This window comes from Ostrinia furnacalis, unplaced genomic scaffold (genome assembly GCF_004193835.3).
Source record: "Ostrinia furnacalis isolate ACB-3 unplaced genomic scaffold, ASM419383v2 OfSCF4318, whole genome shotgun sequence".
Taxonomy (NCBI): Eukaryota; Metazoa; Arthropoda; class Insecta; order Lepidoptera; family Crambidae; genus Ostrinia; species Ostrinia furnacalis.
Window position 1 is genome coordinate 23,194 of NW_021134557.1, and position 72,089 is coordinate 95,282.

The following is a 72,089-nucleotide window of genomic DNA, read 5'->3' on the forward strand; positions in this document are numbered from 1 at the left end:
GTCGTAGTCCAGGGTAGGTCTAAACGGTGAGCAAATAAGGAAAAATTGCGATGGCTTATTTATTGCCTTTAAGGCGGAACAGAGTTCGCGGGGTCAGCTAGTAAACAATAAATAAATAAGACGTGTCTAAAAAGCGCCATCTATCGTCATTGGTTAAAATCTACAGCGCTGGACAAACTACTGTTTTTGACGTTCGTAAATATTCATGCGGGGGAAGACGTGAAACGCCATCTATCAACATGATAATATACAGTGTGTCCGGGCATGTAGTGATCAAACTTTAAGGGCGTAATCTATGTACAATTTTATCGATGAAAATACTTCAAATTTGGGGCCTGACCCATTTCTCGAAAAATTACATCGATTTAAGTTTTTAATTTTTAGTTTACACCTCTTCTTTAAAAAACAAGTGAAAGCGTGGGTAGCTTAACATTAATAGGCAAATATTTTATATCATGCGATAGCCAATAAAATTATCTATTAGTAGAAGAAGAAAGCAGACACAAGTTTCATACATTTTATGGGAGTAAGAATGGATTTAATTAGAAAAATACATTACTTTTTTCACTTCTTTTTCAGTTATTTTCCAACACAAGAAAAACCAGGTCGTTAAGGTATGTTTTATTTGCATTGTATTATTAGTATTTGAGCTATTCTACAAAATGAATGTAGCGCACGCGACATGCGAAAATGCACTGCCTGAAAGAATCACACAACCTATTCCGATTACTATGGAAACCGCTGGGAAGGGGTATCTTTGTTCAACAATTACGTCGAAACTAATAGACGTAGACTAATAAATTTACATTCGTTTTGTAGAATAGCTCAAATACTAAAAATACAATGCAAATAAAACATACCTTAACGACCTGGTTTTTCTTGTGTTGGAAAATAACTGAAAAAGAAGTGAAAAAAGTAATGTATTTTTCTAATTAAATCCATTCTTACTCCCATAAAATGTATGAAACTTGTGTCTGCTTTCTTCTTCTACTAATAGATAATTTTATTGGCTATCGCATGATATAAAATATTTGCCTATTAATGTTAAGCTACCCACGCTTTCACTTGCTTTTTAAAGAAGAGGTGTAAACTAAAAATTAAAAACTTAAATCGATATAATTTTTCGAGAAATGGGTCAGGCCCCAAATTTGAAGTATTTTCATCGATAAAATTGTCCATAGATTACGCCCTTAAAGTTTGATCACTACATGCCCGGACACACTGTATAACAACAGATTTTACGAACTAAGAGTTCGTTCCCACTTATCGGGTGTCGGGGCCGGATTTTAATCAGTTGTCGGCGCCTCTGTTCACACTTAAATCGGTTATCGGCCCGACCTAAGCTGGTTGGTGCCATTTTCACTCTACGGGAGGCGACTGTACACGATGGACGTTGACAAAGCTCTAGTTGTGGTGTTTTTTTTTTTTGAGAAGAAGACGAAATAAAGCCAAGGAAAGAAAATATTGGGTACCTACAACCAACCCTGAGGGAAAGATTTAGCTTAGGAACATTTCAGAACTTAATAACAGAATTGCAAAGTGACGAAATTAAGTTTTTCAATTATTTTAGAATGTCGATAACTACATTCAACCATCTATTGGCTTAAATATCACTGAGGTGAGTATAAACTACCAAAACACAAGATTTGGGGCGGCGGAGAGAGTGCTATCGGCCCCGACATCCGACAAATGTGAACAGCGCCATTCTTATTCATAGACGAGCGAGACCCGATACGATTTTTTTCCGGGCGTAGAGGGCTGGCAAAACACCCGACATTTCTTGTCGGCGCCGACACAAAATCGGTTTCCGATAAGTGTGAATAGCTTCATTATAATGCTCTGCCAATGGACTCTCCGATTAATATACGGCTCCGACAACCGACTAGTGGGAACGAGCTGTAATTGAGATGTCACTTCTTTTGTCGTTGAAGTCAACAACTCAGGCATACCTATATCATAATATATTGAACTAGGCTCTCATTTCACATTTATGTTTTTGATGGAATATTCTATTTTTACTATTTGTTGTGAAAATTTCAAGTGTCTAGATATCACGGTTCATGAGGTACAGCCTGTTGACAGGACAGACAGACAGTCTGACAGTGAAATCTTTGTAATAATGGTCCTATTTTTACCCTTCGGGTACGGAACCCTAAAAATGAGGATTGAGGTTCACTTATATGAATTTTCTTCATCTTTTTTACGAGCTTTTATTTAACACTGCACTGTTCGTTTGTAATACAGGGTGAATCGTTTGTAATAAACATTATAAAGTAGAATATCCGTTAAGCTAACACTCATAACACAAGCATTAAGTTGCTTACTTTGGGGCTAGCTGGCGCTGTGTGAAATTGTCCAAAGATTTATTTATTTAATCATAGTCATTTATAAATTATTTGTTGTTTAATTTGCTTTGAAAACATCTGCTAACGTTATAAAACTTTATAACTATCTCAATCTATTAGTGGTGGTTCTTGATTGCCAGTCCCATCTTATCGATGGAATTTGAAGTGTTTTTAAGAGTTGCTTGTAGGTAACACAAAACACAAAAGTGTCCACATATGCGCAGCCTCTAAAGAAAATTTCCATCAAGTCTTAAGTATATTAGTCAGTGAATGTGTCGTTGGTTTAACAGCATACTTTTGAAATATGTTTTAAATTGAATTAATTTCAATCACAACTAAAATATTAACGCATTTATTTATTTGTTTGCAGGTTTCCATTTACTGGACCACGACCACGCGTAAGTACGGAATTGTTACTCAAAAACGCTTACTTTATGCTAGTTTACCTCACAACAGCTAACCAGCTAATACGATTACGTGGACTACTAATAATAAAGTAACCTTATAATTTATTTACCACATCTGCTTTCCACTGCTGCACTGGTACTATAGTTCGTTCGCGCATCAGAAACTCAGATATTTAGGAGAAACTTTTGATTTTAAGCTTTTAAATGTATTTTTATAAATTCATGAAACTTAATCTTTTAAAATGTAATTTGTTTGAATCTTTACACCTCTGTGAATATACACTTTTACTCTGCAGTTGCACTGATGATTCACTGCATTCTTAACGCGAAGGAACTATAGTTTTGCCTGTGTTAGCTTCACATAAATCATTGTATTTTATTGGAGTTACACGTACGAGTAAATATTACCACTACGGACTGGGCCGACAATGGGCCAATAAAAATATAATCCTTGATAATATGGGATTTTTTATGGGACAGAGGGAAAACGAGCAGACGGATCACCTGATGGTAAGTGATTACCGTTACAGTCCCGGGGGTGTTACAGGTGCGTTGCTGGCCCTTAATGTGTAATACGCTCTCTTCTTGACAGTTTGTTAGTCGTATCGGTCCGGAAATACCGCAGACAACAGTTCATACCACAGTTTGGTTGTACGGGGCAGGAAGTTTCTAGATAAACGTACTGTTGTGGACTGCCAACCATCTTAAGTGATGGGGGTGGTATGGAAATGTTGTCGGGTAGATCGATGGCGAAAAGTGGTGGCAGAGATAAGTCCGGACAATTCATGCGATAGAAGACGCACAGTGAAGATACATCTCTAAGCAGCGCCAAGAGGTCAAGCCGATCCGAAATGTCCTGGCAATCAACGATTCGAGCTGCTCTAAGTTCAGGTCAATGAGGTCCAGAGGGAGAAGCTGGTACTGGGGCGCACGTGCCCAAAGATGAGAACAGTATTCCATAACATTCCATGAGTCGCAGGCCTAATATAGTTGCAGGCGATGGACCGGAGTGAAATACCGTCTCGCTCGATCTATTAAGCACACCAAGCTTCTTCGAGGCTAATTTAGCCTTATCTTCTAAGTGACCACGGAACTGAACTTCACTCAATATGTCGACACTAAGGATTCCGATATTGGTTGAGGCAGTTAGGGGAGTGCTCTCGAAACAGCGAGATTTGACAAACGACATCTTTTTGGCGGTGTACGCGCAAACTTGTGTCTTTGTAGGGTTAAACTGAACCAAATTGCGTCGACCTTATTTTGAGACCTCTTTTAAGGAGGTTTCAATTTCGAATACAAGTTTGTTACGGTTCTCAATGACGTACGTTCTCCCGAGAGATGTTTGCGCGGCCGGTATAGGAGGCATCAACCGTGCTGTCGTCCGCATAACAATGAATGCCGCTCATTCGCAACATATCATTGAACTAATATTATAATTGCGAAAGTTTGTATAGATGTCTGGATGTTTGTTACTCTTTCACGAAAAACTACCGAACGGACTTTGATGAAATTTTACAGTATAATTGTTTATAACCTAGAACATACTGGGTGGAAACGATAAGTGATCTCATTCGATTATTTCTAAACTATACAAGATATAAAAAAAAAACTAGTTACTGATCCTGAAAGTGCTTCATGAGCTCTATCAAACGGTACCAATAATAGGTTAAAGATTAAACTGGATCTATCCGAAAATTCAATGATTCCGGCTTCCATACCTTTGGTACAGCCTCATAATATTACAAACTACAAAATATATCGTAAAACTGGTTACTGAACCTAAAAGTGCTTCACGAGCTCTAACCAATGGTATCAATATTAAGTTACAGAATAAACTGGATCTATTTAAAAATTCAATGTTTCCATCTTCCATACTTTATTACTATTTAGTACTATCACAGATGGCACTCATCTCTTGATAATATTATAGCAAATTTTATAGCAAGGAAAGTCTAAAACTAATGTTTTCCATAATTAATTTTAAATAAGAATGCAATTTACGAGTTTATTTTAAGTTTATTATTTAATTTTTTTAAAAATACACTTCTAACATTCTGTGTTTGGCATACATTTAGTATGGAAGCTGGAAACATTGAATTTTCAGATAGTGTCCGTTTAATCTGTAACCTGTTATTGGTACCATTTGAAAGAGCTCGTGAAGCACTTTCAGGACCAGTAACCAGTTTCTCGATATATTGTATAGTTTAGAAATAATCGAGTGAGATCACTTATCGTTTCCACCCTGTATAGACTACAATTTATGACAATCTGTCACAAACTGAATTTCACGCGGGTGAAGCCGCGGGCAAAAGCTAGTCATTTATATGCAGAAGGAAGAGCGTAGGCGTTAGCACACAGCCCTGGGGGACACCAGCATTCACAGACAGAGTCTGAGCATTTACCGTCGACTACGACCTTTATGCTTCTGTCTGTTAACAAACTAGCCACCCATCCGCATAATCTCTCGGGTAGCCCATAGGAAGGGAGTTTCGAAAGAAACGCTTTATGCTAAACCCAATTTGTTTTCATTATGTTTCATTATTTTTTTCAGCTTTTATTCTATTTATTCTTTTATGCATGTATCACACAAGGTCTACGTACTCGCCACAATGAGAAAAGAATTAAAAACCAACAATAGGTGAAAGTTAAAATCACAAAATTGATTGTATTATCTCCTAAGTAAAGTCGTAGATGGTAGAACATACGAGTACACCTTGATTTAAGGAATCTAAATTTAAGCTTTGAACGTTACCACCCTGACCACCCTTAAGTCATGTTTGTTTTATAGTGAGTTTCAAAACCAAAATTAAAACTTTGCCCGTTTTAGTAGGGGCTCGCTAAAAGATTTTCAAAGATCTCGTTCCATGTTTTTTTGGAAGGAAACTAATGAATTCTCGTCGGTATTTTGAAATTGTGAGGTGATGATTTAAGGGTCTGTTTTCCTCCGGCTCGTTGGGTGTCGTGTATGAAATGATATGCCTTAGAATCTAAAGCATAAGTAACTTGTGATAATATCTAAAGTTTAGATAACCATTCAAAAATAGGCAAGGTTTTTTATAAGTTATAATTACAAATTACTATTATGTTGACCCCTCGAAGTAAGCTTATGTATGTATGTGCTTGTGTCAAACAAAAGGCAGTTCACCACAATAGTCCAGCGCTTGATCCTTGAATCTATCTCGACTTGGTTGTCCGATGCCGACATTATTTACCTATATTAATTTTATTGTTGTGTTTGTGCATTTCGATTTCCATATTTACTTATCATCGCGGACGCGTGATAATAAATCTTTCTTTGACAGATCGAAATCTGAGCGGGTGAAGCCAAATAGAATATGCCCTTGGAGATTTTTGACATACGAGTATTATGTATTTATTTAAAACCTTTTTGAAAAATTTTTTTTTTATGCATTACATGGCAGGTATTTGACCACAATCGCACCTGATGTTAAGTGGGATGCAGTCTAGGATGGTGCATATCTTTAGTATTACAACCAAAATGACAATATAATAAGTTCCGAAACTACATTATTTGGGCGGTACGAAATTCGCCGGCCATTTAATTGTTTTAATAAAATAATGAAGTATTCATTTTGGAACCGAACCAAGTTTACGAAACATCTGTGATTTTTTCTTACCATTTCTTATACTTACTACTTTGATTGTATTATCTTTAGATTCCATTTTCTTCTGATCTCTTGCTTGAACTTCCATGAATGATAATAGTTTTTGCCATATAATTAATTTACTACGAGATAATAAATTTCATCTAAAATAACTGATGATCAACAAACATTTACATGAATGAGCAAAAACTATTATCAAGTGTTCCACCTTTTACTGCAACGAGGTAGTTACTTGCCATTTGGAATCCTTCCGCGACGTGAGGCAACAACATTCGTGTCAAAACCATCTAATCATTCTTGTGTGTAGGGGAAGGTTCATGGCATACATTATTTAATTTTAATAATAGTGTGTTCTAAAATATTTTAATATCTAATATTTCTATGGGAACTCAAAACCATCGGACTCAAACCGCCTCGATTCTAAAGTCACTTTGAATATCCATTGCTGATGCTGGATCTCCCCAGCGGTCCATTCCAATCGAGTCAGTTCGAAGACCGAAAATAACTGAATCATTCTCATTATTAGTTAACATCCATTTATTGGTTTAATTAAAGATATTAGAAAGAAGCTAATCAACTGTTTAGTTACAACAGTAGCAAAGAAAATGTGATATTATATCACTGTTCAAATCCATTTAATGGTATGAAAGAAAAAGAAGTAAAGAAAGAGTGTGTGTGTCAGCCAATGAATCAAAGCGAACGAGATCTCGGTATCCATCAAATAGAAGGTGATGACTGGCAGTCGTCCCGGACGGTTAGGGCGCATTGTCACGCACGCGGCGGCGGGCGGCGGGACGGGCTTGATGGATGCCAGAGCCGTGTCCGTGCGTGTTGTTCGATATCGATATATTTTGCCTACACGGGAGCCCTTCTTTCTTATCACGTGTGTAGAATAATGCGAAATCGTCATTAATTTAATAGCGTTTATTAAACAGTTTTCACATAAAGGTAACATACAAAAAATTATTTCATAAATATATTATTAAATATGGATAGGCACTAAAATATTTAGTGATCAAATATTGCCACGCCTAATAACTTAATACAATTAGGTGAAACATACAACACAATTTAATTTAACAATATCGTGCACTTAAAACAAACTAAGTTAAAAATCACTGTAACGTTAAACTATAAAATCTCATTCAATTCGGATTTGTACTTGCAGAAAACATTAGGTCATAAACATCGGCAGTGTTTTCAAAACATAGAAACTGGCAAGGCAAGTAGTGCGTGCGTACTTTGAGAGTAGTGGTCAGTTTTATGTTTCTTTGTCACCGAACAGTTGACAGTTGACAGCGGCGCGGGCCGAGGGCGGGCGGGCGGACGGACGACCCGGGCGCGGGGACGACAGTGACGGTTAGTGGGGCGTTAGATGACAGCGGGCAACGCGCGGCCTGCGTGCGGTGGGTTAGAGCAACGGACTCGACGGAACTCCAATCTAAACTGGACAATACAAACATTACTCATGCTCGAGGACAAAGCTGAAGCGGGAACTCTTACGTCGTCGTTGTTTAATCGTTTTATATACACAGAAAGCAAACTCGAACACGGGTACCGATCGCAGACCGCTGAAGCCCACGCAAGTCCCAGTTCCGGCGATCACTTGACAACATACGTTCAGTGAAACGGAAAGTTCTTACTAGAACAAAGACTGAGATCATTTGCATAAGTTTCACAGGTCAGATCTCAACACAAAAAGCGTCGTGACTCAACAATTCTGAGGTTAATAAGGCCAAATAAATCATTAACTAGCGCAGGCTTAAAAATAGAGTATTGGGTGAAAAATACATTTTACAGTTCGTCGAAAGACGCATCTCGTTTTGCTATGTGTCTCTATGTCATGATTTAAACGATCAATAATTACAAAATTTAGTAAACATCGTAGCGGTAAAGCAAAACAAAACAGTCGTAGAATGTTTTGTGTCGTGTTAATCACATGTTACGTGTGTCCTGTCCATAAAGGTAGCTCCAGCTCGGCCCCTGGTGTCCTGCCGCGTGCCTGCTCGTGGTCGACTAGGACTATTTACACAAAAAGCTTAAATGTACAGCGTTGTTAGATGCGGAAATTCGCTCAAATAGTGCTACTGAGTTAAGTCGTCTATCGTTCTCGGTTGCAAGTATAGGTAATGTTAGAGTGCGCCCGGCGGTATCGAACGATCGCGCGGTCGAGGAGGGTCGTCAGCCGGTCGTCCAGACCGTGTGCCATAACACCACGACCGGGCCGGCGCGGTCTAGAAGCGGGCGAGAGTCATTACTGCGGAAACCGCTACGATTGTGTGAAGCCATCTAAAGTGTATTCGCTTGTCAACTTTCGAATTTGATAAATAGTAGTTTTCACCCGATCTCATAGAGGTATAGTGATGAAACAAAGAAACACTACATTAATGGATTAAAGTGCGCGACGCGAGCTCGCTGCCTGTATCTATGTCTTACTTTTGACGACTAGCTTTGCCGAGGTCTCGACTTGGCCGGCGGCGGTGGTGGCGCGGCAGGTGAACGTGCCGGTGTCCTCCTCGTACGTGTTGCCGATCAACAGCACGGCGTTGTTGCCCTCGTGGATCATCTGCGAAACAAAGGCATCGATTAGCTGTTAAACATTATGTAACTGTTGGAACGTGCTTATCTATCACTTAGTCAATCTTTTATACTACACTGCATGGACACTTATGTCGCTTTCAATCTTTTACTACACTAAATTACACACATTAGACCTATTATTTTACCATTCAACTATAAAGAAATTTAATTACCTGGAAATCAGGAGTTTCAGGGATCAAAGCTCCTTCACGCAGCCATTGGATCGTAGGCTTCACTTTGCTGGTAATGTGCGTCTTGAATTGAGCGGGTTGTCCTTCGTTGACGACGATATCGCGAAGAGGTGTCAGGGTGGGAAGGTTGTCAGCCTGGTCTGGTTGAGTCACTTTCAGCTTAGCAGCGACGGTCACTCTGCCCGCAGAGTTATACGCAACGCATTTGTAGTCACCCTCGTCTTCTGGGAAAGCCTCGGAAATGCGGAGAGTGTATTCGTCAGCAGTCCTTGACATTTGGAAGTATTTCGACGGCTTTATCAACTTATCTCCCTTGTACCATTGAACTGTAGGTGTCGGCTTGCCCACTATCTTGCAGCTGAATTCGATGGCTTGTCCTTCAGTAACGACCTTGTCTTTTAGAGGTTCGATGATTTCGGGAGGAGCGTTAGCAGCTTTGGCTTGAGGTTTAGGCTTCTCTTTGGTAGCAGGTGCGCTGACCACACACTCGGCGTCGCATCTTGCTTCTCCAGCACTGTTGATAGCCACGCACTCGTATTTGCCCGAATCTTGCGGGTACGCTTCCAGAATAAGAAGTGTGAAAGTACCATCTTCTTCTAAAATCTTGTTTCTAATGTCAGGTTGAACCTTTTTACCGTTTTTCAGCCAATACACATCAATAGGTTTGGTTCCAGTAACCTTAGTGTCAAATCTCACGAGCTGGCCAGCAGTCACGTTAACATTCTGTGCAGTCAACGTAAAACTGGGCGGTGTGACACCTCCTCTGCCTTGACGTCTACGCTCCTCCACTACTAAATTGGCGCTGCACTTTGCAGTACCACCTCTATTCTCAGCAACAGCAGCAAATACTGCAGAATCTTCAACAAACACCTGCCTTATAATCAGAACAGACTTTGTGCTGAACGTGTGAATTTGGAAATCAGGAGAGTTCTTGATCGGGAAGTTCTCACGATACCATTTAATGGTAGGTAATGGCTCACCGTCGAATTCTACTTCAAATCTGGCTTGCTCGTGTTCAAATGCTCGACATGGCTGCATTTTCTTAGTAAATACGGGGGGTTTGCTAGGCTTAACAGGTCCTTCGACAACTCTTTCGTGTGTTTGAGCTTTGTGCTCCACCTCAGTAGTCTCAGTGGATGTGATCTTTCGAGTAATCTCTGTATCGCCTACGACTTCTTTTTGTATTTGCTTCTGCTTGGCTACGTGCACTTCTTTACCATGTACAGTAGATTCAGATGGATCAGGAATCCTTGGTTTTTGAACGATCTTCTTCTGCACTTGTTGTTCAACGACCTCTTCAGTTTGTTCTCTGAAATAAGACACATATTTTAGACTAACTTTTGAAAAAGAGGCTGACAATAATGACTGAGTTTCTTGCGCTTCCTTTTCTCAGCACTGGTCCATTTATTGTCCCGAAGCTGTGGTAGGGTTAATATTGGGACGTGTAAAAGTGCTTTTTTAAAAGCCTATGCAAAATAAAATCAGTTTTAATGACTTTTGAGTTTTTTAATGACCTTCACCAGATCGCCGGTTCACCTAGTGTGGGGCCTGCACATGCTATTTGTATGTACTTTAGTTGACATTAAATAATAATATTATTATAAGAACAAAAGAAATGTATAATACTTACAAACTGTCCTCGTACTTCTGAGCCATACCCCTGGCCATGGAGTTACTTGCTATTTTTTCTCCAGGGATAGCATACTGATGAGTTGATTCTCTCATCCTGCTTTCTTTGATAACCTGTTCATTTTCTAATTCCTGGAGTTTGTTGTAATACTCTTCGCTCTTCTTCTTCTTAACAGTTTGTTGCCATTCAGTTTCTGGCTCCTTAATGACTTTAGGTTTCAGTTCTGGTCTATGGTCAATGACACCCTGTCGTTGCATAGTTTGCCTTTCCTCGAAGGTTTTTTCTAGTTCAGTTTCAGAGCGTTGGTGTTGTGTCGTCTCATCATACCAAGCTGTATGTAATCAAAATATAAGTTAGACAAATGAAAACTGTATCATCTAGTAAATACCTGAAGACATACCTTCTTAAGAATCCGATGCTAAGCCGGTAGAAGCAGGTGATTTAGCTGCAGATTTCTTTTGGGTTTAGAGGGAGGGATCATAGGAAAGCAAATGTTTATTTGTGCTTAAGCGGTTTGTTGGTGTGTGCGTGATATTGCTGAAGTGTGTTAGAGCAGCAGTGTCGACAAGCCAACTTATGGTATTAGATTTCAATAATATGCCAAACTGTGTATGTCATGTAGCGTGGTATAAATACTTCAATATTAAGTGATTTTTGTACAGTTGTAAAAAACACTCACGTCTCGGAGCATTCTTAAGGACTCCTCTGTAATCGTCGTGTCTCGGAATTACTTTTAATTCGGTCGTAGCCAAAGCCTCGCCAACGGAACTCCTAGCGATAACTTCAATCTTGCCAGTATCATATTGCCTGGTCTTAGGTATGTCAAAGTGGTACATTCCGTCGTATGTCAATTTATATCTGGAACCCTAAAAATAAAAGGTGAATAAGACTTTTGTTTTTCTTTTTTACAAACAATTAAGTAATAATAATTATGATTAACGTACGTTTACAATGGTGTTTCCATTAAGCAGCCACATTACACGCGGCTTGGGGTGGCCGGTGACACGGCATTGGAAGCGGGCCCATTCGCCTTCTTCTACTGTTACAGGGTCCGGTCGGCTCACGAAAACGGGCGCTGACCGAGCCTTAGTTTCATCCGGCATTGGTTCAGGGGCCCTTGAAATAAATAATGCAATTATTATACAATTATACTGCATCATTTTAACATAAATTTATAAAAAGCCGGTATGTATTTTAAATTACTAACGTTTGCCATGCTGCTTCCATTTCGCGAATCTTCTCGATACTCTTCATGTGTTTAGGCAGCTGAGAATCGTAAACGATGCCAGGCTTGCCGGCTGTTTTGATGATGGCCCGAGTTTCGTCCATGCCGTAAAGGTTTGTAGCGCGGCATACATATTCGCCGCTGTCCTCAGGGTATACCCATCCAAAGTTCATTGCCACGTAGCCAAAGTCGTAGATTGGAGTAAATCGGTTCTCTGCGAACATAATCGTAACAATTAATAGCTGAAACTTGTTTTTCATTGATTTACAATAATAATGTATTTATAGTATAACTTACTGTGCAGCAATGGTTTGCCATTAAAGAACCATTCCACTTTCATATTCGGGTCTCCGACGGGTGCCAATTGGCATTCGAACTTAGTTGACTCCATTTCAACAAGTGTTGTTTGGCTTTGAATTTGGGTAACAAATCTAGGTGGCTGCTTTTTGTCAACATCGTACAAATCATCTTCCGTCAAGAATATTTCCGAAGTGTATTTCTTGATTGTAGCCTCCATTTGAGTCAAAGCTTCTGACCTCTTCATTCCGCGTGGCACTTGGTTTTGTAAGATGATATCTGGCAATTCTGCAAGTATTAAGTAAATTTTTAGTACATATTTGTTATTATTCGTGAATAACTTAAAGTTCGATTGAAAAACACTTACGCTTGCAGGAAATAGTTCCCTTGGTAAAATCTTCACCGAAGTCGTTGACTGCTCTGCATACATATTCGCCGGAATCCTCCGCGTACACGTATAAAATATCTAAAGAAACGAAACCCATGTCGTAAACTGTACGGTATCTGTGTCCCGATGGTAACAGCTTTCCGTTACGGTACCACTCGACGCGAAGTTTTGGATCTTCCTTAGGTTCCACTCGGCACTCGAAACGAACGCCTTCTGATTCCTCGACAGTGTGCGACTGAATCTGTGTAATGAACTTGGGTGGCGTGCTGACCACAGGCTCTTCTTTAGGAGCGTCAGTAACACGTCCTCTTTCAAGCTCTTTGATCTTTTCGCCACTCATGCCTTGCGGAAGCTGGGATTCCAGTACAATATCGCGCTTTGCGCTGCAAGTGATCTTTGCTGTAGTAGTTGCCGAGCCCCACTTGTTCGTAGCGCGACAAGTGTACTCACCAGCGTCACGAGCGTAAATATAGTCAATGTCTAAGGCTATGAAACCAAAGTCATTAAGCATGTGTACACGAGATCCAGTCGCAAATGCCCTACCGTTGTAGAACCAATCGATCCTCATTGTTGGATCGCCAACTGGCTCGACACGACAGTCGAAGTGGATGGGGCCACCTTCTGGGACATCCAGATTGTCCTTGATTTCTACCGTGAATCGCGGAGGGTTTGGTTTTTCATCTTCTATTTGAATTTCCTCTCGTTTGTGTAATGTTTCCTCCAACTTTTGGATACTTTCAGTTCCTGATTTAAAGTGAGATGGTAGCTGAGGCTCCAAGATTATGCCTTGTCTGCCTTTCACTTGTAACTTGCAAGATACTGTAGCTTCACCATGACGGTTAGTAGCCTTGCAGGTGTATAAACCGGCATCACGTTGGTAAACACCGCCAATTTCTAATATGACAAATCCGAAGTCGTTAATGGTTTTGACTCTAGATCCAGTAAGAAGCGGTTTTCCATTATGGTACCACTCTACTCTCATGCTGGAGTCATTAACAGGGACTAGACGACACTCGAAGTGCGCCGATGAGTTCTCTGAGAGCACAAGATCAGAAGGAGTTGTGATGAATTCAGGAGGGTTACCACTCTCCGCTTCAGGTGTCATTGAGTCGACTGTGCCAGTGTAGCCTTCGAGAGCAGCAATTTTGTCAATTGTTCCTTCCATGCCCTTTGGTAGTTGAGATTCTAGAATAATATTGCGTTTGCCTTGCACCTTCATAGTTGCTGTAGTTACAGCTTCACCATAATTATTATAGGCGCGGCATAGGTATTCTCCCGAGTCTTCAGGATAGGTAGGAGATATTTCTAAAATAACAAATCCAAAATCGCAGAACGTTCTGAATCTAGATCCAGCCTTAAGTGACTTGCCATTCCAGTACCATTCCACCTGAAACAATAATTATTAAATTGGTATTTTATCTTAGTAGTCAATATTTTTTTTAATCAAAGCTTACTTACTTTAAGATTAGGGTCGTCTGTTGGTGTAAGTCGCGCCTCAAAGTGGGCATTTTCTCCTTCTCTTAGGTTGTCTATGTTTGACAGAGGAACTGTAAAGACAGGCGCTTTGCCCCTTTCTTCCTCAACCGTAGTATCTTTTCTGCGAATCATTGAATCCTCCAAGGTTTGAAGTTTTTCTAAACCACCTTCCATGCCCTGTAAAAATACATTTATTTATTTTGGTTTAACAGCTCATTTCATTGAATGTATCATGACAAAATATTATGCAATATTTCTAAGGCTGGTTTGCACCATCTTACTTTAACGTATAACAAATGTCAAAAGTATGTCACTGGTCATGATTATAGTTACGGTTAAATTAAGGTGGTGCAACTCATCCTAAGAAAGGTTTGTATTTAGTTAAAATCCTTACCCGCGGAAGTTGCGAGTCCAGGATCAAATTTTCCTTCGATGTACATTTGAGCGTAGCCTTTGTTGAGTCTCTGCCCAATTTGTTCGTAGCAACACATTCGTAAACACCAGAATTTTCTTCATAACAGTATAAGATATCCAATATGACAATTCCGAAATCATGGAAAGTCCTGTATCTATGTCCATGTGGTAACTTCTTGCCGTTGTAGAACCATTCTACTTTCAGATCTGGATCATCAACTGGTATTAGTCTAGCTTCAAAGTGTGCACTCTGACCTTCTACTAACTTTGTAACATCTTGTATTTGGGTCAAGAATTTTGGCGGTTCGGCAGATGCTGCTGATGGCGCCTGTTGCTGTGCCCCCTGCATGCTTTCTAATTCCCTAATCTTGGCCAGAGAGTCAGGCTGCAAGCTGTCCAAGTAGACTCCACTTCTGCCATAGCAGTTAATGGTAGCCTTAGTGAAATCTTCCCCGTATTTGTTATAAGCTCGGCATACATATTCTCCAGTATCATGGTTTTGCGTATAAGCAATGTCCATAACAACGAATCCAAAATCGGATACTGTTTTTATTCTTGTAGAGTGACGAAGTGGTTGGCCATTATGGTACCATTCAATCTTCATGTCTGGATCATCCACAGGTATAACTGTACATTCAAAGTGTGCGGATTGGCCATCCTTAAGACCTTCAATGCTTTGTATATGTGTAGTGAACTTCGGTTTTTGTCCTTTGCTCTTATCAACGCATTCAAGTTTTACGCTTATTTCAGCTTGGCCCCACCTATTTGTGGCCCTGCAGGAATAGGTTCCAGAATCAGTAGTCTTAGTGCCCAATATTTCAAGGACACACATACCAAACGCATACACTGTTCGGATGCGGTGACTTGCTTCAATTGTCTTGCCGTTATAGAACCATTCAATTACCATACTTTGGTCACCTGTTGGTATCAGTGATGCTTCATAATGAGCAATTTGTCCTTCGCTGATATCAACAATGTCTTTAAAGACAGTTGTAAACTCAGGTGCTCTTCCTGTGTCATCGTCGGGTTTCTGACCAGGCTCACGACGCAAAGAATCTTCCAGATTTTGAATCTTTTCCAATCCTTCAGTTCCTTTAGGATGTTGAGTCCTTTCTATTAGATTTTCCTTACTAGTGCAATAAACAGTCGAAGATGTAAAGGCCTCACCTCTCTTGTTGTAAGCTTTGCAAGTGTAAATTCCACTGTCTCTTTCATACACGTCTGTTAAGTCTAATGTCACAAAACCGAAGTCGCTGGTAAGTTTGAATCTCGAAGCTTGTTCCAGTATTTTACCATTGAAGTACCATTCAATCTTTAGGTCAGGATCGTTCTTAGGTTCTACTTGGCCCTCCAAGTGAAGCGCTTGACCTTCTATTAATTGATGTTCGGCTGAAATTGGGACAACCCATTCAGGTTTGGGATATTCAGTATCAGGTACTGACGTTCTTCTACCTTTAGAAAGCCTTGCTTCTTCAGCTTGTTCAACGGCTTCCAAACCAGCTTTTCCTTGTGGGTGCTGGGTATCAAAGAAAATATTTTTGTCCCCTGTGCATCTTAGGGAGCCTGAAGTGGTAGCGGATCCTTTGTTATTTGTAGCTTTGCAAGTGTAAATACCTGAGTCTTCTTCATATGTATGAGTAATATCCAAAGACACGTAACTAAAATCATGTGTGCTCTTGTACCTAGTACCTGAAGGTAGGGGCTTATTATTAAAGAACCATTCGATCTTAAGGGTGGGGTCTCGAGATGGTTCAACGTTGCACTCGAAGTGAATATTGTCACCCTCTTTGCACAAAATATTATTCAAATGAGATATAAATACTGGGATTTCGTAGTTAGGTTCAGGTGATTCTGGTTTTGCAGATTTAGGTTGCTCAAGGGCACCGATCCTATCCAAGGATTCAGGATGAAGTGATTCGCCAAGAAGCCAGTGACGATCTTCAATCTTAATCGAAGCTGTAGATACAGCCTCACCCATCAAATTGGTAGCTTTACATGTGTAAATGCCAGAATCATCGATTCTCAAGCCATTGATAGACAGTGTAACCAATCCAAAGTCGAAAGTACTCTTTAATCTCGATCCCGTTGTCAGAGATACACCGTTCTTGAACCATTCAATCCTTAGGTTTGGATCAGTTCTCGGTTCTACCTGAGCTTCGAGGTAGACATGTTGGCCTTCCACAAGTTTGTCGTAGCTCTTGAGGTGAGTAGTGAAAATAGGAGCTTGCTGGACTCCAGTGTCCACAAACATTTCAGGTACTCTATTCATCGCAGCTTCTTTTAGCTGAATCTGTTCCCAGGACTCTGGACGCATGGCTTGATCTACTATAGTTGATTTAGTCTTCACCTTCAAAGAAGTAGAGGAAACTGTACTACCTGCCCTGTTGATAGCCTTGCACATATACAATCCGGCATCATTTGCGACCACAGAGTTGATATCCAAAGTAACGAATCCGAAATCGTGTGTAGTGCGGAATCTTGATCCTATAACATACAAATATTTTCAATTAATTCTAACTATCAAACTAGCTTGCGACATGCGCATAGTCCAGTTTATAAATTATTACTGTATTTATAACAAGAGAATGAAAGATTTTTTATTATTAAAAAATGATTGATTTATGTAGTTGTAATTAGTGTTATTAATAACCCCTATGAACATAGGTAATACTTTGATATTAAATGTTGTTTATTATTTAATTGTTACAGAATACAGGGACAATACATTGTGATAACGGTACATACCCATTTTCAGTTCTACGCCATTGATGTACCATTCAAATCGGAGACTAGGGTCGCCGACGGGTACAACACGTGCTTCATAATGGGCGTGTTGACCCTCCCATAGTTCGGAAGGTCCTGTCAAAACCTGAGTGAAAATGGGCTTCTCAAACTCTCGGTCAGGCTCGTCAGCTCTCCTGGGGTGAGGCTGTTCCAATTGTTGTATCTTCTTCATGCCTTCTGGATGCTGTGTGTCCAGTTGTATAGCTGCTTTGGCTGTTAACAATATACATTGATTTTATCAGTTACTGTCTTTTTGGTTTTAGGACGTACCTACAAACATACGAATAGGTGAAATGAAAAGTATGATTTTTAAAATTGCGATCACCATATTTTTCTGTGAAATCTTAACTGATTCATAAAGAAAAAAAAGAATGATGAAACAAATTTTGAAACTCACTTCCAGTGTAATTTATGAAAAAGTTTATACATAATTTATCTACTTGAAAATAAACTAATTCGTCTATAAATAATCAAATAATCGTATTACCTATAACTAAGACAGTAAATGATTTATTGATTGATTGCAATACTTACTTCTGATTCGCATAGCAGCTGTCGTTACTGCTTCACCTAGTAAATTAGATGCTCTGCACATGTAGACGCCTTCATCTTCATCGCGTACGTGAGTTATTGTCATAGACACATAGCCGAAGTCGTGAGTCTTCGTAATTCTAGAACTATCTTCAATGAGTTTCTCATTTCTGAACCATTCCACTTTGAGTGTGGGGTCGCCAACAGGAATTAGTCTGCAGTCAAAGTGCGCTGTTTGTCCTTCTTGAATGTTGTCGATGTTCTGTAGAGGCTGTGTGAAGACAGGCCTCTGCCTTGTTACTGGTTCCGGGATTTCAGGCCGCTTAAATGGTTCTGCTGATTCTAGCTCTCGGATCTTCTCCAAGCCTTCGGGACGTTGAGATTCCGATAAAATACTACCTTTTGCGGTTACTGTCATGGATATCGAGGAAGTGCATTGTCCAAGGGCGTTGATTGCCTTCACTGAGTATTCGCCAGCATCTTCAGGGACACAGTGTTGAATATCCAATGACACGTAACCAAAATCAAAAGTGATATGGAACCGTGAGGCAGATTGCAGGGCTTTACCGTTGTGATAAAATTCAATGCGCAAATTAGGATCATGTACAGGTTCAACCTGGCATTCGAAGTGAGCTGTTTTACCCTCGAAAACATGTGTTGTTCCTCTAAGTTCAGTAACAAATCGTGGTGGGCTAATTTTGGGCTCCTCCACTTCTAATCTTGTGTGGTGACCTTGTGCTTCGAGCTGTCTAATTTTCTCAAGACCATTTGGATGTTGAGTATCCAAAATAATACTCCTGTGCCCTAAAAATAAAATAATCGGTAAGTATCGGTAATATCCCTTAGTTTGGTAATTATAATAACTATAAATTAATTGAGACACTAACCTGCAACCTTCAACGTGCATGTGTTGACTGCTTCACCGAGCTTGTTTGTTGCTTTACACATGTAAGTTCCAGAATCCTCAGAATAAGTGTACAGAATATCTAACGCGACGTAACCAAAGTCATGTGTCGTTCTGTACCTGTGACCGGCTCTAATCTTTTGCCCATTGAGGAACCATTCCAGTTTTAAGTCAGGATCATTTATAGGTTCTACTCTGCATTCAAAGTGGGCATGATCTCCTTCTTTGAGGTTCTCAAGGCTAGTAAGAGCTGTCAAGAAGACAGGCTTTTGCCCCGGTTTCTCTTCTTCTACAGCTTTAGGTCTTTCATATCTTTCTAGTTCTTGAATCTTCTTCAATCGTTGTTCATCAAGTGTATCCAGATATAATCCGGATTTGGCTGAAATAAATACATCATGTGAAGTTATTACATGTACTAGATATTTTTAATCTATATTGATCAATTAATTACTATTTTCGTCTTACCGTCTACTTTTACAGAGCTGGTGGTTACAGCTTCACCAACGGCATTAGTAGCCTTACACATGTAGGTGCCAGTATCTTCACCATAAGCATACAGAATATCTAATGCAACGTAACCAAAGTCATAAGTTGTCTTGAAACGATGACCTTGTTGAACTGGTCTGCCGTTACAGTACCATTCAACGCGCATCGTAGGGTCATTGACAGGGGTGAGCGTAGCTTCCAAATGTACCGGCTGGCCCTCAGCTACTTGTGCATTCTTCAGGGGCTTGCCAAACTGTGGCTTTTCGGCGATAAAGCTCTCGTCACGAACCACTCGTTTGTATCTGCTGTCATCTTCAAGGTACTGAATTTTTTCAAGTGCGCTCTCATGTTGAGTGTCTCTAATGATAGATTCCTTGGCTGAAAAACGTAATGGATATTTTCATTATACTTTCTGCTAATAACAAAATCTTAATTATAATATTTAATTAATATCGAAACACTTACATTGAACGTTTAATTTAATAGAAGACATAGCCTGGCCCAGATTGTTAATAACCTTGCATGTGTATTCACCAGAGTCTTCGCCGTATACTGTCAGTATATCAAGAGCAGCAAATCCGAAATCGTAAGCAGTGCGGTACCTGTGACCACTCTGCAGGACCTTCCCGTTAAAATACCACTCAACTCGCATGTTCGGGTCAGGGTAAGGCTCAATGCGGCACTCATAGTGAGCGCTCTGGCCTTCAACAAGTCTAGAAGGACCATTCAGTTGAGTGATGAACCTAGGTGCCTGGTTAACGGCTATCTCGACATCTTCTCTACGTTGATAGCGAGAGGAGTCTTCGAGCTGCTGTATTTTCTCCAGAGCACTCTCATGCTGAGATTCCAATTGCAGAGAGGCTTTAGCTGCGTTGAAAATAAAGTGGTTTAAATTAAAAGTGATATTCAACATTATTATATTGCATTCTGTCCATCAAATTGGTGCGATGCTGCAATACTTACATTGAACAAATAATGTTGATGACGTCACAGCCTCTCCCAGTTCATTGATAGCACGGCACGTGTAGGTTCCGGAATCCTCTGGGTTCACATACTTCATATTAAGTGCGACATATCCGAAATCGTGCATGGTGGTTAAACGGTTAGCTGAAAAAATATTTAACGATTTATGAAGTTTGAGTTTCATTGATCAATAAACCTAATTTATCTAAATAAGTAATACTTACATGCTTCAATGGGTACACCGTTTCGGAGCCATTCTACCCGTAATTTAGGATCTCCAACGGGAATAAGTCTAGCTTCAAAGTGAGCTGCCTGGTTTTCAGCCACCTTAATGTCTTTCATTGGCATAGTGAATACTGGTGCTTGAGTGGTGAACTCTTCTTGTGCACTATGACGTTGATATCTCGATGTATCTTCCAGCTGATTCAATCTTGGCAATGCACCTTCGTGCTGCGATTCCAAATAAATTGATTTCTTAGAATGGACTATAGCGATTCCAGAAGTGACTGCTTCCCCAAGAGCGTTAATAGCCCTACAAGTGTATGTACCTGAGTCTTCAGGCAAACACGACATAATATCCAGAGCCACAAACCCGAAATTATTAGTTTCGGTGAACCTTGAACCGCTTTTTAGTGGTTTGTTATTGTGATACCACTCTACTTTCATAGTCGGGTCTGATACTGGGATCAATCTGCACTCGAAGTGGGCGCGTTGACCTTCTTTGATTTCAATATTCTTTAAGGAAGTTGTGAAAATTGGCGCTTGTGTTGTGATTTCATCCATGACATCTGATCTGTGGTATCTGGATCTGTCCTCGAGAACCTGGATCTGTTCTAAGCCAGCCTCATTTTGAGTAGCTCTTATTATATCTGCAGTCCCACGACACGTCAACCTGCAGCTTACCTCGTCACTGCCTACTAAGTTGACAGCTCTACATGTGTAAATTCCAGAATCTTCTGCAATCAGATCAATAATATCTAACGCTACATAGCCGAAATCATGGATAGGCCTAAACCTATGCCCGATAGTCACTGGTTTACCATTTTTGAACCACTCTACCTTTAGATTTGAGTCTGTAACTGGTTCCAGCTTGCACTCGAAATGGACGTGATGTCCTTCGACCACATTTTCAATTGATTTGGGTTTAGTTACAAAGTGAGGTTTAATGTTTATGGATTCATCAATAACCTCAGATTTCTTGTAACGTGAAGTATCTTCTAAGTATTGAATTTTCTCAAGACCCGATGGATGTTGAGAGTCAAATATCAAATCTTTCTTGGCAATCACACGTAATGCGCAAGATGTGACTGCTTCGCCGAGTTGATTAGTGGCCTGGCACGTGTATACACCGGAATCTTCTGGGTACACGCTTAAGAGATCAAGCGCTACATAATCAAACTCGTAAGCTGGTCTGAACCTGTGACCAGTCTTAATAGGTCTGCCGTTGCAGAACCACTCTACTCGCATGGTTTGATCGCCCACTGGCTGCAGTCTACATTCCAAATGCACGTTGGTGCCTTCAACTGTTTCAATGTTATGTAACGCTCTAGAGAATTGAGGTGCTTGCATGACGGTGATGTCCTCCTGAACTTGTCGGTTTCTCCTTGCAGCATCTTCCAGCATTTGAATTTGTTCGACGGCTTGTTCATTCTGTGTGTCGGTCACAATATCCGATCTTTCAATGACTCGGACCATAGCTGAAGTGTGGGCTGAACCAAGATGGTTCACAGCCCTTACTGTGTACTCGCCGGTATCTACAGATGTTGCGTGAATTATGTCCAGTGCTACGAAACCAAAGTCGTAGTACGTTCTAAATCGAGAGCCGACTGTTACAGCGCGACCATTGTGGAACCATTCCACTCTCATTGTTGGGTCACCCATAGGCTCGAGACGGCACTCAAGATGAATATTTTTTCCCTCAGATACTGGCTTTGGATCAGTCAGAGGTTGCACAAATACTGGTTTCGATTTCGAAATTTCTTCAATTACGTACATAGGCTCCACGAATTTTGATTCTTCCATTTGCCTTGTTTTCTCGTATAAGCCTCTGTGAATGCTGGAAGTGTCGATGCTTGAGCGGGCTGAAATAAAATGAACACTAATTTATTATTATGCTATCAAAATAAATTTTTGTCATATTTTCTATAATTAAATAAAAATTATAACTGTCATATTTATTTTCTTTACAAAGGTTACATCAGTGTATTTCTAAGCGTATGCGGACATTTATTAAATAATGTTATAGAAGTACTTACTTTCAACGGTCATAGAAGCGCTGAGTTGCGCTTCTCCAGCTGCATTACGAGCGACTACAGTGTAGACACCGGAGTCTTCTGCGCGGACACTAGAGATATCCAACGCAACGTATCCAAAATCGTGATATGTTTGTATGCGATTGGCAGACTTAATCTGCTTACCATTAAAATACCACTCCACAGTCATTGTTAAGTCGCTCTGAGGCTCTACTCTGGCTTCAAAGTGAGCACCCTGGCCTTCGACAATCTTATTTGTTCCCTTTAATGGTCCCAAGAAACGAGGCTTTTGAGTTACTTTAACTTCCTCCTCAGACCGCCTCATGTATCTGCTTGAATCTTCAAGATGCTGAATCTTTTCAAGTCCGCCAGGATGCTGAGATTCAGCAATTATATCTTTCTTTGTAACAATTGTTAATTTGGCGCTTGTAGTAGCTTGTCCAAGAGCGTTGTAAGCTCGGCAAGTGTAGTGGCCGACGTCATGGACGGTTACTGACTTAATTGTTAATGCTACATATCCGAAATTGAAAAATGTAGTTATTCTAGAACTCGCCTCAACTGGGCGTCCATCCTTCAACCATTCTACTTTCAAAGTTGAATCTCCGACAGGTTCAAGACGTGCTTCGAAGTGCGCGAAGCCTCCTTCTTTAATATTAATTTGATCCCTGATCGGAGTCTTGAACTCTGGTTTTTGAGTGCTTTCAGGAACTTCCTGATAGTATTTTTGGTGTTGTTGTTGCTGGTAGGCTTCTAACTGCTCAGTCTTTTCGATGTATCGTCGCTGTTCAGGTATTCCGAGGTCAGCAGTCACAGTACTTCTAGCTGCTACTCTAATAGACGCCGTACTGACAGCTTCGCCCAGTTTGTTTACAGCCCTCACTGTGTACGAACCTGCATCTTCAGCCCGTAGGTGCATGATGTTTAGGGAGACGTAACCGAAGTTGAAGATTGACGTGATTCGCGAGCTGGCTGTAATGGGTCTGCCATCCTTGTACCACTCGACTCTCATTGTAGGGTCGCTCACAGGCGTGAGCTGTCCCTCGAAATGAGCGTTCCTTCCTTCTTGAAGTTCGCCGAGTTCTTGTAAGGGCCTGATAAATTGTGGCCTTTGTGAAGTTTGTTCCTCTATTGATTCTTGGTGTTGGTACCTAGAGTAGTCTTCAAGCTGTTGAATGTACTGCAAACTCTCTGGGTGTTGGCTCGTCCTTTCGATCGTAGCGCGCGGTGTAACTTGTAAGAAAGCTTTGGTCTCGGCAACGCCGGTCGCGCTTATAGCACGGCAAGTGTACTCGCCGCTATCTTGAATGTTGAGACTGAGCATGTCGAGAGAAATGTAACCAAATCGGAATATTGACGTGAACCTTGAACCTGAAACAAGTATCCGTAGTTCATTTTATCAAATATACAAGAGCTAAATTCATTTCAAGATTTTCTACGTATTAAATGTAGTTTAGTTCCTGTTATTGATTTACATTAGGTGTTGTAAATGACGACCTGTAGGTCGCCACCAACCGGCCATTGTGGAAATCATTGGGGGAGACCTATATTCAGCTGTGAATGTCCTATGGCTGAAAATGAATGAATGAAATGTTGTAAATGAGTTACACTTACTGGCTTCGATACTCTGTCCGTTCTTCAGCCATTCTATCTTCATCGTTGGATCGCCAACGGGTTCTATCCTCGTCTCAAAGTGAATTTTGCCACCCTCCATCTGCGTGACGCTTTTGAGTGGCACAATAAACTGTGGCGGAGGATAGACGCGATCCTCCTCGCCCGGAGGAATGTAAGGTCTTGCTCTTTCCACGTGCCTCAAATATATGATTTCTGGTCCAGGAGCTGGCCTGCAACATGCAACGTATGGAACGCTTGACTAAGCATGTAACATTTTATAAACGCAAAATATGCATTATCTTAAGCATGCATAAATATGAATAAAATAATGTATATTCTGTATTTATAGACGCTATTATTAACAATGTATATTAATATCTGAGTAGAAATCGATGTTTTCTGAATATTTTTCGAATCATTAAACAAACATTATAGTATATGAGAAAATTGTATTAGTATTTATTTTATTACCAGCTGATTTAGCGAATTTAGTGCCGCCTGTGTTCATTAGAAATAACGTAGGATCGTAATGTTGAAAGAATATTTCAAATTGATCCTGACAAACAAACAAACAATAAAATCTTTCCTCTTTGTCCAGTCAAAAGTGGTTTTGACCAAGGGTGTTAGTTTAAACCACTTTTGACTACAAGAAATCAGTCAAAAGTGCTTTCGCCTCATTTAAAATTTCATACAAAGTTATGATTTTACTTATATTTTGTCTAACAAATACCTAGATTTCTTAAAAATATGATAAAAGATAAAAAGCAACATTACTGTGGTATCTAAGGTAGGTAGGTGTGACCACGTTGTATGCACAAATCATATCAAAATTAGACTTTAAAATAGTTTTTTATCACATTTTTGATGATTTCCAAGTAATTTTCACATATCAAACACTTTGTTTGAATTTAGACTGATTTTTGCAGCTAAAAGTGGTTTTGACTGAGTATGAGTTTTGACTGCAACATATTTATTTAGGGATTAATAAGTATAGATAATTAAACTCACTCTGGCTCAATGATTTTCGTAGGCCGCGGTAAGTGAAGACGCTTCTGTTCAGGCGGCGGCTCTTTCGGCACTTCAACGTAGAGCCTCGCCCGAGTGGCGGTGGAGCCTGCGACGTTCTGGGCGGTGCACTGGTACCATGCCGCGTCCGACGCCTTGGCTCGAGGGATGTCCAGCGTCGAGGCCCCACCATCGGTGTTGATTCGTAACTCTGGATTGGGTATAATCGGAACGCCGTCCTTCTGCCATGTGATCCGTGGCGTAGGGGTGCCGACTGCGCGCGCTCTCAGCACGACGGACTCACCTTCCCGCACGTTCATCGTGCTGAAGCGCTCTACGAACTTCGGAGCTACTACTTGCTCCTTCTCGATAACGTTCAGTCTGCATTGGAAAGACGTTTCTCCAGTCTTGTTGCGCGCAATGCACGTCACTACGCCACTGTCACTGAGTTCGACGTTTGTAATCATAAGTGCATGATTACCAGATTCGTTTACTAATATCTTATGATTATAATCGTCTCGAATTTGTCTATCGTTAATGAACCACGTGACTTCTGGGTAAGGTCTGCCTGTGACGCGGCAATCGAATCGCGTCATTTTGCCTTCCGTGACATCTCGGTCTTGGCAGACTCTTACAAATTGCGGAGCAAGAGCTTTTTCACTAATTTCTACTCTTTCTTCGATCCCTGTCTGCTGGCTATCCATAATGTATTGAGATTTGTGATCCTGTACATAAGTTTCTTGAGGAGATTCTACAGCTAGATACGCCGAAGTGACAACGCATCCGTTAGGGTTCTCGGCCAGTAATGTGTAGTGGCCATTATCAGACTTTTGTGTGTTTCTTACCCTAAGTGTCGTATGATTCTGTGTCGTTACGATTTCGTGCTTGTTCGAATTGACTATCCTCTGCCCGTTCTTGAACCACGTTACTCGCGGCCTGGGGTTGCCCGATAATTGCACTTGGAATTGAGCGTCTGCTCCCTCCTGTAATTTGGAATTCCTTGGTTTCTGTGCAATTTTCGGTGGAGACACACCACCAAGTGATTTATCGATTTCTGTGCTAATGTGAATGTCGGTTTCTCCTACGTATCTTTTCGTGATAGTTTCTCTGAAGGAGACCTCCCTCAAGAGTCTGTATTCGAATGTGTCTACTTTGAAATCCTCGGTGGAGGAGTAGTCGGATCCGTTGGTGTAGGCTACTTTCTGTGTCTGTCGTGTCTGTTCCGAGCTGTAGCCCTGGGTGCCGTAGGATTTGTGCTCGACGCTCTCACTGACGTGGCGATAGCTCTGGTGCTGCTGCGAGGTTTGATGTGCGGGGACGGGCACGCCCTCGGGCTGGATGTACACGGAGCAGATGGCCTCTCCGTACTGGTTGCGGGCCGTGCAGGTGTACTCGCCCTCGTCGCCAGGCCCGATCTGCTTGATGAGCAGCGACACGTCGCCGGTCTGCTCGTTGTAGCTCATGCTGTACTTGTTGCACTCTACCAGCGGGGCCTTCTTTCTGGTCCACGAGACGACGGGCGTGGGGTTTCCGCGAAGTTTCCCCTCGAACTTAGCATTGCCGCCTTGCGCAAATCTCGCATTCTTAAAGATTTGCTCGAATATCGGCGGCGAGGGATCGCCGGGCCTGCCCGATGCGATAGCCAGACGGTCGCCCCCGGTGCTTTCCACTGTAACAATAGGGAAACTCTTATTAGAAACTAATATCAATGGTCTAATCTTTTTTAAAGTATTAGGTAAATATATGAATGATTAAATAAACTAAGTAAGTACACATTCTTTTATAATAAGCAAATTTTCTTTTTACTTTCTATTTAAAACTTCGCAGAGCATAAACTAATAAATACTTAATACAAAATTATGGAATTAATCAAATAAAACTAGGTAATTACTTTTGAATTAATGCTCCGCTGTGCTCTCGCAGTAAATAACTTTCAAGAAATGACACCGGTGAAAGAATCCGGCTAAAATATATGCAGGTCCGTTCTAATTATAACAATTTTGTAATCCACGCGAGCGTTGAAATGCATCAGTGAATCATGCGTGTATGCGGCTGCGGGCGAGTTGCTACTATAAATAGACCTAGTAGCCTCACTTGCCGAGTACCAAATGCGTCGACAACATCATCACTGGCTTACATCAGCTCATATCTGGACATGATTACGTGTCCATGCTTCCAATTTATCTCATCTTCAACCCCTACTCATTATAACTTAGTGATGTGACTAAACAAGCCAAATAAAGGCTCGAATTTAGTTCTGTAATTGCGTTCTAGAACTTTGAAATAGTTGAATATGAATAGGATCGACTTTCAACTACAGTATAAGTTGAGAAATTGTTAGAAAATCATTTACCTAGATTTGGGTGCTATGAGTACCTATGTAGTTATTCTAAGTAGTATTAGACTATTAGCATAATGATAATTTTTTTATCAACGTAGATGATGGAGCATTTGTCGGGCCTCGGGCGGCCCTTCTGACGCCGCATGGGTTGGCTCGTCTGTGCACTCCAGCCTGAGTCACGCGGGATGATCGGCTATTTCGAGCGCACACTCTGGATCTTGTTACGACCGCCTTTTACGTTAACTGCCCTGTTTCATTGCGGTAAACACGCTACTTAAACTTGTTCATGTTACCGAAGGTCGTGAAAATTGTTATGAGCTAGAGAGAATTGTCGTAAGCTCAAGCTTTCTTTCAATTATTGCACAAATGTACAGATTAAACCAGTTTCCTAGTCTTTGTTTATAATTAATGTAACGTGACTTACTATTTATTCAGCTTTACAGCGTCCTCTAATGTAGGTATACCTTTATTTCACACAAGTTCTACTTTAGAAAAGAGAAATGCCTTAGAATAAAATGTAAACATTCAAATGTTTTATCAATTGTCAGTAAAAGTCTGAAGCTTTATGGAAATTAGATATAATTTACAAGATACAACATAAAGTGCGAGCAGGCCATTTATATTAAATATTGGGCTTACACGAAAAAATACTTGAAGAGTCTTAGTAAACCATTGAGAAATTTCAAGCGCAAAGCAGCAAGCAGGCAGCAGGCCGCGACCGGCCTTGCAGACCAGTTTCGCAGCTACTAGCTGCCCTGTAAGGGCAACTATTCACCGGTTTCTGAATTAAAGAAGTGCAGTTTGCATTGGTTGCGAGCCCAACCGTACATCTACATCCCTCTTAGAACGTTTACTGGATCATCATAAAAGCAGCTACGTTATGTATGTTGGAAAATTATAGTGAAAACAATGAACCCATCCAACTATGCGTAGGTATTTTCGTTTAAATATGTGTGAATGTGCATTCCTACATTTACTACAATTTCTCATTGGTTGAGTCAATGATGATGAGTCAATGTAGTATTTATTTATCAATGTAAATAGACTTATCCATACAAGAATGTATTAAACGCAAGCCTAGCTTTGGGCAGTTGTTAAATTAGTCCAAATTCAAGGTCGTAATCAAAGTACCAATGACTCGTCATCAGTCCCAAGGTTTCGAGTTTTTGGGTCAAGGTCACTGGGAATGATTAAACATTTCACGCGTGTCCCTGGTCATTTCTGACGTTTAAGATTCAATAGACATCTTATTCTTTTGTTCACATTAGATTCATGGATTATGAACAAGCGCTGTGCCCGCGATTTCGTAACGCGTTTGTATATTTTTTCCCGTTATCGCAACATTTTTGGTTGATGCTTTGCTTATAGCCTTCCTCTATAAATGGGCTATCCAACACAAAAAGAATTTCTCAAATTAGACCAAACAAACAAACTCTCCAGCTTTATAACCTTAGTAGAAAATTTAATAAAAAGATTAATATTCATTGCAACCAAATAAAATTTTACAATTTTTTGGGGAAATCCTCTCATTAAGTTTGTAAAAACCTGTATTTAGAGGAATCCGCTCGATTGTTAATACATTTACTCAAATTTATTCGTCTTAATTTATGCAAGCATCCATTATTATAACCACAGCAAAAACATTACACATTATGTTCTCACAATACCAAATAAATACCGAATGCGCTTTTTAGTGACCAATATTTCAAGAGTTACTCTCCCTCAAGGCCCTCAACCATAATACACACAACTTACTCTAAAAATATAGGCCAACCAGTTTTTAAGCAGTTACATCACTTCGTGTGAACTTTTTAAAAATCGACACTAATCTACACCTCTATACTAATATTATAAATGCGAAAGTAACTTGTCAGTAATATGCACTTAAGTCGAAGATATAAATCAAACAAAGTGCACCTCACGTGGAGTATGTAATAAACTGTCATAAATGTAACGCATGGACGATGCGCGCACGCATGATATACTCCATTCAGCGTTAGGTGATTTAGTTATACAGTTCCATTTTGACATTAATTGTGAGGCGCTCCTTTTAAACCTAATCGATATTTTTTATAATCGAGAATATTTTCTTTAGAAATCTAATAGACTTTCTGGATATTAAATTAATGTGAATATTGTTTGTGGTACACTAAATCACAAAGAATCAAATATATGCATTTTATTCAATAATAAACAACATGTGGAGAAATCGCATAAAACACAACCGGCATACAAGGGAAACGCACACGTTCTGAATGGCCTTTGACCTGCCTGAGATAATAATCGTAATTCGATGGTAAGATCGCCGCCATACCAATTACTGATTTATTGCGATTGTTCATGTCAATCCGTATGATGAGCAAAAGTTCCTATTAACGCAATAAAGTTCCTATTAATAAAATACTCGTAATAACTATTGAATTATATTAAATTCTTGACTAGGTTAGCTGAGAAAGAATAATAATTGTTATTTTGGAAGAATGAAAACACAAAAAAGTGGTACGCTGAATGTATTATAGTAACTATACTTACGAGCAAAAGTATGGAATCACCCCTTTATGTTCCGAGCGGTCTTAAGAACTGAATGACTATGTATTGTATGTATCTATGGTATCAATTTTAAGTTTATAATATCTCCTTTAAAATGGTACCATTTTTATTGATCTTCTATTAGTCAATTAGTTCTTATGATCGCTCGGAATAAATAGGGTGATTCCATATTTTTGCTCGCGAGTGTACATATTCGCAAATGAATGTTGGACTGGACGCAATGTTTTGGCGCCCGACCAACACACGGCCTGTCAACTGTTACTACAAGTGCTCATGGAGCTTTAATTAGTAGTAAAAGTAGATTCTTGAACAGTAAAGTCCACAAATACTATGTACTGCTAATATATTTATGTATTCAATTAATCTCATTTTAGGTAAACTCAACATAATTATGTTTATGACCAATATAGGCAAAAATCAATAACAATAGATTTCTATTTCATTGCTATTATTGTACATTTGTACAAAATTAAGTAATAAAAAATATTACAATTGATTTAAGTAGTATCGACTTTAACAAAAATTTCAAGCCAATTAGCAAATTAATCTTTACAACACATTCCAGTGGTATATTCGGTGGTTAATTTAATAGCTCGTGTTTTAACCACTAAATATTAAATATAACAGTGTTATACGAGTATACATATATCTTCAGTCAATTTTAGTAGTCCGATTTACATGACTACAGCTGAAAATCACGCAAATGGAACGTGTTGTACAAATGTTGGTTTTGAGCATGAAATTGAATATCAAAGCATTCGTGGAACTGTTAGCGACTGGGTGCACCTAACGTTTATTAGCATTTTCAAAACAACACATAAATGTACCTAATTTGACTGTACCTACATTTTAGAATAATATCGCGTGACTTTCATAGGAAAATTTAACAGATGTTAAAATTTACATTTATACATAACTGGCGGCCGCCCGCGACTTCGTACGCGTGGATCCCGTTTTACCCCCTTAGGGGTGGAGTTTTGTAAAATCCTTTCTTAGCAGATGCCTACGTCATAACGAACAACCGAAATCATTTGTTAGCTTTTTTACCTTAATCATAAATTCCTTGTAGGTAGCTATTAGCCGAATCGCATTACACGTGACCATAAAAATGGTCTGTCTAAGAACACATACCATTTTTATTACCTGGGTACTTCAATCTGATTTTAGATACTATCTTAGAGAGAGATCTGTGAAGGTGAAGTTAGACTCTGCTACTTTACGGACTCATCCATCTAAATTACAGAAGTAAGTAGTACCGAACAGAATGCGGTGGAGGTGTAAAACCGCAGATTGCACGATACCTCCTTGTATCGATTCCTGGGTTGACCCCTCCCGTTCGGGAAACTCAATACTTCGTCATACTGACTGACGGGTTTCACTTAATTAATAATTAATACGAACCCGCTGTTAATACCGCACGGTAGCCGCGTAATTGGAATCTGACGCGTATTTTACGATTGTACTGTTTAGTGCTCGCTGGCGGAGAGTGGAGGCTGGAGGCAATCAATCAACGCATGAACAGTAGATGACATTCATCGCTCGCGGAGCTGGCTGCGGTGCTCAAACCAAGACGCTGGTTCCACGTTGCAAATGCAAACTACACACGAAGCCTACAAGGCGTCGAGACAAATAATACTATTGTATTACTGTAAACAGCAGGTTACATTTGAGTAGGTGTATTGTCCCTATTTTGGAAAAACTCGCTCCATATGATCAAAGTGCTTTAAGATCGCTGCGCTAGTATAGTAGTCTCAGTTACTCGTACTTTCATCTTACATTCAATTTCGTGTTATCTAGGCACTGAGTACACCATACACATACGACATTCTGGGTCTCGTTGTTTGGGGACGTTACGCTGAGATTGTGTCAGGTCTGTCCCCGGCGAGGTCAGTGAGGTGTCTCGAAAGCATACGTAATGCGACACTAACCACTGTCATATACAAATTCGATATTACAACGTATATTACTATGGTCTCGGTCCATACAATCCAACATTGCAAGACGCAGCGAATTACGTCTGTGTTCCAAAGACTTTGGGAGGACACCTTCGTTTTAGTGAGTAGGCCCTGCCCATCTGGCAGGGAGGGAGATCATCATTTTATTGATCTGAATTAGTTCGCTTGCCCCTATCCTTTTTATCATTATTTGACTACGGACTACTAAACAGAAAAAATGAGTTTTCTATTTAAAAGTAATTTGAAATTAGTCTCAATTGTAATTGTAGAATTGCGTGAGAGATTGTAATTTTATATACTGTCAGCCCTGCGCATGACCCGCGCCCGCGCGCCATATGGCCAGCGGCCTCGCTGAATCGCACCTTCTTTGTAACTGTCTCGGCTACCCGCGCACGCGCAGCGTCACTCATTGTTCCTGACGCTATAGATTTGGCCTAACCAACGCGATCATCCTGCGGACGCGATTGCGATGGCGATCAATGCGTTTAAGTCTAATCGCCATCGTGTACGCTTGCTCCATGCGTTGATTTGGCCAAACCTTATCTGCTGAACGGGGTGCGAAAGACACGCTCAACGCTCAGCTCTTCACAAGAATAACAAGCATTTATTATTATCGAACATAACATTTATAAATAGTATCATGAACAAGTAACTAAGTACCTAGATACCAAGAACACACAACAAGATCTCGCTTAAACAAAACAGACAGCAATAAAAAGTCACGATAAGATAGTTTGACAGGTAAACACACTGATATTATTGTATTTCTGTAGTGTTCTAGACATATTGGTTGGACTGATTTACTAGGATATAGGACCTTTGGGGAATCTCAGTCAGTATAATTGGAACAATTATTGACACCATAGCTCCTCACCTTGCATTCATTTTTAATACATGTATTGATCAAGGTTGCTTTCCTAGCTTAATGAAGTTAAGTAAAATAATTCCATTGTTCAAGGCCGGTGACAAATGTGACCCCTCTAATTTTCGACCGATTTCTATTCTACCAGTACTTAGCAAAATTTTTGAGAAAATTATTTTCCACCAACTTCTATCTCACTTCATTTTTAACAAATTATTACACAATAAGCAATTTGGTTTTACGAAAGGTAGAAGTACTACTGACGCTGGGGTAGCACTATTGAAACACGTCTTTGATGCTTGGGAGAGTAAAAAGGACGCTGTTGGTATTTTCTGTGATCTTTCAAAAGCGTTTGATTGTGTAGACCACCAAACCTTACTAAACAAATTGCGACATTATGGTGTTTCGAATAAGTCACTTGATCTGCTGAACTCGTATCTCACAGGCAGAAAACAAAAAGTTTGTATTAACGGAACTGAGTCTTCTGGAGCACCTCTTACTATGGGTGTGCCGCAGGGATCAATATTAGGACCTTTGCTATTTCTTATTTATATTAATGACCTTCCTTACTTTGTAAAAGATCTGTGTGATATTGTGTTATTTGCTGATGACACATCTCTCATTTTCAAAGTTGATAGAGGTAAAGTAAATTTTGACGATATTAATAACACACTCTCACAGGTTCTACATTGGTTCACTGTTAACAACTTATTGTTAAATGCAAACAAAACTAAGTGCATTAAATTTACCTTACCTAATGTGAGGCAGGTTTCCACGCAATTAATGGTGAAGAATGAACCATTAAATAGCATAAATTCCACAACATTCCTGGGAATCACTTTAGATGCTAAACTTCAATGGGGTCCTCATATTGAAACTTTGTCAAAAAGGCTCAGTTCGGCTGCTTTTGCAGTGAGAAAGATAAGGCAATTAACTGACATTGAAACGGCAAGGCTAGTATATTTTAGCTATTTTCATAGTATAATGTCATACGGCATATTGTTGTGGGGCTCAGCCGCGGACATTGAAACTGTGTTTGTTCTGCAGAAGAGAGCAGTGCGGGCCATTTATAACCTTGGACCCCGATTTTCCTTGAAAGATTTTTTTAAGGAAATTAACATACTGACAGTAGCTTCACAGTTCATTTATGAAAACCTTTTATATGTCCGCAAAAATATAGAGCAATTCACGAAAAAGAGCGATTTGCATAACTTTAATACAAGAAACAAAAATAAACTTGCCGTTCCAAATTTCAGATTGCATAAGATTGGTAATTCATTTATGGGAAAATGTATTAAATTCTTTAATAAATTACCACAAACTGTTGTAGAACTACCCATTCATAAATTCAAAGCACATATTAAAAGTACCTTAATGAAAAAGGGCTACTATAAAGTCGATGATTATTTAAAAGATAAAAATGTTTGGGATACTTTACTGCCTAGCTCGCATAAATATTTATAACTTTGTACATTTTAAAGCATGTAAACCTTTGAAAAAGAGGCTGACAATAGTGACTGAGTTTCTTGCGCTGCTTCTTCTCAGCACTGGCCCATTTATTGTCCTGAAGCAGTGGTATGGTTAATACTGGGACGTGTAAAAGTGCTTTTTTTAAGCCTATTTACAGAAATAAATGAGTTTTATGAGTTTTTTAGTTTTTTACTAGTTCCTTCCGATTTATTTTACATAATACGTTACGTAAAATTTTAATACATTTTCTCGACTTATTTTAGCTTCCGCTTAAGGACAATTTTCTTTTTCCATGGAAACATAGAACTTTCAGAACACCAGACGTGGTATTTCTGGTTTGCCTGCCTTAACAAGGCTGTAGTCGCAAGTGATCATACTGTCTTCTTATCACCCTAAAAGGTCTTCTTATCAGCCAAGCTGTAGGTGCGTCAGTACTTAGCTAAAACATTGATTAGCTGCAAGGCTTCTCCGCCCCAGGGAAAGTGAAACTTGCTCATAGGAACCCGGAAGGCAGCCGGGAATGCACCGACTGATGCGCTCAATGGCGAGACGGACGTTGTTACCGCGCAATACAGTAGCGATAATTTAATTGGTTGACTTCACCAAAACTAGGAAGCCTCGACCGTCGGATATCATTCATAATTACAATTAATCACATTAACTGTTATGATTTCGATCATTGGCTTCGGCGATCGATCATGCTGTCCATTAAACTTTGACGAACGATACGGTGGCGTGATCCGACGGAACCGGTTTCGATAAGTACAAAGCTTTTTTTAGTAAATAACCTTTTTTAAATTGCATATCTTTCGTGCTATCTGAAGGCGATCGCTGCCGTTAGTACCGATATAATTGGCTTACATAGGGCTGCCATTGCAACATGCACAACATGCACATAATACTTCCTAAAAGTTCAAGAATACCCTACATGTACTTAACTGTACTTTCCTTATTTACAGATTCATCATTTTGCTTACATTACATTTAATATCAGTTATAAAATGTAAGTAAATTATTTACTGTACGATAGTTAAATTCTCTTGCCTTGGGGAATTTTTTTGGCAAACCTTATTTTGATTCGAAGTATCCACTCCATAACTATCCACTATAGTATAGTGCATACCTGTACCCCCAACTTGACGACACACCTAGCTTGAAATATACATAATAATGTATATGTATACAATCTCGTAGGCAGCCCTGTGCTGACGCCGCGCTGGCCAACCGAACCACCCGCAGAAGAAATGCGAACCGTTCCACAATTGCAATTAATATTATAGTAATTTTTCCAAAACCTACGCCATGTTTGCTCAGCTAATCACCACGCAGCGCCACCACACACGCCCACACGGAACTTAATCGCCACCAAAATAACAGAGTAAACTCTTACAACTTAATTATCTATTATTTTACAAATAACAGTTTGGTCGACCAACAGTAAATGTAAACACATAACGGTGTAAATATTTCCACTCGAAACAAACTCGTTACGCATCGCTCCCAACTGATAGAATAATATAAAATGGGCATATAATTAGCTGTTGTCTAAACACGCGGGAATCGTGGTATTTAGGGGCGACCTCATTGATGAGCTCAACTAATATTTAATTAATTTGACAAAATATGTTTTATTAGAATAGATAAAGAAGGATCAACGCTTTTTAATACGTAAAATATGTTTTAATAGGAAATTGTATTGACTTGAGAAAGTGGCAATGCAAATCATTTGATTTTACGTTCGTTGCGTTTGCTGTCATTACGTGTGGAGTTTTGTCATGCACCTATTGAACACAGAGTTAGAAGTGAAACGAGAATGAGCAATAAACGAGTCTCAGGCGTAATTATAATACAATAATTAAAATTATTCATTATATTCGTTCGGCATTCCGAATCTTCCTTTATCTGGCTATAAAATACGCGGTGTAGCTACTAAAATATGCATGCTATAATTCATTAAACATTTAAATTACAGATTAACCGACTTGGTAGTTTAGTTATAGATGCGTGCCAATTAAAGGTATGTGGTTTTCAGGATATGCGAATGTAAGATATTTTTTTTCATGAGAAATGCATTATTAATAGTATCTAACATACCAAAGGTCAGTAAAAGTTTGTACAGCCAAAACTATTACTATGCTCTATTGAACTTAAACAGTGCAACAACAAAATGCAAAACTGAGATCAATTACTATGCAAGTTCACACCGCTTATCTAAGTCCCACCGTTAATGTCGCATACGCTGTCGGCAATGAAACTTGGCCGAACTTTCATTTTCACATTATTGTTCAATTCACACACGTTTACTAAAAAAATATTTTACTAAGGTGTAAATAAGAGTATGAAGCCCACTATTATTATTTAAACAAAGTCAAATATCCACGTCTTTCTCGAACAATGTAATTGATCACAAATGTATATAAATCCCTCTGAACGCCTAATGCCGCAGGCGACAATTTTGCTTAGGTATTAATAATTTACTTTCGCACACTAACCTTCATTTAACTGACACCAATTTTTTATAATAAAATATTTTACTATTTCATTACTCAGTAGTAGTTACATCCAGTAGAGTCAATAGGATTATTCAATTGATGGTAATCTCTGTGAAAACTATCAATACTTTTTCTACAATCTTTCTAAGCCAACACGGAGATAGTCTTTGTATGCGATTAAACCATCATCAAGATTCAATTTTGGAGAGCACAAGCCATAACAAATCATAGAACAACCTTTATCTCGCGTATCATCAGGTTATTAAACTTAATGTATGCGCATGCCGGGGCGACTACAGAGAGATAATTAATTCGATTTACTTACGGGGCTGGTTGCTCGGACAATTCAAATTTAGTTCAAGAGTGACAATTCAGGTGCAAATATAGTCCTTAATGTAGAGCCTATTTAGTCGGCGCGCGCGCCGGCTCGAAGCGAGCGTCACCACGTCTCACGCGCAGTGTCATCCACCTGCATACTCTTCAGATTTACTAGTATTTTCACTGGTTAGCTGACATTCCTGACTAGTTACTTGGACTTATTGTTGACTTGTTTTATTTGTCGTTAAAGTTCTTCACAGCTTCACTTGGCAAATTGCTCGACAATAGTCATATCCACAAGGCATTCAACTCGCCAACGACCAAATAACGGGTAATTTATCGTGGACTCCGACCGCAAATATGGGTAGCTACTCCACAATTTAAATATCCCATAAATCTGACAGATTTTTCTTATCCATGATAACTAAAATAGACGTATAGGTATAGGATATCAAAATAATTTGCGAAATTGCTAAGAATGGCCACAGGACAGGGAAATCCGTTATGAGCAAAACTTGGGACCTACTTTCAGAAGTAAATGATCCCTCCAAAAAAGATTTCATGTAAAATGTTGCCAAGGCGAACCGTATGGCTCACACTGAAAAAGCTTTCATGATGAAATGGTAAAGAATTTTTAGCAATTACTTTGTACTTACGACCGTTAAGACCACTCGCAGCCAACTCATTCGTTGTTGATTTAATTGCTTGTTCAATTTCGCTCGGCACGCGACTCTACGCGCACGCATCGAGCTATGCGTGAGATCGCTACGCGTCATTTCGCAAGTTAGTGCTTTATTGGTGAACGAATGTAGCAGAAGTAGAAAATAACAACAATAAAATACATAGATTCACACAACACAAGAAACATAGGTTTAACAATAGAAATAATAACCAAGGAAAAGTTGTTCGTGACCTTACCGAATAAGCACAATATCTATCAGTTTTTATTTAATCATCTCTAGTTTTTTTAATAAATAGATACTCAGTTTTTTCTCGCAATCATAAAAAAAAACCATCTTTTCGATTTTGCATGAATTGGAACTTCAACATTTTACGCTGCTTTAAATATAACTCAAAAGCTTTATCGGTTAAATCCTAAAATTATTACATACCTACATAATGTACAAGTGGAAAATCAAGGGAATGTTGGAAATAGGTTTACAAAAATATTGCTTACGAATTCAGACCACACTACCCAATATAACCTACATATTAGTCAGAAGAGATTTCCTTTTAAATATTCACGAGAGTTTCATATTTTGAACGTTCATAATTTTATTTCAATATTTTTGGTGATGGCTGGTGAAATAATGTTTTCTTTCAGGGATAAAAAGATATGATAACCGTTTTTGGTTTTGTTTCATGTGATATTATGCGATGAATTGATGCAATGAGTTCGTTCAGTAAATCTATTCAATTCTCGTACCTATTTAAGAAATTTTCAGAAATATTATACAGTTATGCATAGTGTATCGTTGTAATCATAGTGATTGATGTGCACTATATTTTTTTACGAAAGTATGGATTAGCCACTGAAGTAAGTAGCTTTAGCTTAGTTAATAGCTAGATAATCAGTGTAATTATTATTAGAATGCATAATTAATCTTAATCAAGCTTCGAATTAACTTTTTGTAAGTTGCATATTCCATGCACAGCCGCCAGTGCTGGCATTGGGCCGCATCTCACGCGCCCGTGACTGCGCCTCGATCGCGCATGGCTCGGCTAATCACCGGGCCGGCGGTAATGGCGGGTAATACGACGTTATAGTTTCTGATGAAAGCCACCGTAGTATTCGAAAAGTTTGTGCACACTTTCAACGTCATTACGGCTTTCAGCAATCTAGATTCTAGGGGCTAGTGGTCGGCGGCGCAGACTCTGTATACCATCCAGATATGATGGTTTCACCGTGCAGTTGTGGTAATAGCTAGCTATTTACCCTAAGATTGTTGTCTTTCCAGACAACCTTAAGGTAGAGGGCAGATGTTTAAAATAGATCGGGGACGGTGAAATATAGGTATTCGATAATTAACTTTTAAAAAAAATAAAACCGACTTCAAATGCGTGAACACAAAAAAAAAACTAAAAATTAAAAATATTGCGTATAAAAAAGTTCATCCCCAATTTTCCACCCTTGGGGGTGAAATATTTTCTTCAAATTCGCATGAAACCACCCTTTTGATAATACCTATTCAACAAAAAAATAATCGTTCAAATTGATTTATAATCGGCGGAAATATTGCGTATAAAAAAGTTCATCCCCAATTTTCCACCCTTGGGGGTTGTTTTTTCTATTATTAAATTTAAATGGGACCACCCTTGAGGTATTACCTATACGCCGAAAAAAGATTTGTTCAAATCGGTTCATAATTGGCGGAGTTATCGCGTAACAAACATAGAAAAAAAAAACATACGGGTCGAATTGAGAACCTCCTCCTTTTTTGAAGTCGGTTGAAAATAGAGTTGTACACACCTATTTCATTCTTAGTTTGCGACTTTGCAGCATGAGAAACATAATTATAGTAGGTACCTGTTATTTATTTATGATCTAGAGAATACCAAACGGTTCCCGACACAGAATGTCGTGCAATAGAAAGGTGTTCGAAGTCAACGTTTTCAATTGAATGGTTTTTTTTTCACTTGATTACTTTCAAAGTACGGAGAAATAAACATGCGAAAGTTCTGCATGACATCTACATGGTTTAGGCCAGTTATCTATGTGAGTGAGGCAGATGACAATTTCCGCCATCACAACTACCACTTTCTAAGTTGTTTCTGCTCGTTAGGAGATTCAGGGAATGGTATGAATAATTAATTTGACACAAAGCCCATAGAAACATTCTCTGACGAGCTCAAACACTCCACAGCTTCAATAGGCTAGGCACACACACGTGCCAAAGTTCGTTTGCTGTCTCGCGAGTACGTCACAAAGTTTTCAAACCGTGTTTCGCCATTCATACTAGTTAGTGCTCACGCTGAGGGGGCATAGTTTGCAAGCAAACCAGTAACATTACCGATATTTATTGTACCTATACTGTTTATAAAAGAAGATCTGTGACCAAAAAAAGATCACAGCTGCAATAACATCACATCTGTGACTTAAAAAGGGCTGATCTTTGTGTGGGGCCTTAACAGAATAAATACTAACCAGATAGCGCCAATCAAAATGACGAAAATACTTTTCTTCTAATTGGTCCAATTACAGACAAACAAGTTTGGAAAGTGTCAATTTGTTTCACTAAATTTGTTGAAATTCGAAGAATCAAGCTGGAAATTTCTAAACTCAATAAAAAGTAAATCAATAATGTATAGAATAAAAATAAATAGTAGAAACAAATCAGAGAATGTTTACTTAGAAAGTTTAAGAAATGCGATTGTTGTATGTAATGTAGACAGTCCGGCAGATTGGAATTGAAGTAAATTGTTCGGAAATCAATGCTAATTGATCAAGCAAACATTATAACTCGAGCTAATATAATTGTGTTCGTGTTTGACACACAATTAAGCTGGTAAGCGGCGCTCGGCAGCGTCAATCAACAGGCGCTTAGGCTGCGCGTGCACCGAGCGCAGGCCCGGGCTGGCCGGCTCGGGGAGCACCGCTAGCTGCCGGGCTCTGGCTCTGCTCTGCTCTGCCTGCGAACGGCGAAAGTGGCGATTCGGGCGCGATCGAACGTTGGTGATAAGAGGTAAAAGTAAGGTGCAGCGGCATTGACGGGACCACCGTAACTGCTTTCGAAATACTGCCCAAATTGGTATCCTTCCGTTTGGCCAAATTACTTTTCGCCAAATTTCACTTCGCAAACAACTTATCGCCAAAGTTTCATTTCCCAAATGAACTTTTAGCAACTGTACTTTTCGCAACTAATTCATTTGGTCAAATTATCATTTGGCCAAATTTTACTTGGCAAATGTTTATATAGCAAATGTTTTATGTTGCCAAATATTATATCCCAAATAATTTGTTTGGTCAAATTGCCACTTCACATACTTACCCACCGTTACCTACCCACAAATCAAAGCATAAGGCACATGATCATGGTTTTCACAATAATTTTATGTAAAACATTGTAGAAAATAGTATGGTTGCAAAAAGTAGGTATTGCAGAAAATAGTAGGTTAGGTTAGGTTAGAACAGTGACCCTTAATGCGCGAAGGCGAGCGAAGCGTGCCGCGGTAGCGGCCGCCGAGCGCTAGAATCACCTCTATTGTTAATGAATCATTTGGAAATTTCGATACAAATAATGAAATAAGGAAATTTATGTAGAACAAATGTTATATTAACTACCCACTAAACAAAATAGTAACCAAAAGCTAATTTGTATACCATTCTATGCACCAATCAAATTATTTTGTAAATAGTTTATCGTGAAATATTTTTGCCTAATGAAACATTTGGCAAACCATACTTTGCCAAACAATAATTTGCCAAACAATAATATGCCAAAAAAAACATTTGCGAATTAAAAGTTTGCAATAAGTTGCTTTGCCAAATGAGAATTTGCCAAATGAAAATTTGCGAAACGTTGTTTGCGATGTGATAATTTGGGAAACGTTTTTTGGCCAAACATTAGTAATCCGCCCAAATTACGTGCAGAAAAGTGTCATTTTATGTCTTTTATTACAATTGCGAGTTTTCACGCGTTGTTTTCTTTAGCAATAATACATGGAAGACAGTACAGGCAGACGAAAACCGATTGCGATTGTTCAAGTTCGAAAACTTTTTTCAGCAATACATTTATGTGAATTTCTGACAACTTTCAAGAACTTTGAGTTTTAATACTACGAGCAACGCCGCGTAGAAAGCGTCGCGGGCGCCCCCTGGCGCAGGTTGCGACTTCATTATCTTTTTTTACCGCTTGAACTTTCAAGCGACGTTCGTGACACCACGACCTTCGCCTCATAGAAATCGATTCATTCTAAGATTCATAAAACTGCAACGAATGTACGAAGTATGTAGATACGAGCGTGTAATGCACTCGGTAGGCACTTTTTTGTCACTAAACAATTGATTGATATTTATATGTGTTTTATAATGATTATGATAGATGTCGTATTGTTAAACGTTACCCTCCACTGATTAAATAACTGAGCGGCTAATATTTACAAAACCATTAAAAATAATTATTGTTAATTAATGAGTTTAATAACCAAACGTAAACAATTAATGAGTTCTTTTCTGACACTACGATTAGATAGTGGCAATAAGATAGCGAGTTTCATGATTTCCAATGACGAACAATATTAGTAACTTAAAAGTGCTGTCAATATCACTCTTACAAAAATAATTTATTGATTGAGCAGTTTTATTGGATGGCTTTAATATTTCGCGGATAAAGTAAGAGTTACCATCCAGAAAAGAGTTAAGAGGTATTTGCATTGTGTCATCGAAAAAATGGCGGCAATGAACTGCGATTGTAGTAAAACCGCTGCGATGCGACGGCGCACGGCGGGTCGCGCGCTGACCCCGCTTGCACTTTCGACCGCTCATCGCCATTAGGCCGCGGGACGCCTGTGCTTACGTGAATCGCACAATTGCCTTTCATTTTTGTTTTGGACAATAAAATATTACAACTTAAACTTAAAGAATTTCCGGAATTTCGCAGTAGATATTTGGTAGAGTTCTGACCTGACATAAACCTTCTAAAATTTTAGTAAATATAATCACTACAGGTAACTTCTTATCATTACTTCCTGTTATATTAGTCGTGCATATTATGCAATGTAGCTGTGTGTAATGAATATGAAATTGTGAGCAATAAAGTCAATTTAATTGGTTCGATTTTCCACGGCATGTTCCATTTAACCTTACATGAATATAATTTAAATTACATAATTATTGTATCCAATCCAAAGTAACAGCTTATTGAATAGAATTCTTAGTGAACAGTGGCTATCAGCAGCTACCCCATGCTCTACATCGGATGATATTCATCTCGAACAGTAACGCGCATGATGGCTTCGACGCGTGGTATGTCAGTACGTGCGAGATTGGGAGCGCGTGCGCAGAGATTTGATCATAGCATAGTTACTGGCAGTAGCCACGCTGCGAACGACCATTAGCCAATGCGCCGAGCGGCCTGTCTGGTGGTCTGACGAAATTCGGAGGTGTCATGAACATGGCCTAGCTAGCCTCGGAGTCATAGTGAGTTGTATGAAATATGTAGTGGGTGACGATGTGAAACGTTGGGTTGACTAAATTCAGATTGCTTAAGATAGGTAAGGTTAGACCAAACAACGTCAGCTTATTGACGCCTGATTTGTTTGGGTATCAACAATATGGGAGTGGAACTACTGCGCATGCCCCCAGTGTGACTAGGTCGAGCGAGATGAGGGCAGGCACCGCAACGCGCTACAGTTAAGGTGTTACGTTACAATGAGCGGCGGCCGCTATGCGCGACCGTTGCCCGCCTCGACGTCTTAATGCCGCCAATTAAACTCATACACGACGTTTTTAATGCCAATGATAATCCTTAGTGTGGTTGTTATTGTCTTAACATCTTAATTTAGTATCGCAAACCACAACATGGTGACCAAAATTATTGTTATCGGAAAGTGATGGGTTCAAGCCATTGTTTGCAAAGAGGTTCGGCATTTGTATCGCAGGCTGCAAGTGACGGATCATAATTTTTGACCGAAATATTGCATTCGTCGCGGGGGCCCCCCACATGCAACATCTCGACACTGAGCGTGTGCACTCGGCGATACATACGGACCAATCATCAAATAAAGAAGGCACTGATCCTTGATAAAAGTTCAAGAAGTAATAGTCTAATTAGATTTAATGATATTTAACATGAAGTTGTGGTTCCAAGTTGTGATGATTGCATAGTTAAAAAATCGCAGAGCACATAGGTAATTCGCGTTGCAACATACAATTAGTCATTAATGATGATTGACACACGTTGGCGCGGCTGAGTGGGCCCGGCAAGAAGCGTGATCGCCAGTGCCACGTTCCCCGAGAGTGAAAACGCTGTGGCAGAAGCGTTTTTCGCGGCGTAATGCTCCATTATGCTTTAGTTCTCAGTCGAACATAGAAATAGAAAACGGTTAATTGATGCACCGAAGCAAAAACGCCGCGAACAACGGGGGGCCGCGCTGACTGTGTTCTCTATGACCGTGTTTTATTTACTATAAGAGTTACTACGATGTTCTACTGCTTACGTTATGTTTATTATTCGTTCACGTGATGAGTTTGGTATAATCAAGGTAGATCCTTTATTTATAAGAATATCGAATACCTATCATTAATAGTTTCCATCAGATGATTACATCTCTCTCTTACTAAACGTGAATCGTCGCGTGTGAGGTTAAATTATTTAAAACATGGCCCCGTTGACGACCGCTAAGTCGATAATACGTGACTCTATTCGTTGTCTTTCAAAGTAAGTTTACAAATTAAAATCATCATAAACATGTGTACATTAATTGAGCTAATTCATTTACTGAAAGGCGGGTATGTAAATCAGGTTGCATCTCATTCCGTTTAGACTAACTCGATTACCGGCGTCGGCGCATGAGTCACGCGAGCGGTCCCACGACACCTCTGTTTGTTGTTCAATTTGCGCCAAATGCGCGTTTGTACAAGTGTCGCCCCGGCCGCTGCCAGTATCACCGATCGCCTCGATATTTGAAGATTTTTAAAGCTATCATAGCATCGATTGATGCGAGAAAGCAACTAATCATGTTTGGACGGATCTTACAATTAGCTGAATCACGACCATCATTTCCGAAAGCACAATTGATCAATGGTCATTTCTAAATTCAACAAAGGCCGAGCGGGCCGCTACTCGTGCGCCGCGTACATTCCTCGATGCGATCGTTTTCTCTCGTGTTTATGTTGTTTTTATGCAATCAGCGATTTGCGACGCGACACGCAACAATGCAACATACACCTCGACTCGATTTCATATTTTCATTTGTTTTTTTCATGCTCATCTCTCGAACGGTGATGGTGATGTGTGACAAACCCGAGACAGTCCACTTCGGCAAAACGAGTTACGGTTCTCAATAATAGTCGGCCTAGTTTCGCAATCCGAGATGGAGCCGAGTAAAAAAGTAATCCTTGAATGAGAACATTATTCGTTCAACCTCCATGTTAGGACTCGAATTTGTACCATAAAAGTAAACAAGTTTCGATGCGTGAGTTCGCGCAGCGACCTTAGTGGAGGGACTCGTGAACTCTCGCGCGCCATTTAAGTTTTAACTGTTGCATAAAAGCGGTCGGGCGAGAGTTCACGTTCCCGTTGCCGATGCATTCGCCGGCGAGCGGAGACAGTGAGATCATTCCTCGGATGTAACGAGAAAAGCGAGCGCGGAAAGTATGCGGGCGCCCGGCCGCGCCCGCCCACGCGTCCCCAGAATAGGCGCACCATCTCGCTCGGAGGAAAAGCGCTATGCACAAATAAAGTTACGCACCAGGAAACCAAATACACTCGCGGGCGGACGGCCGCGCGCGCCGCCCGCCCCCGCCTTAGGCTAGTCGCTCAGCAGGTTAGTCGGGCGGACCGATGGTGTGGATGCGTATGACAGGTACAGTGCAGCACTCACCCTGGTGCTGGGTCATCATCTGGCGCGAGTAGTGGTGCTCGGTGCGCTGCACGCGCTCCTGCTGCACGCGCCGCTCCGAGTGCTGCTCCGAGTGCTGCTCGGAGCGCTGCTCCGAGGACCACCTCGACTGCTTCTCCATCACGCCGCGGCGCAGCACAACGCACAAAAAACTCTCACTCGACGCTACTTGTCCTTACGGAACTCTTGATAATACGCCACTTATAACTTATACTAGTAGTCCACGGGTTCATTTAGCAGAAGTCAAGTCATTATAACCCAAGTCCAACAACCAAGACGTCGGTCGATTGCGAATAGTTAGCGGATAGTGTGGAGCGCGCGCTGCGCGAGCGCCGCGAGGGGTGGCGCGGGGGGCCGCGACCGAAATACGACGGGTTATTTCGAGACCAGCGCACTCCCGCGCCGCCGCCCCTCTGCGCCCCGCGAGCCCGCAAATTTCGCATACCTCCAGGATCTCCAACACGAACCTTCCCGATATAGTTCGCACAATACACATATCAATTCAATACGCCATAAAATACCAAAACTTCACACTGTTTGCGCAGATGTAACTCGGTAAATACGAGTAAAACGCTAACTGTGTTAATTCTTTAACAAGCAAATAGCGCTACTGTTACGAGTAATTCAAGCGAAAGCATAACTTTGCTCTGATGAGATCAACGAACACTACGGTGGCCTGTTTCGCCGGTTACTGCTAACTGTTAGATAGTAATCTAGCATTTTTAAACACTTCACAAAAACTACTGCATATTTAACTGCCAAAGTTTGTAACGCAGTTTTTTCCTTAAAAGTCGAAAGCGAAGTTATTTATTTGCTGGCCACTTTCTTTAATTTCCATTGGAAATAAACATTTCTACGATTCTTGTTAGTGTCTATCAAATGTCGAATTACTGCTTGTTTGTTAAACCCGTGTTTTGGTGTAAAACATAAATTTAACAATTATACAAAATAGCACTCAATAACCTAGAGCTGTAGAAACATAATTGCACTCGAACACTAATAAAACATTAATTAAGATAACTTTATCGTGGCCAAATCGAGTTACGAGCGAGGGCTGAGAGGCAGACAAAGAGGCATCAGTCATTAGTCATCATCGCATCACGGGGTGATTAGCGAACGCGCGCGGACCGTTACGGCTGCGCCGGCGCCGCGAGCACGCTAACTTCAAAACTGCAACTAACTAACCTATTTCCAATAATTTATGGCAAGTAAACTGGGTTATCAGTTTTATTACAACGTATTTTATGTTCAATTGGCAGGCAGGTTTTTCTTATTACCGTGATTAGTCAGATAGGTGTCTAATGATCTATGGAAATATTATTCTAAAGCCATCATTTTAAAAAACAAAATTAAACTGATTTAAGGCAAAACACTATAAGTCATAATAGACATGTTGACACCACCAATCAATTGACGTACTTTTTAAAACTGTCAAAACGAAACTCTCCCACTCTCCCATACATTTTGTATGGCACTACAAGCAAAGTGACGTCCCTATTTTGTCAACTCAATCAAACTACTTTTTTCAATTACAATGCGAACAAAAATCGTAATTTACAGGTAATATAAAATTAATTAAGTTATTATTACCAGAAAGAAGGGTCTTTTTAAAAAAGTTGTGGTTTCGAATTATAGGGGTATGGTGTCAAACTGTCTATTGTGTAACAAACAAGAGTATCGTAGGTATCTCTAGCTGTTTAATTTATTATTTCTGCTTTCAGTCTCTTTCTGCAGGGAAATATATTATGAGTAAAATAAAATCAGTCCCGCAAAGCAAATCTTAAGTAAGTAGGTATGCCATAGTAATTACATATTATTTAAGGGAGAGTCCGCTAATTTGGACCAGTTTTTTTCAATCCCATTTTACACATAGTTTTATTTTGTTTTTGCTAATGTCCATGGTATATAATAAAAGATACATTATTCAACTTACTATTTCATAAGTATTAATTAACATGATTGTTGTATATTTAGCACAAATCAATAAAGTACGAGTTCAGAGCTTCGGTCCAATTTAGCCAACCGGTTCGATAATTTGTACCACAGGGTTACTAAATTGGATTTCAATAAATTTCAAGCCTTTAAAAAAACTATGGCAAAATATTATATGATACATTCTTAATAAATTAGGAAACGAAGAGGAACAGTAGTTAATAACATAGACAATCGATATTGTTTTACACGTTATCACGATTTTAAGTACAAGTTTTGTAATTCCAATTATCGTAACGCACACTTGTACCTAATCTACTTTGCCAGTCTTTTGCTTTCATTTATTGTTTGTCAAACATAACTACGCTATTATAACTTCAAAATATGATTTACTAAAAAAAATTTCAAAATCCTTTGGTAAAGTTCCATACAACTTGATGTGGTACAATTTAGCCGACTAGGTGATAGTGCTTTTTAAAAATCGGTAAAAAATATAGCTTATAAATACCGAAAAATGTTTTAAATAATTGTAATCCACACTAATTTACGCTTCTAAATAATATATTAGAAACATCCTGTGATTAAATTTAACAAAATTACAATCTAAACATGTATTGTCAAAAGTTACTTGAAAACAATGAAAAAATACTTTTCAAAATAAAACAATCGTGTTTGTTGTCATGGCAAAAACCACATGGCCGATATTAATTGATTTTAGTTGTGTCTCGCTGAGTGTTGCAATCACAGACATTCAATAAATACTTTACGAAATATGAGGGTGGTACAATTTACCCGGCGGTACAATATACCGAACTCTCCCCTATTGTAAGAATTAGGGAGTTGCACCATTTTACTTTAACTTTGACAAACGTCAAAAATCTGTCAAACTCCATTCAAAAAGCACCGGTTATTGTTATTGTTACGGTTAAAATTAGCTGGTACAACTCGGCCTTAGTATTCTCTGGACAATTATGAAGCAAGAAATATAAGAACTTGCTCGTTAATTAAATAAGTTTTTCATATCTCTCGGAAAATGCTCGGAACATCAAATTCTAATCAGTTAATTTCATACCAGCCAATTAAAAAAACTTTTTTCGGGTAGCTTAATATGAATGATGATGATATATTAGATGATTACAAATTACCCGTTTTTCGTTCTTTAAATCGGAAACCATTTTAGAAAGAATCATTCTTGTAAATTCTGATAGAGTTTTACTATGAAGTGTAACAGCAACGGCACCGGTAAAAGAAGAATGCAAATCATAAAATATGCATTTGTATTTTATACGTTTATCGTTTTAATTGTAATGTCATAGGTTAGTTAATGAGACGTATCATAAAGAGATGATTCGAACGAAGTGTTGTTTATATTGAAAATAACGTAGTTGTAACAAACTCTATCTACTCGTACAACAAATCCCAATTGAATATAATTCATACTCATATAAAATTTCTTTATTATGGTAGAGAATAAATAATTCACTTAAAATAGGTTTAATCTGTAACCCAAACATAGTGTTACTTCGATAGTGAGTGTAGTAGAAGTTAATTAAATGAAAGAGTGGACTGTATACAATTAGTTGTCTATTCGGTATAAATAATTAACAATGTTATCGAGACCGTTTTGTGCAAAGTCGTTGAAGAGAGAGCGTCAGGATCGTCCTCTTCGATGTTCGCTCGCGAACCGAACATTGCTCGTTCGTTCGCCGAACGCTCGCCGCTCCCTCCGGTCACGCCGCCCGCGGGCAATGTCCGTGAGTAGACACATAGGTGTAATTTAAAAATGCATTCGCTTTTGAAGTGTAACATTTTCCCACTGCAATGGCGTCGATGCGCGTTTTAATTAGAACAAAACTCCGGCGGGTGGCTCTGCTGCACACATCGCGGCGCTTCATCAGCCGGCCCGATGGACACAGAATTTTTCATGGCTTCATTCTTCTCGCTCCGTCCTGTACTTATTTCTTTCTGGCGAAATGTAGCGGTCACTTATTTTTCTCACTTAGTCCCTGGAAAGCAGAAAGATAAGTCTTGGCAGTTGAATTCTCATAGTACTAGTTATGATCCGTAACAAGATGGGTATATAAATAAAAAACGAAATAGTTTTTATTTTTAAAGAATTACTAATAGTTCCGTTAGCCCATTATACTCGTACTAAGCTCAAGATCAATAATCAAACGTATGTTGTTAGCATTTAAGAAAACGTTATTATTTTTGTAAACTTGAAAAAATAAAGATTATTGTAAACTGTTTCTTATATCGTACTAGCTGGCCCGGCGAACTTTGTTCCGCCTTAATGGCAATAAATAAGCAGACTTTTTTTTTATTTCGAACGGGATAAAAAGTATCCTATGTCCTTCTCCTGGCTCTAAACTACCTCCCTGACAATTTTCAGCTAAATCGGTTCAGCCGTTCTTGAGTTATAAGCGAAGTAACTAACACAACTTTCTTTTATCCCTTTCAGCCCAGCCGAACACAATTGTGACGTTAATTTAAAGATACATTTTGGCGGTATTTTAAGACGTAAGTGATCGGGCCCACAGCCGCACAATTGTGACGGATATGCTCTATCTATTGGTGTGAGTAAGATAGCCAGCAAGCGCCGCGAAATTCAAATTAAAACGGGTTCATTTTGCCGTTGCTGTTGTTTAGGGTATCGCTGCGTGTGAGTGATTCTAATTACATTAAAATTATGCCATTGCTATGTTATTATTGTGATTTATAGTTAATTATGAACTGTTTTACGTAATAGTGAATAAATTTGTTTGTATTTTTGGTTAATTCTCAAGAAAAAGTGTCACAGAAGTATAAAGTCACAATTGTATCACTGCGGGCCAAACTACATACTACATTGCATTGGCTAGATATTTTTTTTCCTTAATTACGATACAATTGGGGAGTTACTGGAACAGTAAGATATGGAAGATGTTCATGGGGCATGTGTGCAAGATTAGAAGATTCTTACTCCTCCAAGAATGATGCTCCATTCTCATCTTTGAGGGCAACCCCCAATCAAAATGACGGCAAATGGATAAAAAAAAAGATTTCGTGGCAAGACAACTAGTCAAGCTCAAGATAATTAAAGTAATGAACAGCCCAAATCATTAGCGGAGTACTTAGAAATTTATTTTAATGCCGATCTGTTTGTAATGTTTGCTATCGCTGCTGAGCAATATTAAATGGCCGAAAAAGGCCAGCAAATGAAATCGCAATGTAGATCTAATGAAATCAAAATAATCTTTGGGGTTCATGGGACTATGAATTGCATTAAATGCCCTCGAATCAATTTTTTTTGTATCGGGACTTTGAATGAGTTGGGCCCACGATGATACAATTGTACGCCCCCTGAAAAACCATGAAAACAACATAGTACCACTGAAAATGTTCAATTTTCATTTTCTCTGATCCCCAAAGATAATGAATATCGAGTTTTTTTATTACTACCTTGTTTAGTTTCGTCGTGGGTCTGAAAGGGTTAAATATATAGATTTCGTATTCCATTAGCTAAATAATATGACAAAATATAAGTTGAAGACAGACATAGGAAAATTAAACTCTGGTTCTCCGAATCAAGCTATCTCTAGGACCGCGAGGACTAACGATATAAAGTGCATGATATTATGAATAATTCTGAATTTAAACCTTCCCACATCGTAACGTAGGCTACGTTACGATTCGTCGTCAAGGAAAGATTGCCATTCATTCTTGGGAATAGTTTTATTTCCCAGCATAAAAGCTACTCGTATCACTCGAAACGAAAAAATATTGCTTTAGTAAGCGTCCTTGTTGTGTAGAGTATTGTTAGAGTAATAATTCCGTAACAGTTTTTTTCGGGAAAACCTAAAAGTTGAAAATATCTGCAACGAAAATTTCCAATTCCGCGTGCAATTCTTCATATTTCCCCGGCGCAGCGCGCAGTGTCCAGCGTGAATAAACTTTGACAGGCTACGGATTATTGTACTCTTTATTAAACTTTTGAAGGCTTTATTTGATATCGGCTACTGTTTTCCAACGCTCTTTCTATGTTTTAGTGCGATATGTTGATGTTTTATAATAATACTGTTCAAAAATATATTAGAATTTGTGACTATACGAGTGCATCTCCATCGCGCTGGAGCTGCCCACGCGCAATCTCTTTACTGCCCGTCTTCGAAGCGAAGACGGGCAGTAAAGAGATCACACCCTTGCCACTTCAGCTTCTTTATATCCATCAAATGTATGTAAAATTCATATTACCAAATATCTTTTCATTCAGCAAGCATAAATGCCATATTTTTCTTCCCATGATTAGCATTGATAATCCTCTACGAATATTTATAATTATACTTTGTAAAATCGATAATGTACTCGATAGGAATAATTTAAATTTCAAGGAGAAAATAAACAATTTTGAGTCAGTTTATGGTAGGCGCTTTAAACGGGTAATATTAATTTATGCGGGACCTCGGTTTTCATTCCAAGGGTATCGGGTTCGATTACCAGTTGGCAAAAAAGGGACCTTCCTCAATGAATATAAAATCGCGGACATTAACTGAAAGAAAATCGTGTTTAAAATGTATTTTGCGCGAGATTGATAATTAAAATCGTACGAAAATAGCGCATTAACCCTCTCATTATGTTGACCTGATTTAGAAATGACTCACAGTTTCAAAGAAAATAGTATGACCAATGTTTTAAATTTCAAAGGCATGATTCCTTTGAATTTATTGGCATCAAAAGCTTTGATTTGATCATTTCTGTGTCAACAACGACTGTTATAGCTTCGATGTCAAGAAATACATGTCACTGGAAGGCAACACTACTATACTTATAACTATTGAATAAAGTCGTTGTCGCACGACTGTCGTGCCTCGACACGCAGTAATGCGGACATCTATCTAAAAGTATTCACTAATGACGATATCGCTGTGTGTTCATTATCTGTAAGAAGTGATTATGTGTATGTCCTTGGCAATTTAAAGTTTTTATTCTGTATGCCATTTTAACTTGAAAAATATGTGAGATATACCCCAATAGATCTGATATGGTTATTTAGGTAATGTAGATAAATATTTGTGTTGAAACCCTTGCTGAAACTATGAGATAGTTTGCAATAACCTAGATTGGCATTTGTAACCACATAATACCTTACCAATATTACTGATATTGTTTACTCATAGCGTAATGGGTATGCTAGAAATGAGGTTCGAATTAGTTAGGTATGATACATTTTACGGTTGGAGCTTAGTCCATACACCGGCATTCGTTAAATACCATGCCAAGAGACCAACATTATGTACACCTACAGAAAATCATAGATTCGTAATATCTTAGGGCTTAAAATGATATCATGTACGTACATACTTACTACGTGCGGCATTACGAACCTAACATAGCATTGACATGACTAACATGACATCTGCTGCGTTTATAAAATCAACATCCCGCAGGCGTTAATGCGTCGCTGAAAAAAACACTTGCGCAGATTTAGCTTGCAGTTAGTTCGCCAATGAAACTTTGACCCGACTTAATTACTTGACGAGTAGTCCGCTTAATAATACTTAACTAGCCAGCTTGTCCTTGACTTCTATCACATGAGCTTCGAGACTGAAGGGCTATAAGCTTTGAAGCTTAAATTATTATCAAAAGATTTAACGATAGTCGAGCAAACTCGTTTAAAATAACGTATCTGTGTTTCTTTCGTATTGATATGTAAAATAGTCATTATAACAAACGTTACAAAAGACGAATGTGCAAGCCTTTACAACAAGATGACCTATTTAGTCGAGGTAATGCATTTGGGCACAAAAAGCACGCTGCACCAACGGAGCCGACTCAAAAGGGCATCCCTGCATACTCGCGCCCTAAAAGGAAATGCAAGGCCACTAGCAACGCGACCCACCATGTGCGCACGTTGATAGCCGTCGTTTTATTTTTATCAATACGCAAGTATTGTGTCAATGTTGCTATAAAACATAACGTCTTAAATCAAGTAGTTTCATTTTAAACTAAAATACCTACTTAACGTCATTGGTTTTAAAAAAAACTTATAAAACCAATAAAACAATGGATATCGATAATATAATTTTAAGAAAAAATAATTTAAGTAACGTCATGCCTGTTGTTTGAATGCTCGTTTTAAACGATAGTGCTGCCTACGAGTATTATTAAAACAACAAACTATTTCTAAAACTTCAATTGGTTATAGTTTGTAATTATTTATTTTACCAATATTGAAAATTGGTTATTGCTTAATTTAACTTACTATAGTTTATACTTTGTTTTAATTTATTGTTTACTGTAAACGAGTATATCTCTTACCTTTTTACTATCTGTGATTAACTGAATTAAAGCATCATGATAAAAATGATCAAGTTTGTGAGCGCTGCCAATGCTGCCATAGATGGCGTTGTCCGACATTGACTCGCAGTAACATTTGATTTGTTCCCGTTTTATAAGTAGTCCCCTGTGCCAGTGCACCGTTGACCGTAAAATTCTTACAACAAATAAAAATCGTATTTTTGGAGGCTTCCTAGCATCGTATGCTACGGTAGTCTAAGAATTTGATAGTATCAAATTACCGTTAGGTTGATTGTAGGTAGGATGCAAATGTCGCTACATTAGAGTCGTAAGAAATTTTTAAAAGCTGATCGACGGCTCCGATAATCACACGCTTACCATTACAATGTCGTATCGGCGTCCCGACGTCGCGAGGTTGAGCCTATCCGTCCAATGCCAGGTGCTAAATCTGCATTAAAAAGGGTTACTTGTTTTGAGACTGATTCTGCTACTTTTTGTACTATCATGCATTAATTTCAACAATCCAGGCGCCAAATTATTTTCTCTTCATGCTTTCCTCAATAATATGTCTTTTTACAATCCAATAGTCCGGATGCGTCGTCTTCAACGATCTTGCGCTGATCCAACCGGATATTGACATTTTCACGCCTAACCCGATAAATAAGTCTTTGGGAGGGAGCATCGTGACTATGTTTAGATGATATTTGTTGTTATTTTGTTTATAAGTTGATTTTTAAAGAAATGTTCATGAATTTCTTAGGAAATGAAGGCGTTTGTGAAAAACCCTTATCAAAGGCAGAAGTGGAGGAAAGTGCAGGTTCGGAAACCTTAGGACAAGAAGTTTCGTGATGTTGATAACATTATATTTCACAGAATGGGTTGAATATAGACCAAAACTAAAAAGACCGTTTAGTTTTTTTTTTAATCTTTATCTTTAATTGGTCTACCTGTTCAAGTCCTTTTCTATATGACCAGGTCTGGGATATGTCAAAAAAAGGTTACAAAATTTTACTGAGAAAAAATCTTGAGTGACCCTGGCTGAAAAATTAAAAACTACCAGATTTTTAAAATTTTGATCTGTCAACAGCACTGGACCAGGGGTGATTTACTGTACTCCGAAAAACATATTTTTAAAGTGGCTTGGAGTCACCGTTCAAATTTATATGGCGCGAAATATTTGTTATGCGTATCTTTAGGTTCCTGTAACTTCTTTATTTGAAAAGATATTTTCATGATTCTTTCATAAATATTATTGGTTTTACTTATATTTTCAAGTTTCATTAATGGACGAAAAATGAAACCTTCTCCATTATCTCTTTTTTAGATTAGCCTACTTTTTCAATGGTAATAACCTTTTTACCTCCCGTGTCTAAGTCCTGAATGTTTTTAGTTGGCAAGTGCGCGCGCGCAGTCAGCGCTCAGTCACCACGTGACGCACGCGCTATTCCGGGCGCGCGGAGCCGCGGGAGGCTGCGGGTCTTAAGCTTCAACCAAACCGACGCGAGCAGCGGGCGTGCACGATGGCGATGGCGATCGGATGTCGAGTATAGGGTTGCCAGGTCCAAAATCACAAAAGCCGGACTCTGTGCTTCATTTGGCCAGACATTTTACCCTAAAAGCCGGACACCTGGCAATCCTACTTGAGTACGAATTTCTACCTATGAGTTCACATCAACGCGTCCTGTCATTGGTGGCACGCGTTGGTTTGGCTGAAGTTTTACGAGCGAATAAAAACAATGCGACAAAAACCTGAGCGTTTCCATGACATGCTTTATTTATTTACAAAATGTCTTGTGTTGATATAAATAAGCTTTGAACACATGAGTTTATCTCAGTATTGACAGGTTACTACAATATTTTTGATGTCAGTACCTATTGTATAAATAATTCAAAAAGTTAAACAGCAAACAAACAATGACAATACAAAGATTAATAATAGCTGGAAATGACATAATTTATTTAAATATTTTTTATTGCAGAAAACATCAGTCGTCTATTTTGAAACTAAGGTACTTATAATTTTATTTTGAGATGATGACCATTGCGTTATCTTGATTTATGTAGACGATCGGTTTTCAGAGCGATTGACAAAATTAAATCAATCACTTAGCCTGGGCCTTGCGTGGCCATAACATGCCGTGACTACCGTGTACCGTGATAGAATAGCTTTCCCATACGCCCGATGGCTCAGCGGTGGACGGTGGAGAGCACCTGTTCTAAACTAATTTGTATTGTCATAAAACTTCAGGGTTGTATTACTCAGTTAGCAGGCGAGTGCTGGCATATTTTTACACAGTAACGCATCATTATTTACCTAGACCTAGCATCTTGAGCAGTGGTTCTTAACCGGTGGTCCGCGGACCACTGGTGGTCCCTGGAGGCATTCCAAGTGGCCACGAAGACATCGTAATAAACAAGTGAAGTGACGTGATGAGTCGAGTCAACACAACGCAAACGGCGCACAGTGGGCGAGAAATCGACCTCCCCTTTCATAGGGTTTTGAATAAAAAAAGTGGTGCCTGACAAGACAGAAAGGTAAAATGGTCCCTCGTGACTTAAAGGTTAAGAACCACTGATCTAGAGTAAACACCAGCGGCGATACACCCCCGCCGGATCACCTTTCACCTCTGGAACATGGAATGATACGCGGCCGAAAATAGACCGCAATCGGGAGTGAAATCATGCGCGCGCGCCGATCTGATTATTTATGTTATTACAGGCGGGGATTTTAGATATCTATGTCAAATGTTGCAACATACAATTGCCAGATTCACTATACCATTCCTAACTATACATCTGTTATGACAGATCTATTGCTACAAGTGCTCAAAGAAACTTATAGCTATTATTTGTTTACCTAAATATTTTAAAAGTCACATCTATGATGTTTAATATAATAAGTTACGTATACTTAGTGGCACTAAATTTCCAAAAGTGGCTTTTTAAGTTCGCAAAAATAAGCCAAAAAGCAAAACATCCGTCGCAGAGATATTATAATTAAGAAATATGATATCCGGTGACAATGCATCGACGTGACAAGCTGCAGCGGAAGTCCAGCTCATTAAAAACGAACAGATATTCTGAAGAGATCAACATCAGAATAATTGACTTCATTATCGAATAGTCTCGAGCGCCTCGGTATTCCACAAAACCAATTAATTTGTACGAATACGAATGCATTTTCATTGCCCGTGAAGTTAGGAATATCTTTTCAGATTTATATAAATATCACACGACGACCATTGTGCAATCCTCTCTATTTTTGAATCCACCACGGTGCTAGAGTGCCTCCTGGGGTCTGTTAAAAAACGAACACTTATTGCAATCAACATCTGCCCTGCATCGAGTGTTCAATCCTGCAGTCTGGCGACTGCAGTAACGACACTCGCTGGCTAAAACTATTCGATGCGGTATTTATTAGCGGTGTTGGATATTAATTCACACATACCGACTTGTATTTAGACTACTGCGCCTTTATTTCACCGACGTGTCACTTGTTACTGTCCAACCGATTTAGATGCATTATTACTAATATTGATCGGCTCCAAATACTCCTTACAGTATAAATCATGCTGTATAAACAAATTTGAATTTTAAAACAAATGAACAACACACTAATTGGCTCGTTCCCTTTATGTTAGTTACTTGGTATTGATACTCAACAATAGTAGTTATAATTAAAGCAGGAATACTTACCACCTTATTTATGAGTTACAGGTATTTAGACACGGTTGCTCATTTATTAATAACTTCTATACTTTCGCGCTGCTCGATTATACTGTACGGAAACATAATATCCCATCAAAAACAATACTTGTCAAATGTTGTTGTTTTACATAAATTATTGACTTGGCCATCGCACTAAATAATTTAATTTACACGTGTTTTCATGCGATGGCCAAGTCAATATATTTATGTAAAACGTTTAAGAGCCATTTCACAAAAAAGTTCCGCGCGAATTTAGGTAAAAGCTGTCAACGCAACGTCAAAAGAGTAAAAAGAACGCTGAAATGGACAAAAAAATCTTGAGCCGTGACCGTATTAAGACTTGATTTAAGTTATTAATTTTAAGGTAGAATGAGGTATTCAAACTTGATTAATTAATTTAAATTTTTAATAGAGTTTATTAAGTCTTTTATATTTCGATTCATAATGAAACACGAAAAGGTATAATATGTAAAATATATATTAAGTACAAAATAAAGACAGTCACATAGTGAAAAATAAATCTGCCCCCTTACAGCTCCATCATCGGACCCTGGATACGAAATTGTTTTTGATTAAGATTTCCTGGCCTGGACTTGGTATTAGATGGATCTCACAACTTTTTAAACTGGACCGAAATTGAAAAATTTTACTCGACTTGGCGGTTGCACTACCGTGCCCCCAAATCTCATTTCTTTTTGTATTTTGTAGACAGCAGTTATGTATCTAGAAAACTGGACCGAAATTGAAAAATTTTACTCGACTTGGCGGTTGCACTACCGTGCCCCCAAATATTTTAGTTTTTCCTTGATTCATACACCAAACACTACTTATATTCCAAATTTGAAGCTAATAGGTCTGCTAGAAGTGCCTTAGAATTTTGATGATCGGTGAGTCAGTGAGTCAGTGAGTGACAAAATTAAGTAACTTTGACCCGTTATAATTCTTAAACTACTGGTTCAAATTGAATGAAATTTTAAATATACCGTGTCTTTACAATGCCTGCATAGCTAATGAAAATTCAGCCTTCTATGTAGTTTTATCCACAACGAAGTTACAGGCGGTCGAAAATGGCCTGAATTGCTTCGAGAAAAGTATGGTACGGCCGTGCCGCTTTTTTGCTCGACTTGGTGGGGGCACTGCCGTGCCCCCAGATATCGTAACAAAATCGCAATAATACCGGTTTATCGTATTGGTTGTCCAGGCGTTTCGTGATCATAGCTCATAACTATGACGAAATATCGGAAATAAAATAATGGTAGAAATCCCAATGTTATTGATTGCATTTTTTGTAGCCACAAATCTTATACCTATCACTTTTATAATTGCAGCTATAGAACGCGTGGTTCTGTATTACAAAGTGTAATATTTAACTGTAAACTTTATTTATTAATTTAAAATATTTAGTGTAGTATTTGTTTAAATAACGAGTACTAAAGTATAAGATGAAGATATGCATTATTTTTAAGTTTGATATGGTTTGTTTAGACGGGCTCGAAAAGTCATATGTTTTCGATTTAAGTTTTACTACGGACGCGGCACATAGGGAGGGATGCTTTCGTAGGAAGAAGTTTGAATAAATATTGAATTTTGCATCGAGCATCGAGGAAACCTAATGTTCCCAGTGCCCTAAACCGTCGCAAACGTGGCATGCCATACAAATACTCAATATTGACTCTAGAGAAGTGCACATGAAAGCTTTGATACGTGAGTAATACTAATAAATCGGCTTTGGTAAAGTGCTAGTTTTGTTCTACACTTATTTCGTACAATTGGCACAATTTTCTATCGAAATAAATATTTTCTAGTTTCTATGGCTATTGGAATTTTCTTATAGAGCTGTCTCCTCTTATCTTAGTAAGGAGCTTTCCAAGACGTAGTCCAAGATCCTTGGCATGTCGATTATACGTCAAATGTGACCTACAGCATAAAATAACTAATATTACCGTATTTGTCCCTGTGTGGCAGACAAATTATTTGTCCTTGTAGTTAGTGGTCCCCGAGAGAGAGCTTATGAGATGACTGGGCTGAAAGTACCTAATTCAGACATGTCTTACTCTCGCAAACCTCCCCCACAAGAGTGCGATAGAGATAAGTGCAACCCGGTCTAATCAAAAAAGGCAAAATTGACATCGTTTAAGTATGCCTTTTTTCTCTTAATTTATTTGGGTAGGTATAGCCTGACCAGGAACATAAAAACCCTCGCCATGTTGCGGAAAACTAATGGTACTAATTTCTTTTAATGGCAACAGTAACTGAAAACTTCATTGACATGTCACCTTGCATGTCAGTCTATTGTTGTCAAAGTGTAAACAAACTTTATTTTAAATGTTTGCAATTGATTTTGTGTATTAAATTGCTAAAATATTTTTATAGTCGTGAAAGAAAAGTGGTTCACTATGTGTTAATGTATTTGTCGAAGAGAAATACTAAGGGTTCGGACAATATTTTCATTGAATAATGTTTCCGACAAAGGTTGTCAAATTGACTGACATGTTTATCGTATAGTACAGTCCACTATGAAAATTAGCTGTAGTCTGTTTCAACTACCTATTTTAAAGTTTTTTGTCACTTTCTAAGTTTTGAATTTTATGGAATTGGGAAAGAAGTACCGAGTTTGAAGCGTTCATGAGCAGACATTGCAGTTGAATATTCAAGTTCTGAATTTGATTATTGATGAATAATAAAATAAATCGATCATGCCTCCAGTCGTTCAAGACCCAATCACGATATTCACGTGAAAAGTTCAATATGTTTTTTCGGTGCTGTGTCACAAGTTGGAGCTTTCTCGGGTATGCACGACCCTATACCAACTTCAGTAAATCTCCTGTGAACTGTGGGCTCAGTCACTCTTACTCCTCGAGTGTCTTTAAGGTTATTTCTGGCTTGAACAGCAGGTAACCGCGACTTTCTGAAAACTCGAAGTTGTAAAAAACGGTCATCCCGTCGCGAAGTACGCCTTTTTCTGACTTGAACCCTCCTCCTAACGACAGAAATGATCAATCTGTACCGTTGGTTACTGCCATGGGTGGTCGATACTGATCAACGACGTCTTACGGCAGCCGATTTGTATGCATGGCCGTTACTTCTCATTTCATCTGCCTTAATGATTTCTGACGGTGCTAAGCTGGGCATAATAAACCCTTATAAGTAACTGAATGCTTACACAACAAAATTCTCAGAAAAAAACATCTTTCACGTAAAAGAAATCCAAATTAGCAAAAGCTTCATTCAATTCAAAACACTCAACGAAACTGTTGATGGGGTAATTTAAACAAAATAATTAAAAAAATATACTGTTGGCAATTATTTTTTTCATATTTAGAATTAAATTAAAAAATAATGTCATAATTAGGCATTTTTTTCCTAAAATAATGATGATATTGATGCTTTTTTTTCCGTTCCTCTAAATCTGCCGGTGTGTGTAGCTCGATTGATGGTTTCATTTAATTTATTTAAACCAGGTTACCTTTAATAATATTTTTCGTAATTTATGAAAATATCAAATTAGCCCGTAATCCTGAATCCTGATACATAAATTTAGCCTATTAATTTAACACATGTACGACTGTACTCAGTGTTGCACTATCAAATGCAATTGAAGCGCCTCTATGCCAGGGTTTTTATGTTCCTGGTCAGGCTATACAAATTGTTTACTTGACATTTTAATTAGGGTGCAATATGAGGCAATTTGATGTAGGTATAGTGACGCCCGTACGTAATATTAGCTCTCTGAAAAAGGCCTAAATATTAATAAAAAATCTTACAAATATTATGTATTGTTTTACAACCAAGTAATCTTGTAAAGGTTTCTCTCGACTTCTATAAAACTCCAAAATAGCTTTACTATTTCGTGAATCAGTAAAACGATCCTCCATGTTAAAATGGAAAACAGCGCCTGAAGGCCTCGTAGTGATATTGCGTAGGATAAAGCCGCTCATACTGAAATATCAACTCCCACATCATCTAGGCTCGCAGATATCACGTCAGTAAACAAAAGTCCATATATTTTGTAGCCCTGAAATATTTAAATTAAAATGAATTGTTAAACAAATAAAATAAAATAAAATAAAATGAAACGCAATAACATTTTGATTTATGAAAAGTTGCCTGTTGAGTTCGTTTTTAAAAGTTCGCTGAGCTGAGCTTAGCTTTGGCGTACGTACTCGTATTCCGCTGGCACTAATGGCGGGCCTGTTGCGCCGAAACGAGCCGTGCTTTGTGCACGGAAAGTCGGAAACTCACAAAAATGCTTTACGTACGATATACATAGATATCAAAATGTTATATTTAGGTAGGTACGTCGTAGGTAGTTCGTTTGACTATACATATAATTTATTTTTTAAGCTAGGACTTATAATATTGTTATAATGCTTTGTATGAGAATATTTACTAAGTAATAAACAGCTAAAGCTTATGATATTACATCAATAGCTTAAAAAAACAATTTCAGTATTTATGATTGGAAATATACATTCCAACAGATTCACAGGTTCAAAAAGCTCCAATAAAATACTGTTATTTTAAAATTCATGCCCAATGTAGGTTGAGATGAGTTTTCAGGTGTGTTTATTGTGACTCTACTCTGTCTTTTTGCACAGGATTTTTATGTTATAGCCTCTAGTACATAAGCCTCTCAGCGCCTGCCCCTTTCAATACAGGGATTGTGCTTCGGGTGTTGTGTTGTGTATAAGCCGACAGTGTCCGTATTTCGATACAGAGCAAAGGCTTTAAGCACTTCGTTTTGCGGCTTACCTCCTCACAAAGAGCAATGGGAATAATGCTTTCAGCAAACCCACAGACTTTATGCACTGCTGTAGAAAGGCACAAAGTGTACAAGTAACGGATTACTTGCCCCGGAGGGCGAATACAGAAAAGCAGACTGGAATATCTGAAAATGCATTGGAATAAAATAAATATGAGCCAGACAACATACTCAGTGCCACGGCTTCGAAGCAAATGCGCTACGAGATGTTAGTCTGTTGTAACAAAACACAACTTGCTTTACGCTGTATAGTCACATCGGGCAGTACGATCGTTTAGGTATAGTTTTTATTCAAAACTCATCTTCAGATCCTCGTTAAGTAGGTATTGCATGTGAATGCAATGGGAAGTATTAAAGACAACAATACAAACGATCCCAAAATCGACTATCTTAACTGTTTCCATCAAGGAATGCCAGTCTCTCTACCGCGGCTCTATCGGAAACCGCGAAGTGTGTCTTTATCTTGCAAGATTTGGTTACAGACAGACTAAAGATTTTATACATATATTAAAATAAAAACCTTCGTGCGCGAGTCCGACTCACATTTGGCCGGTTTTCCATTCTAATTTTTCTGAATATACCAACTTTACAAGCAAAGTATTTGTAGATAAGTTACATAAAAAGTCCATATTATGATACAGCCGTGATAAAAATCAAACAAGGTTTGCATATTCCGCTCTGCGACCGCGTCGCTGGGGCGGCGGCTCGCGTCAAGGTTGCAAAGTAGATAAACTTCAGCTGCTGGAAAAGCTGCACTTCCCGCTCAAAGGATAACTTTATCAAGCGAGGAATTGCTTTACTAAGCCACTTTATCTTGCTGTTGGTTTTCTCGCCACTGCAAATTTCGTTTTCAATGCGACGACAGAAATAAAAATCGGCCAAGTGCGAATCGTTGGAACGTAGTAGAAATATTTATTTTGACTTGTTTTTTCAAACTACATACCCCATTATTTTGATTGCACTTTGCGTTAGAGTGGAAAGGGTTCCTAAGTAAAAGGCTCTTTTTAACAACGAGATAATTTATTCGTATTAAGTTTCAACTAACGTCTTTAAAGTTTTTGTATCGATTATTTTCGGCATTATATTAAATATTATAACATATTCCAACTGTAAAACTAACCTTCGCTGGCATTCAAAGAGGTTCACTGCGAATATAATATCTCAGATTCTGTAGTTGTTTGACGTACTTACCTACCAACTTATTAAGTACTCGTAAATAAGTAACAGTCGAATTTAGTCCAACATTATTAATTTTGATAAAAAAAAACCTAGGTAGTGATTTTTAGCAGAATATTCCCCTCAGTTCCTACCTAAACGATAAAAAGTAATGGCTTGTCGCATGTTCAGCTGCTGCGATTGCCGCGGTGAGCCGTGTCAAGGCTGGATCGGAAACTAGGCAAACTCGGAAAAGCGGCTTTTCTCGCTCAGAGGCGCACAGTAAGAGTATCTAGAGACGAATTGCTTTAAGGATGTAATCTTGTTTTGATACGGTTGTCACAACTTGTCACACCTGTTAAGCACCTTCTCCTAGTTCTTGTGTAAATCTTGAAAGAAGTTTGTAGTTTTGTAAAGATCAAATGCGAAGAAGCAAAACGATCGATTCTTTCCTCTGATTTGGTTGGGATATTTCAGAGTCATTCGATGACTAACCCGATTGAAATGTAGTAGGTATGTTCTAAATCACCTGTCTAATGCTGTATACGCCTCATTTGCTTAAGTATCGCTATCATCAGCCCTTGAGTCACAGCAAATAAAAGTATAATCAATGCATCAGAGTCTAAAAAGATCACATTACGCACAGCAGACGTTTATCCATCTGAAGAGTAATGAGCGTGCAAAACAAACGCCAATTACACACCGCCCCGAAATAGCCCGGAGAGTAAGCCCTCCGTGACAATGCGCGCTGAAACAAGTGGCATCCATGCACAGTACACGACAGTGCCGATTATGAGGGAATCATGAGTCAATCAGTCGGAGGCTGATTTACGCGAGTTGGCCGCGGCCCAGAGGGGCGGGGGAGGCGTGAGTTTGCTCCTATGTTTAGTTTTATTCACTCGTAAAGACGACGAGCCGGTGCCAAAGCGCGAAAAATCTGCCAAGTGTGACCTGATTGTAAACGCGATGTGTTTCACTGTGCGAACACTAATTAAATAATTAGTGAAGACTAGGTCAAACGCGCAGTATTCTGATTTCTTCAAGATAGTATGGTTTTTCATCGGTTTTTCTTACTTAACGGTTAATTTCTGGCCTCATTCACAACAAGGGGCGATATCTTTTTAGTAAATATTATAAAGTTGAAGAGTTTGTTTGTTTGGTCAAACGCGCTAATCTCGGGATCTACCACTACTTACCAACCACTATTTGGGATGACCTGATGTTCGTGTATTTAGTCGCTTTTTATGACATCTGCGGTATGAATGGGAATAGTTTTACTACTCTGCTGAACTTGCACCTATGTATTATTGAAATAAGCTAATAACGAGTTTTTTACTTGCCTGTTAGTTTGTTACTTTACGGAAAAAGTCAGTAATATTTTTTTAAAGAATTGAAGCAAAAATATTGTGAAACAGGCGTGATAAATATTAAAATTAAATAATATTCAGCCTGGCAACAGTGGCAGCACGCCACTTGCCGCGGTCGGAATTTCTTCATTGTGTGCCGACTAAGTATGCACAGATTCGAGCCTAATCGGATTCGAGACTATTTTTGCTTAACAGAGAATACGTTTCAGGTGATTCGTTTTACCCTATGGTTCAATGAGTGTTGTATGCGGAGAATTTCGATTTTGCATTTATTTCTAAATTCGACCATGACTATACCTTTAAAATTCTCTGAACCTTAATCAGGCTTCAGGCCCATGTTCTGGTTTTGCTTCAATGTGCAGAAAGTATCTTTAAACTTGTATATACCCTCCAAACTTTCCATCTAAAGAGAAGGACCAATTTAGCCATTACAGTCGACGGTGGCAGCACACGAAACCCGACGCCAGAGCTGTAACATCCCACGTGAAACAAATAAAGAGGATTCAAATCCAAAAGCTAATCACTTAGGCGTCTGGAGAGCTATTCGCGCGCACAGGTATGCCACCGGTGTTACTGGGAGAGCTATTAATACCGCGCTATATTTACCACTCCAGCGCAGCATCAAGTTTCAGCGGCCACTTTGTTTTGCCACTTACGAATCATGATGTACGTGTTGATCTTGGATTGTTCGTAAATATTATTAGTTAGCTATCCCTGTTCCCTGTCTGTCTACTGCTATTTTCAGTAGTCTATTTGTTTAACTCAAAATTGTTCTAATGAATCTTTAAAATGAATAGAATTTCCCTGAAGAAAATCCCCAAGAATAACACAGATGATACAATCCGTTTTGCGTCCTCCAAATCCATCGGTTGTCAACATTTTAAAGTAAATGTCATGTAAATAAAGTGAATGTTAAGAAATTTTCATTGTTGACTACTGGACCAACTGCTGAAACTAACAGGGTGTACTTGGGGTGTACCTGTACACTTGCTGAAGTTTCACACTAGATTGGTGACATTCACTTTCAGTCAGCATTTTATTAACACCACATAAATAAGTGTAGGTATAAGTCACTTCCCGCGCCACCATCACAATGTAAAGCGCCTTTGTAGCTTCGATCATAAGGTTGAATACCACTGCCCTAGAATAAAGGAATAATCGTATCTTCATCTGTAAATACATAAATCTACGCAGACAGCCTCGACGGACATGCACGACACTTGCAGATAGCTGACGCTCTCCTGGGAAATACCAGGGTGTTGTCGCATCACAGTCTACACCCCCACACCCTCTCGCACATTTGATAAAGGATCCAGTGCCGGGTCTGATCGCGCAGAATGATCGATCAACACAGCGCAGAGAAATAGTACCACTGGGCTTAGGTGGATTAACTCACGCCTGAGACTCGCCGTAGGGCCGCTTCACACTAAAATGTTGATTTCCATTCAATTTTCTCATAAACTAAATGAAAAGCTACTAAACATAATTTAAAAACGACGTCTAAGTCGAATCTGTATCTCTTATTTATGTAACTTGGCTTGTGTTCTGAAAAATAAAGTTTCAAGTCTTCATGCTCAGACGCATCATAATACAAGCCTAGTCAACCATTGGTTCTTTTTTCTTTCTTTTTTGGCAGCAAGCATCATTAACTTAGGACAAAGATTAGACAAGGTTTGCTTCTCCTTAAACTCATAGGAGTACATAGTACATTTAGGGCCTCGTTTACCATCTCCGAGAAAAGTGTCAAGTATGTAGGCTATTCGTTTCTTAAAGTAACGTGTAGCAATATATCGAATTTCACCATCTCTGAATAACGCTACAATACTTCTTATTTTACTTGTAAAGTGGTGGTAATCAGGAAGTAACTAATTGTAACTTTACTCGGAGACGGTGAGAGGCCCTAAATGTATTAGGTGTCGGTGTAATCGCGCCTTAGTACTAGTGCGCGGGAACTGCTGCGCTCACTTATCATCATCAAGCCCGTCTTAATGAGCATCGGGAAGTCTGGAGCGCGTCGTTTATCATTACCAGCGCTTCTCTTCATCGTTAGCCAATTGCAGTATTGCTGAATGTAGCGCCAATATAGGAACTTTGTGGGAATAAAAGACTACTGCAGCAGATCACCGGTGATAGCGTATTGAACATAGTCCCCCTCATTACAAAAAGTTAGACTCTGGTTGAACTCTGGTTTAAATTGACATTTAGTAATTAGTATGAAAATGTCATTTTAAATCAGTGTTCGACCCGGGTTTAACTTTTTTGTAATAAGGGGGAATGTGATCTCATGTGGGTCGGATACCTAAGCTTTCTCTTATCGAGACTGTTTTGGAAACTCTTGCGTTGTTATTAGTTACCTTAAGGTGAATTCAGAAAATATTATTCAATTTGTGAGCTGGGTACTCAGTTATCATCATTAAAATCGCTGCAGAAAGCAGTCTCAAAGTAGTTTTATATGAAATGAAATGAAACGGCAGCGTGAAGTTTATTACTTCCAGATATAATACCGAGCGATGCTGCAGCGAACGAGGCTCGCCGGGATATTGAAAGCAGGACGAGGGGATCAAAGCGACCGATGCAGGCAGTCTTTATTAGCCGACGATTCACGTTTCACGATCTGCTGGACTGATTCGCGATTATTGCTGAGAATTGCCCGAGTGCGTTTCCAGTTGACTACTACGAACGTATAAATGGCAGATTAAAATGTTTCAATGTAACAACATTTAGTCGGCCGTTTGGTGTAGTGGTTCAGAACGGACTACTATGCCGAGAGGTCCCGGGTTCGATTCCCGGCCGGGCAGAAATTGAAATGATGAATTTTAATTTCTGTGACGGGTCTGGGTGTGACTATGTATAATATTTATTTATTAAAAAAAAGTATATAAGTAGTATATCCGTTAAGCTAGCACCCATAACACAAGCATTAAGTTGCTTACTTTGGGGCTAGCTGGCGCTGTGTGAAATTGTCCAAAGATTTATTTATTATTATTATTAACTGAATTGCATTATGTCACATGCTAATTTACATCTTGTTTTCAAAGCGTATTTATAGAGTTCCTGAAAATTCTCGGTATAAACACCAGATGGACATTTTCACTTTGTTTGGTAATTTATCCTGTTTGGACATTGAACTTGAATCAACCTGATGAATTTTATCTTATTACCATGCATACTGAACTGACGAAAAATGCCTATTTAACTCGATACAGTGGAAATTACATTTAATCGGCCATATTTTTATAAACTGGCAAACAATTTTAATAGCTAAGCTACTTAAAATAAAGAAATAGATGATGACACTAGATAGGTAGTAATCAACTAGTAATTTCCTACTCGTTCCTACTTCTGCTCGCGTACCTATCAACTATTTTTGTGATGTCACAAATAGAATAATTCCAAGTCATATCTTTAAAAACTTGATGGAAAATGTTCAAACTTAGCACAAGAAGTTAAATCTTCTATTTACTGCAGCGGTGCTTTGGATTTGTTCGGCGAGTCTGAAAAAAGAAAACGGATCCGGCGAATGGAAACGAATCCTAACGGGATTAATGTGGGTAATAGCGAGCGACCGTCGAGCGCTCGCCGGCTCCGGCTCACACGGCTCCGGCTCGCACGGCTCCGGCTCACACGGCTCCGGACCTTTGTCGCACCAATCTGCGTGGCCGACGGGATTGTCACCTAACGCAATTGCGGACACCTCCCGCCTGCCACATTTGCACTAACTGCACTTGCTAGATTTGTGACGTAGCATAACTGGTGGAATATCTTTTACATCGTTCTCGCGTAGTCAATGGAAAATCTTCTTGAAAACTTGAATAATAATAGCTTTGAAAGAATCTTTTTAGGTAACCAAATTAAGATATCCAATTTCACAGGAGAATACGACCTGAATCACTAGGTCTCTACTTAAAAGAGGCGACTAAATTAAAAAATTGAAAAGGTTTCGCTGTTTAACAAAATGCGCAGTTACCCAAAACATATTACGCCTGTTACTTTCAAAAATAAATTTCAATGTGGGCAGCAGCAACAATTAGCCATAGATGACATTGCCTGCGTGAGCTAACTAAATGAATGTCTCGTCCGGTTCATAGGTCCGTCGCTGCAGAGCCCTAACTTGATAACGACACTTCATCCCGGTTATCAACGTTGGCGTGCTAGGTAACGAGTTTATCTAATTGCACGCGTCGGCCGCCCACTCCGGCGTAAGTGGTTAGCCCTAACTCGATACTTCAGCTTGAAAGGCCGTAATCGAGTGACGCTGCGCGATGGCCGCAAATTAAGTTGTTGACGTCTGAGGACGCTTAACAACTTTCGAGGACAACCAATTCGATTACGTGTTATGAGAGAGAGCAAATGTACGTAACTTGCTTTTTACCACTTCAAACTGGCAAAGACACCAGTTAAACGTGATCGAAGCAATTACACCATGTATAATACTTGCCATCAGTTCACATACTTACGTATTATTAATACAAGTTCGACCACTTAATGGCAGTGGCACTGCATTTGAGCCTTGGTTAAAGACCCTGGCTACGCAGTTGAGAGTTCTTCCGCAGTACCTACTCTCTAGTTTCTCCTGGGAAATAAATCCATTGATAGTCACATCTTACTTAAGGAAGTCTTTTATTTTCTTAAGAAGGTAAGTTAGAATTTGAATGTATGGTTGACCACAGCATCTGTGCAAATGCATCGAGCAGACATGGATGATCCATCAGAATATTAATAAAGTTTGCACATGCTCGGCGCTCTCCGGCCCGAGTTATGAGCAGGCACGGCGGGACGAAGGAAGGCTGATGGAGTGCGCGTGTCCCTACTCTTGCAGGACTAGGTCTCGTCCACACGAAAAAGTACAAAATCTTTTGTGTATTTTGTTACAGATGACCAAATAAACATATGAAATGTAATGCAATTCGTTTGATAACATTTTATCTTCCTATTAAATTGGCCGCACTTGATACGGTCCAGTTTCGAATCCCAATATTGTTTAATTATTTATTGTTTTATTTAAAGGCTGAATATATTTTTCGAAAAGAAATGATGATGAAGTAGATCCGGAGGCCAGCTAACGGAAAATGGATATTTCAATAAGCATAATGAAAATGTTGTTGTTACAAGAAAACTTTTTAAAACTCGTATTTTATCAGTGTGTTGAAAATTCATTGGAGACGTAATTTTACCTCAAATGAAATGTTTTAAGTAAATGAAACTCATTAACTAAAGTAAATTAAAATCTAATTTCTACTACTAGAAAGGCGTGTCTGTGAGGCAAAGAGGCAAGGATGCTGGCTGGCCGCATTTCCTCGCCGGATAACCTTTGCCTTTGCGCGAGGAATGAGCCTGCATTTTCATTTTCTATTTTGGTGTATTTAATTAACTAAAAACAATATTTTTCCAGTAAAAGTTATTTATAGGCTCTCGTTTAGCGGTGGATTATCTATTAAATTTTTCATAGTGGGGATTTCGAAAACTGTTAAATTAATAATACCTATTATGAAGTCATACGTCTACAGCAGTGTGTGCTAAATTGTCGGAAATACTTAAAAGCGAATTTGAATCACTTTGGCCCGATCCAAGCAGTGTCTCAATCTCAATTAATGTATGTGTTATGTAACTCTGTCTTACCCTGCAGTTCTGTGCTCGCCTTTACCGCATTACGCAGCGTCACGCTCGTCCCAGCATGCAGCACGCGAGGATCTGTGCGCGCAGGATCAGCGACGACTCAATTAGCTTCAATTACTCATGCGCCTCCAATTAGATAACTCGTCGCTTCTCTCGCAAATAAGGAATAACATACAACTACGAATGAATAATTTGAGGTGTTGTACTTAGTTTTGGTAGGGAAATTACCTTTTTAAAAAAATAAACCGACTTCAAATGCGTGAACACAAAAAAAAACTAAAAATTAAAAATATTGCGTATAAAAAAGTTCATCCCCAATTTTCCACCCTTAGGGGTGAAATATTTTCTTCAAATTCGCATGAAACCACCCTTTTGATAATACCTATTCAACAAAAAAATAATCGTTCAAATTGATTTATAATCGGCAGAGATATTGCGTATAAAAAAGTTCATCCCCAATTTTCCACCCTTGGGGGTTGTTTTTTCTATTATTAAATTTAAATGGGACCACCCTTGAGGTATTACCTATACGCCGAAAAAAGATTTGTTCAAATCGGTTCATAATTGGCGGAGTTATCGCGTAACAAACATAGAAAAAAAAAAACATACGGGTCGAATTGAGAACCTCCTCCTTTTTTGAAGTCGGTTGAAAAGTACCTACTTACTCATTGCCTTACTTATCGGGGATATCAGATTGTGATGCAACCTAAGTCTCCTGAACAAAACAATTTCGATGTAGGTTAGCTCTATCCGCTCCTTTCACTTATGGCAAAATTCCGTGTGAGGGATATAGGAGATATAACCGCATAAATAATGTCTAAATTGAGTTTAAAATTCACTCATATTAAAAAAAATATCGAGTCTTTCCCATTAAAAATGTCCTCGTATCATTAAAAAATCCTTTTGTTTTGCCGCCATGTATCAAGATCAGCCGGGTGTTCAATATTTAAGCGTTAAGCGGTTGTTTACAGAATAAATTCCAATAAAGCGGCTGTAAAAAATCGCTGCAATAATTTAAATTTGCGCCGAAGTGGGCGCGGATGTGTTTATTGCACTTCTAATCCAGCATGCAGCTGGAATGTACATTACGGACACCTCTCAATGCGCGCGCGCACTCCAGCTGACTAATGCTACTGTCCACTCAAGTTATTTTGGATATTTAGTAAATATTTTTTTCATGATCTGCAAGTTCTTATTGGCCATTGTTTTTACCACAAACACTTTAAGGTTAAGCCTACTTACTAAGATAACTTGGAGCATTATCCAATACCACGGTCTCTAAGAGAAAATTGTGAGATTTCACGCACATCTTTTAAGAAACACGCTCATCGAAATCTCACAATATTACCTGAGAAGTGACATAATTACTCCTCTAAAAACGTGTCACCTTTAAAATACGACCTTATGAAATAATATTAAATTAGTTACCTATATTAAGAAACTTTCAGACCGATCAACTAATTGACAATATTACACTTCAGTATCGCAAACAACAAACAATTTTGTAGGTACTCAACTAAATACCAAATTAGGTATATCTTCAATCTCGCAGCTGCTTGTAGAATAGTACAATATTGTTTCAATGTTAATACTATCTTGGATTTCATA

General features: G+C 38.9%; 1 protein-coding gene across 2 annotated transcripts; it reads right to left on the bottom strand.

Annotated features, from left to right (window-relative positions):
* Positions 1–7,421: 7,421 nt before the first annotated feature.
* On the bottom strand, positions 7,422–45,981 carry Kettin (kettin protein). 2 transcript variants are annotated; one of them, XM_028313671.1, is made up of 22 exons: positions 45,648–45,981; positions 25,119–26,784; positions 24,111–24,340; positions 22,503–23,867; positions 20,472–22,328; positions 20,248–20,391; positions 19,750–20,151; positions 19,264–19,662; positions 18,782–19,177; positions 17,898–18,698; positions 17,325–17,576; positions 14,560–17,063; positions 14,148–14,342; positions 12,669–14,076; positions 12,302–12,589; positions 11,987–12,218; positions 11,724–11,895; positions 11,459–11,645; positions 10,780–11,110; positions 9,132–10,458; positions 8,815–8,944; positions 7,422–7,824 (listed from the first exon to the last, which is right to left on the bottom strand). In XM_028313671.1, exons 1-22 carry the CDS (start codon positions 45,784–45,786, stop codon positions 7,820–7,822), a joined length of 14,430 nt encoding a protein of 4,809 aa, XP_028169472.1. In that variant the 5' UTR covers positions 45,787–45,981; the 3' UTR covers positions 7,422–7,819. The 2 variants fall into 2 exon arrangements, with proteins under 2 accessions (XP_028169472.1, XP_028169471.1); XM_028313670.1 differs by having other exon boundaries at positions 7,422–8,944.
* Positions 45,982–72,089: the final 26,108 nt, after the last annotated feature.

Excerpts from the sequence above, each read along its gene's own strand:
- Kettin (XM_028313670.1), bottom strand. The coding sequence starts at position 45,786 with ATGGAGAAGCAGTCGAGGTGGTCCTCGGAGCAGCGCTCCGAGCAGCAC. Across the intron at positions 26,785-45,647 it reads GATGATGACCCAGCACCAGG|TGGAAAGCACCGGGGGCGAC; the intron begins GTGAGTGCTGCA and ends CTATTGTTACAG. Across the intron at positions 23,868-24,110 it reads CGGACAGAGTATCGAAGCCA|GTTCAAGGTTCACGTCAATA; the intron begins GTAAGTGTAACT and ends TACTTGTTTCAG.